This window comes from Phocoena sinus, chromosome 18 (assembly GCF_008692025.1).
Source record: "Phocoena sinus isolate mPhoSin1 chromosome 18, mPhoSin1.pri, whole genome shotgun sequence".
Classification (NCBI taxonomy): domain Eukaryota; kingdom Metazoa; phylum Chordata; class Mammalia; order Artiodactyla; family Phocoenidae; genus Phocoena; species Phocoena sinus.
The window spans coordinates 7,765,225-7,837,313 of NC_045780.1; the positions used below are offsets into that span (position 1 = coordinate 7,765,225).

Below are 72,089 nucleotides of genomic sequence, written 5' to 3' on the forward strand. Positions count from 1 at the left end.
GCAAAGACATCCACCAAGGCCACGAAGTTGGAGATTTCACTTTTTTTCTTTGAAATTTGCCACCATCGGATAATCGTAATTCTGTATGTGAGGACATGTTTTCTACCCTATTTTCTTCTCCTAGTGCCTCTCCATTTTCTCCCAATCTAAACTCATGATTACAAGATTAGCATCTTGCCTGTGATGATTCAGGCATATTGAATCACTTCCCAAAGTGTGTTTAAAATATATTGAAATCCTATCTTGGAAATAGGGTGTGTAATTTATTTCAGAATATATTATTTCTAACAAATAAAAACTAATCAACTAGGAACTAAACAGCTAAATTTCCAGCATGCCTGATCAAACAGTCTTCGTTCTTTGATTGATTTTTTTAGCCCAAATATTTCATGTCTCTAAATCATGGGGACACACGAAACGTTTCAGGAGTCTGCTGGTTTCTGGCATTCTCTAAAGAAGAGTAAAGTGACAGATTGAGATTTCCATTTTCACTTGTTATTTTCTGTGAATTTAATATTGCACACCACAAAGAGAGCTGTTTTGTGTCAACAGGAATTAGTACAGAAAGAAAGTTATTTCTTGGAAGGAAGATAGCATGGTGTATTAGTTAAGGTAAGGCTTGCCACTGTAACAAATAAACTCTATATTTTCCATAGGTTGAAACAACAGAAGTTTATTTCTGTCTACTGAGGGGCACTTTTTCTCCCTTCAAGAACACGGCTGTCTCCATATGGGGGTCCCACCTTACTTAGGTTCTCAGATTCCTCTTAATCCAGGTGCAATGGGTATGAGAATAGAGAAGGCATATCTGCCTCTTAAAAAATCCCAGCCATAAATGATACATCACTTTCTCTCACATTCTATTGCTGAGTTCATGACTCTGGGTGAATGGGAAGCTGGGAAATGCCTTAGTCCAGTAGCTGCTTCCCAGTAACTTTACTGGGACAGACAGATTTGAGTTTAAATTCTGAAATTACCACAAACTGTATGACCTCGGGTGAAGTACTCAATCCTTCTGAACTAAGTTACTGAATTCTTTGAGACACTGGTTTACTCTTCTGCAATATGGGAGAAAGGGTCGTCTTGTATATTAGTTGTGTTCCTAAAAGATAATTTATGAACTGTGCTCACCACAGAGTAGTTATACCGGGTAAAATTCTTTTTTTATAAAAAAAAAAATTTATTTTTGGCTGCGTTGGGTCTTCGTTGCTGTGCATGGGCTTCTCTAGTTACGGCGAGCCAGGGCTACTCTTCGTTGTGGTGCATAGGCTTCTCATTGCGGTGGCTTCTCTTGTTGTGGAGCACGGGCTCTAAATGCACGGGCTTCAGCAGTTGTGGCACGTGGGCTCAGTAGTTGTGGTGCACAGGCTTAGCTGCTCCTCGGCATATGGGATCTTCCCAGACCAGGGATCCAACCCATGTCCCCTGCATTGGCAGGTGGATTCTTAACCACTGTGCCACCAAGGAAGTCCCTTACCTGGTAAGATTCTTTTGAGTCAAAGGGGACAAAAATCTAACTGAAACAGTTTAAGCTGAAAAGGGAGAATTTGAAGGACCCAGTGCACTACTGCTGGTTTAAAGACAGAGGAGGCAACAGGATGAGGGATGTAGGTGTGTAAGAAGCTGAGAGAGAGTGGCCAACAACCAGCAAACAGACAGGAACCCATCCCTCCAAACACAAGCAAGAGGGCTCAAGACGGCAGCACAGGAATATCCTGAACTTATGTCCTCCACAGACACAAACCTACAACTGCAAATGGAACAATTCCCTCAGAAAGCGATCTGAAAACTGGATGAACAGAGCCTCGCGAGAAAAGGTGAAAGGACAGCACTGAGACACGGGCTCACCAGGGAAAACCACACCCCAGCTGCACAACTGGGAGGGACCCCAAAGAGGTGGAGCTTTTCCCTGAGGAGTGAGGGATTCGAGCTCCACATCAGGCACCCCAGCCCCCAGATCCTGCATAGGAGAGATAAGCTCCCAAATCACCCGGCTTTGAAAACCAATGGAGAATAAACCCAGGGAAACTATAGAACTGCAGGCAACAAAAACCCCACTCTTCAAAGGCTCATGCACAGGGGGCTTCCCTGGTGGCGCAGTGGTTAAGAATCTGCCTGCCAATGCAGGGGATACAGTTTCGAGCCCTGGTCCGGGAAGATCCCACATGCCGCAGAGCAACTAAGCCCGTGTGCCACAACTACTGAGCCCACGTGCCACAACTTCTGAAGCCTGCGCACCTAGAGCCCGTGCTCCGCAACAAGAGAAGTCACCGCAGTGAGAAGCCTGCACAACGCAACGAAGAGTAGCCCCCGATCACCGCAACTAGAGAAAGCCCACGCACAGTAACTTAGAGCCAACAACGAAGACCCAATGCAGCCAAAAATAAATACATAAATAAATTTATTTAAAAAAGGCTTATGGGGCTTCCCTGGTGGCGCAGTGGTTGAGAGTCCGCCTGCCGATGCAGGGGACGCGGGTTCGTGCCCCGGTCCGGGAGGATCCCACATGCCGCGGAGCGGCTGGGCCCGTGACCCATGGCCGCTGGGCCTGCGCGTCCGGAGCCTGTGCTCCGCAACGGGAGAGGCCGCAACAGTGAGAGGCCCGCGTACCACGAAAAAAAAAAAAAAAAAAAGGCTTATGCACGGACTCACCCAACCTGAAAACCAGCACAAAAACACCAGGTTGAAAAGTGTATATTTCACAGGTGAAGGGCACCCACTTACTAATCTTCAAGTGTCTGCTGAAGAAGCAGGAGTCATTCAGGATGCTTCCTGGGAATAGAGTCACTGGCAGGAGGCATTTACTCGACCTCAGGCTTCCTTGCTAATGCCAGTGCTAGTGGGCACCATTTTGGAATTCTCCATGTGACCCAGTAGCGCCAATGGGCACGTCCCACTGACAGCCCCGCCCACCCTGCATCCTGGCAGCCTCTCACAGCCAGGTGAATGACAGCCAGCCCACCAGCACTCCAAGGCAGCCACAGCCCCATGACAACAGGAGGGCACACATAGCCCACGTAGGGGACACCCCTTACGCACCTGGCTGTAGTGGCCAGGCAGGATTGCACTTCTAAGCCCCACAGGACAGCTCCTAAATAAGACCATGCCTTCAAGACTGGGGGAGACAGCTAATTCTTAATACGTGTATATATACTTAATACACAGAGAATTAGGCAAAATGAGGAGACAAAAGAATATGTTCCAATTGAAAGAACGAGACAAAACCTCAGAAAAGATGTTCAGCATCACTAATTATTAGAGAAAGGCAAATCAAAACCACAATGAGATATCACTTCACACCTGTTGAAATGGCTATTATCAAAAGGACAAGAAATAACAAATGCTGGAGAAGATGTGGGGAAAAGGGAACCCTTGCACACTGTTGGTGGGACTGTAAATTGGTGCAGCCACTATGGAGGATGGTATAGAGACTCCTCACAAAAACTAAGAATAGAACTACTATATGATACAGCTATTTCACTTCTGGGTATTTATCCAAAAATCATGAAAAAATTAATTCAAAGAGATATATGCACCCCTATGTTCATTGCAGCATTATTTACAATAGCCAAGACGTGGAAGCAACGTAAGTGTCCATTGATGAATGGATAAAGAAGATGCCACACACACACACACACACACACACACACACACACGGAATACCACTCTGCCATAAAAAATAACAAAATCCTGCCACTTTTAATAACATGCATGGATGCAGAGGGTGTTATGCTAAGTGAAATAAGTCAGGTGGAGAAAGACGAATACCATATGATTCCACTCATATGTGGAATCTAAAAAAAACAAACAAAAACAAAATAAAACAAAAGCAAACCCACAGACACAGAGAACAGATTAGTGGTTACCAGAGGGGAAGGAGGTTGGGAGGTGGGTGAAATGCACAAAGGGTCAACTGCATGGTGATGGATGGCAATTAGGCTTGTGCTGGAGATCACTCTGTAGTGTACACAGATGTCAAATTGTAATACTATATACCTGAAACTTATATAATGGAAAGGGGGGAGAAATTATTGGTTATTGAAACCAGATCCTAGGACAGACGGACTCATAGGCAGCTGAGCTCACAGACGGCACTGTTGTTCCCATGCTGTATGCCTGCACTTTGCATTTCTGCTCCTCGGTTCACATTGGTCTCATCAATACCTACTGCTGAATGGCTTTCTCCTTCCAGATGGCCAGGACCCGTCCAAGCCCACAGCCTGAACTCACATCCCAACTCTACTCTTCCTAGCAGCTCCAGCCAGAAAAACCTAAAGGAAGGACACAGACTGACCAGGCTCAGATCCTTTGTCCAGGTCTTACAGTCAGAGAAGCAGTTCTCTTCACAGAAGATAGGAGTGTGCTGGAGAGACAGTAGCTACATCTGGGGTACTTAATTTATTGTAGCTGTTTTTATTTGGGGGACATCACTATGAAGAGCTTCTCCCTACCTTTTCCTTTCACTGACCTTGTCAGGGTCCCTCCATAGCATCCCAACTGAGATCACTCTTCCCAGGCTCCAGAATTCCCTCTGTCCCCCCCTCATCAAAACCCTCTTTCTCTCAGTAATGTTAGCTCATGAACTGAGAAGAAATTAACATGTAAATGGATTCCCATTGTGGTACAAGTGACTGATAAGAAGGATGTGTGTTACCTTTCTACCAGTAGGAAATTGTCCTAGAAGCCCCACGGTCTGCTTATTCAGTCCTAAGGCATCAGCCTACTTGCAGTCCCACGGCTGCAGTGGTGCTCACATCCAAGACCCCATCCCCCAAGCAGGGCAGCCACCCAGGGACACACAGGGGCACTGCCAGGCCATCATTACAGCCAGGCCTGGAGGCAGGCTCCTCACTCAAGATGCCAAAGCAGCCAGCTGAAAACCGGGAACGTCAGTCAATCAAACTTCTCTTTGTTCTACGTGATATCACCGTGTAGGACAAACAGCCCGTTGGACTCATTTTCTTTCTTTCTTTTTTTTGGACCCAAGAATCTGAAATTCCACCTCATGGAAAAAACAGCCGCATTTCTAGTGAAAGCACTTAGGTGCCAGATACCGTCTGCCGATCCCCGCTCTGTCACTCGGGAGCCCGTGATCTTGACCAAGTGAGCCGACCCTCCTCAGCCTCCTGCTGTTTCCTCATCTGTGAAGTGGGCAGACTGTGGTCCCGAAAGTTCTAATCGTCCTCATGCCAAGTCCTGTTCTTCCTTGAAGAGGATTCGCCCACACCAAGAATCTTCTGGCACTCAGTCTGAGGTTTCAGAGCCCCCAGATGTCTACTAGTGGCCCAGGCTTATGGCTGACCGTCGCAAGGCACTACAGAGAGCGAAGCCTGGCCACCAACATTCGGTTAGTCGGTGCCTACTGCATGCCAGCCTCCTCCAGACATTCTCCATCCTTTCTCACACTTCCTCTTCACAAAATTTCTATAAAGGATTCCATCTTACAGATGAGAAAATGAGTTCGAAGGACTTGGGTGGCTTCACTCCAAGGGCTGTCCGTTCTGTGTGCTGACCTCCCAGACGTGGCTCAGGGGACAAAGCCCAAGGGCACAGGTGGGTCCTTTGCACCTGGGTACTCATAGGAGGCATGCTGCAGGGCCCCCCCGGGACCCGGCCTGGCCTCATCCCTGCTGTGAGGGAGAAGCGCTGCCATTCAGGCTTGAGCACTGCCATTCAGAGTGGGATGATATGGTTTGTGTTTGTTGGGGGGAAGATAGACATTAATAGGGAAGAAGGTCCACTCTGCAATCTCACGAAATCACACTCCTCCTACCCCAACAAGGAGACGTGGTATCAGTTTTCACGGTTAGTGGCTACTCTTCATTGCACGCCCATTATGTTATGTGAGGTTCTGTGCTAAGGACATTACATCAGCCCTCCCTATCCATGGGTTCTGCATCAGCAGATTCAACCAACCATGGATGGAAAAAAAAATTATTTTTGATTCCAGAAGTTTCCAAAAAGCTGAAGTTGAATTTGCCACATACCGGCAACTATATACATAGCATTTAAATTGTAGTGGATATTATAAGTAATCTGGAGATGTATATGAAAGGATGTGCATAGGTTATATGCAAATACTATGCCATTTTATATGAGGGACTTGAGCATCCGTGGGTTTTGGTATTCCAGGGGTTCCTCAAACCAATCCCCCATAGATACGGAGGTACCACTGTATATATGTTTTCTCATCTAATCCTCAAAACAATGCTTTAAAGTAGATACCATTATCCCCATTTAACAGATAAGAAAATTACAGTTTTGAGCAGCTAAGTGACTTGCCCAAGGTCACAGACCCATCATTTGAACTCAAGACTACCCTCTTAACCATTCTTTAATAAAGCAATCAATGCCTCATCCTGGGTATGCGTGTCACGTACTCAGTTTGGGTTTTCATTCTCTCTCTCTCTCTCTGTTTTTCACAAGCAAGGTCTCCCCTCGAGCCTCACCCAGTGGTTTCCCACAAAGAGACCATGGTGTGCTGCCAGTACAACCCCACCTTCAGGCAGGTGGTCAGCTACTCGGAAGCATCTGTAAGTGTCAAATCTTGGTCTCTTTAGCAATGATGTATTTGCAAGTGTGGTCCCACTGTCTTCACCTCGGTGGGGAGCAGAGTGTTCTGGGGGCCTTCTGTCCCTGGAAGTAGAGAATGGGTGGTTCAGTTCTACTTTGCTGATCACCTAGTAGTGTTCGGACACTCTCATGTGAACGCCACACGGAAGAGCTCACAGATTCTGAGGGCGCTTGTGGTGTGAGTCATTTGGAAGGGCCGTCTGGTCCTGTGGAAAGGTATTATTTCAAGGCGATTTTCTTGTGTGGTGTAGGATGATCAGTTCAACGACCCTAATCCACTGTAACTCTAATCCAGGAAGGAGGGTTCAGAGCACGCCACGTCCATTTCCCTCTCAGCGGGGCTCGTGAGGACCATGCTGGCCCCAGCCTAGAGGACCAGCACAGTGTCTAGTCCACAGGAGGGACCATAATCAGTAATCATTGCTCCTTGAATAAGGAACCAGAGCAGGGAAACACGCACATCCCATAACTCATGTTCTCCTGTCCTCGTGGTAACGGGAGGGCACATCCCAAATACACCCACGATGCTGAAAAGTTCCGAAAGCTTCTAATATTCAGTTCAGTTACATCCTGCATCAGTGGCCTAGGTTCCAGCATCGCAAGTGAGTGTCCTGGGCCATGTGGCCGCGCCCCCTTTCCTTTTTCCTGCCAGAGCCTGACACACCCTGTCTTTAGGATTTACAGCATCGGGGACATCACAGCCCAGACACGTCCTCTTCACGTGCACACTTACTTGAGCTGCACTCCCAGTGACGCTTGACTGTCTTTCCATCTGTTCTTGTCTAGCTTCTGCTCCAGAAATTAGCGGTCACCCATGGTTAAATACCAAAAGAAGTAGATCAAAAATTTTTTATGATGACTCAGTCTCAATTCATCTCAAAGAAGGCGGGTTCCTGCATAGTCTGGGTTCAAACTTGTAAAGAAGCATTTATCCTCCAAATTTATCAGAGTCATCTCTGAGTCCAAGGAAGCCAACCTCTTCACCTACTCAGCATCCTGCACATTCCTGCCCCTGGCTCTGTGCAACATTTTCTCATCTCCACCCCAGAATTTCCTGCTTCCCCCTCTTTTCTTTTTTCTTTTCTTTTTTTTTTTTTTACATCTTTATTGGAGTATAATTGCTTTACAATGGTGTGTTAGTTTCTGCTTTATAACAAAGTGAATCAGTTATACATATGTTCCCATATCTCTTCCCTCTTCCATCTCCCTCCCTCCCACCCTCCATATCCCACCCCTCTAGGTGGTCACAAAGCACCGAGCTGATCTCCCTGTGCTATGCGGCTGCTTCCCACTAGCTATCTATTTTCTGTTTGGTAGTGTATATATGTCCATGCCACTCTCTCGCTTTGTCACAGCTTACCCTTCCCCCTCCCCATTCCTCCTCTTTTCTTACACACACCTGAGCAATCCTCAAGGTCAAACTCAAGTCCTCTCTCTGCCAGGAAACACTTGCCTTCACTGCCCTGACTCATGCAGGCAACTCCCACTTCCTGATGACTCACAGTTAGTGCCTCCCATGGCTGCTGGGGTGTGTTCTCACCTGCCCTGCTCTGTTTCACCTGTGTGAGCCTCGCCTCTAAACAATTTCTGCAGGCACTTGAGAGCAGGGATCAGAGCATCTATGTTTCCCTCTTCTTTCCTTCTTGATCTCTCAAAACCGTTCTTATTCTTTAAGGCACAACTCAGATACCAGCTCCTCTAAGAAAGCATGCTAGATCCCCTCCCACACCCAGGCAGAATGAATGGCTCCGTTAGCGTCTGGGCTCCTAATTCCATGGTAACACAGTCTGTCTCCCTCAATAGCATTATTTTGATATGCACGTCTCCCCCAGCGGTGGGTGGCAGGTAGGTGTTGAATTGAGATATAAACACCCTCACAGCTATTATACTGTATTAGGCACAGGCTGGTAATAAACTCTCCAATACTTACTGAATTAAAGTATTGATCTGAGTGTTCGCTCACCTTGCAGATCTGTTGCTGTGTGAAATCTCTGGATCATCATCATGCCGACCGTCACAATTCATGACATCCAAACCACATCACACTTGATATTCGTGGAGGAGAGAATATAGTCCAAGATCTTGAGGAAGCCTGAATTTACGAATACCACTATACCACACTGAGTTCATTCAGTTGTATGAGCAGAGTGCTGGGGACCACCGACCTTGCCTCTGAAAACCCTTGTAAACTGTAAAATGAAAATTAATAAATGCTCAATTAAATGTTTACAGCACATTACTTATGAGCTGCAACTTAACACACAGTTATACGTAATACCAAAGTTGATAAGAATAACAATTTTTTATCAACTGAGCTTAAAACTGTATTCTTTAAATTATTTTAAAATTTGCTAGCAAAATTCTATTATATTTAATGGGGGACATGGTTGCATTTTAATACATTTAAATGGATGGGATCTCCAAAAGGAAGAACAACATGGGGCAGTGAAATTCTTTTTTTTTTTTTTTTTAATATTTATTTATTTATTTGGCTCCGCCGGGTCTTAGTTGCGGCATGCGGGATCTAGTTCCCTAACCAGTGATAGAACCCGGGCCCCCTGCATTGGGAGCACGGAGTCTTAACCACTGGACCACCAGGGAAGTCCCTGGGACAGTGAAATTCTTAAAGGAGCCCTGCTATGGCATGAAATTCCCTCCACAAAGTATAAGTGAGGTAGGTATACCTGAAAAGTATACATAGCACCTTTAGACTTTTCTTGATTCTGTAAATAGAACCCTAAAGTCATTTTCAGAGAGATTTCCCTTGCTCACTTCAGTCTTCAATCTTTTCACTTCCATTAGCAGCAGTAGCAAGTGGCTTTCTTGGAGAAAAAAAAAAAAAGCTGTGTTTAATCACACAGCAGCAAGGCAGGTCCTCCCTCAGGTGTTGATCCTTTGTTGTCTGCCCAGCTCATGCTCTGTCTGCTCATTCGTCCACGCCATCAGGTACTTAAATCAATTCTGGATCTCAACCATATCACAGATCACTGCATGTTATGGAACTTTGGGATATTTGCAAAGATTGAAACCACTAAAGTAAAGTAATGATTAAAACCAATAAAGTAACACTAAGGGTTTATTGAAATATTCAGAAGAACAGATGAATGCCCCTGAGCTGTACACACCCCTGGGAACGCTGGCCTTATAGAAGGACAGAGGAAAGGAAGCAAAGTGTACCCTACTGATCTCAGCAACTTGCAGTCAACAACAGTGCTGTCTGGTTTTTGGCTTGGAGACCCAGAAGTTTCTCTAATGTCAATGGGGCAGCCTTTTTTACAAAGTGGCAGGCTAGAAGGACCGTTCAATAGTCCTGAGAAACAGTGCTGTCCTCAAGGGTTTCTCCTCTGACACTGTCACTGCCTCTGGGTGCAGGATCCAGAAAGTCTGCCCCAGAGGACGTCCTTCCTGGGGGGGGGGGGGGCGAGGGGCACCTACCCCAACCAGTAGACAGATGCTACTCACGTCCCTTTAAAGATGATTCTCATTCAAAAGCTGCTCAAAGGTTGGAGCTAAAAGAAAGTAACTACAAGACTGGAACGAGTTGGACTGAGTGCAGTCTTAAAGCTGAGGGTTTAAATAGCCTCCCCAGAAAATGGGGCATCTATCCATTCAGCTTTGCTTTGATGGTGAATAAATTTTGCTGCTCAAAATTCAATCCACACCTATCTTCTCTGAGTCTAGGTGGCCAGGAGATTTTCATCCAATATTTCTAAATTTTCTAGTCTTCTCAGAGAGTGCTATAGACTGAATTGTGTTCCCCCCAAATTCATGTGTTGAAGTCCTAACGCCCAGTACCTCAGAATGTGTCTGTATTTGGAGATGGAGTCTTTAAAGAGGTCATCAACTTAAAATGAAGCTGTTAGGGTGGGCCCTAATCCAGTCTGACTGGTCTTCTTATAGCCAGAGGAAATGTAGACACATAAAGAGATGCTGGGTTGCACAGGCACAGAGGAAAGAGCTTGTGAGGACGTGGTGAGAAGGCAGCCATCCGCAAGCCAAGGAGAGACGCCTCAGAAGAGACCAAACCCCGCTGGCAACTTGATCGTGGACTTCCAGCCTCCAGAACTGTGAGAAAATAAATGTCTGTTGTTTGAGCTCCCCAGTCTATGGTATTTTCTTATTGCAACCCTAGCTAATGAATACACTCAGGTAAACAAATTGTATTGAAAGTACAGAAACTTTTGGGGTAAGCTTTCATCTTTCATATCTATGACACTAGACCTCTAAATGCAAATTCTCTTTAATTTGATGGCCAGTGTCTCCAGGCTACTTTTTCCAACTTCCTGATACAGGTGGTGAAAGTATGGGACTTTGAAACAGGAATACTGTTGTCCGATTTTATTGAGGCTCATGACAATGCTGGAATCCATTGTCTGACCTTTGACTCCAGTGGAAGAGGGTATGTGCCTTCTCCAGAATCTTTTTTTTTTAATTTTATTTATTTATTTATTTATTTTATTTATTTATTTTTGGCTGCACTGGGTCTTCGTTGCTGCGCGCGGGCTTCCTCTAGTTGTGGCGAGCGAGGGCTTCTCCTCGTTGTGGTGTGCGGGCTTCTCATTGTGGTGGCTTCTCTTGTTGCGGAGCATGGGCTCTAGGTGTGCGGGCTTCAGTAGTTGTGGCACATGGGCTTCAGTAGTTGTGGCACGCGGGCTCAGTAGTTGTGGCACACGGGCTTAGTTGCTCTGCGGCACCTGGGATCTTCCCCGATCAGGGCTCGAACCCGTGTCCCCTGCATTGGCAGGCGGATTCTTAACCACTGTGCCACCATGGAAGTCCCGCCAGAATCTTTTACCGTTAGGCAGGGTGACCCCTGACTTGCAGTCGTTACGGGGGTCTCTGTTTCCTAGTCTAGTTACTGGGGGAAGAGATGGCTGTCTGAAAATATGGAGCTACAACAACGGACCTTGTCTTCACACCTTGAAACATGGTGAGTCACCTCCTACCAAAGGTCCCCATAAAATAATGATGCAAGAATAGGCATTTGTAGTAAGTGTAGAAGAAATCAAATGAGATAAAATCTAGGATGCATGTAACAATCCTACATCCTTTTTCTCTGGCATTTCATTGCCAGTGACTCTAAACTTCTATGTAGGAAGGACATACATTATATACATGTTTGTTCTCCCATCTATAGCCCATGCATTTGTTCCCTCACTGCCTGGTATAGGCCTCATTTCTTAAAAGAGTTTAGCTTTTTCAAACATTTTAAAAATCACATAAGTCAAACATCACAAAGTCTAGATGAACTAAAAGCTACTCTCTTTTGTGTGTCATTGTGATTTTTTTCAAGGCTGCTTATTCCATTTGTTCATGTGCTGTGTCTGTTCTTGGTAAAATTTACGCAGTTCTGGCCTGTGAAACTATGGAGAAGATCAGAGGCAAACTTTCTTCAACTATCAGTACAAATGAAGTCCAAGTAAATAAGATAAAAATTACTCAGAGTAGGTGGGCTTCCCTGGTGGCACGGTGGTTGGGAGTCTGCCTGCCAATGCAGGGGACACGGGTTCGAGCCCTGGTGTGGGAGGATCTCACATGCCGCAGAGCAACTAGGCCCGTGTGCCACAACTACTGAACCTGCGCGTCTGGAGCCTGTGCTCCGCAACAGGAGAGGCCACGACAGTGAGAGGCCCGTGCATGGCGATGAAGAATGGCCCCCGCTTGCCACAACTAGAGACGGCCCTCGCACAGAAACGAAGACCCAACACAGCCAAAAATAAATAAATAAAATAATGAATACGTAACTACTTAAAAAAAAAATTACTCAGAGTAGGGACTTCCCTGGTGGTCCACTGGTTAAGACTCCGCGCTTCCACTGCAGGGGGCACGGGTTGGATCCCTGGTCTGGTAACTAAGATCCCGCACGCCTCACGGCTCTGCCAAAAAAAAAAAATTACGCAGAGTAACGAGTGTGTGATTCCTAGTTCTGCCTTTGACCTCAGGCATTCTTTTGCTCATTCACTCAGTCAGTAAGGGCCAGGAACTGTGCAGGGTCCTGTCAGGAAGAAGGTGAGCCTCTTCCCATAGCTGAGCGAGAGCTTCATCAGCCTTTTAGGGCAGTGAGAGTGGCATCAGCTGTGTTTTGATGGCTTGAAAGACACCTAACTGTGGTCTGAAAACTAAAAAGTAAGTGCTGAAGTTTCCCCAGTCATCAGTTGGGTTAAGTCAATATATGTAAACTGACTCAAGAACTAATAAAGAAAAATGCTTACTCTAAGTTGATAATATTATCTTTCTAGATGAAAAGCAAAGTGAAGTCTGTGATTATACCTACTTGGAGGTAAGCCAAAATAAGTGAGTTCTAGTCAGCTTGAATATGAGGGTCATCTTGGATATTTAGTGGGACATATTTTTTGATACAAACTTTGTCCTGGAGGAGGACACCAAGATAGTAAAGGGAATTTTCCGGAAGCAAATGTGTCAAAGAATTCCCCAAACTGTGGTTGCTCCCTGATGGTAATTTAGGCAACTAGGCTCTTCCAGAATATTGGAAACAATTCTCTGCACATTTTGATAATGGTTTAGAGGTAGACATAGGAAACAGTGTATCTCTCCACCAAATGCTTTATTAAGGAATAAATCACAAGCTAGGGTAGTTAAATTCAGCAGCCATAAGTCAAAGAATAAAAATCCAATAAATTCTCTCCTGAACATTAAAATGTTAAAAACAATCCTTGATCAATTTCTGTTTGTGCCCTTGCCTCCGTGGTTCAGCCATGCTCTCGGAATCAAATAATCCTCCGGAAGGCAAGCTGCTCTGGAGCAGCCCATGAAAACAAACCAGGGTATCCTGTTTCTGTTCCCTAATCCTTTAAGAACCAGTTAAAAAACTGAGCCTAGTTTATCAAATCACATTTTATCTTGCTCTTCCTAAAAAACAGAAGCAGTGATTTTCTCGTTCTCTTCATTTATCACACCAACACAGCAAAATGAGGCCACAGTACTGATTCTATGCAAAAATTAAACAGATGATAAGCTAAAGTATCAAAATGTAATAGTCTGTTATTGTTCTAGGTGTATCATAGCTGTTGGATGGGATAGAAGAATAAATGTGTACTTTGTAAGTGAAATGTACAAAATTATGATATTTCAAAACCCTGCTTCAGACTGACATGCTTCTCCCCACCCCCATGCCCTGTTGATTCTTTTCTCACTAAAAACAGATTTTGGAGAAATTCTTTATACCTCTATCTGGTATAAGCTAACCAATGATATGGGCAAAAGAGTTTCCTCCTTTCCTCTCTCCCCCTTTCCCCCCATCTTTCTTTCCTCCCTCCCTTTAAAAAACCTTTTTGTATTTCTGTTTCAGTTTTTTTAATTCTTTTCTATGGGAAGAAGTGTAATGACTCTGTACCCAATTCCGACACGTGGAGGTTTTTCCCACACCAACAAGCAATTCTCCGACACCAGCTGGTACCCTACAATTCCACTCAATTCTGACTCTATCTACCTGGAGAGAGCATCAGATTCCACGGGGTCAGGGTTCAGTCCTACAAGACACAAGACTCCTGCCCTCCTCCCCTCTGCCCTGCCCCGCAGATACCATTTGCAAGTCCTGTCCAACTGGCTATAGATCAGAGGTTCCAACAACACCCTCCTTGGGTTATATTAATTTTCTAGAGCATCTCACAGAACTTAGAGAAATATTTCACTTACTGGATTTTCCTCCCACCTTGTCTTTATGCCGTAGTCCCTCTCTGAATGGGAAGAGGAGATGAAATGCCATCCATAAGCATCTCTGTGGAAAAAAAAAAATCTTTTTTTACGGCTTAGAGATGGGAAAAGGGATTAAGAGACAGGGGAAGATGAAAATGCTGATTACAACTACGTTTTAAATCTACCTGTGGCATTTTATGTCCCCTGCTTGTTCTGCTGGGTGGTCCTGGATTTCCAAAGCCTTTAAACATTGTAAGTTCTTTATTCATTTGAAAGTATGCTGTATGTCAGAGCCTAAGCCTAGCATCCTCAGATGATTTGAGACATGACTGCCTGAGAGGTCTTGGCGTTGAATTTGTCCTTTGGTATTCCAGGTTCCTGGGCTGATGGCTTTTGTTTTAGCTCATGCATCAGCTATGGGTCTTGTTACAGAGGCGAAACTATGCAGACCATCCGAGAAGAGCTTGTCAGTTGGCATATGATTTGCTGAAATGCAATCACCCAAACGTCAGGAGTGGATTGCTTTTTATTCCCACTGGCACTAGGGGAATTTGCTTTGACATTTCAAAAATCTACATCACCGATGGGGTGAGGGGTAGGGCTGTAAAACGTGCCAACGCCTCTCTCTGAAATTGTGAGTGTGTTGGCGCTCATTTTACTGCTTGTACAACATCTCCTGTTTGGCTTTGGATACAGGACACACCTTGTGACTTTCACCGCTTCCGGAAGCCATAGCCACACTGGCAGGACGACTTGGTGAGCCCTGGTCCACTGTCCGACTCTCCACCCAAACAGTGACACTTGATGGGGATGTCCTTCACTCCTGGGGCTCACCCCTAGTCTTCTGGGCCTCCCTAGGGTGGTCACAGCATCTCAAGAGCCTCTGCCGTGGGGGGATTCATGAGTGGGCTCCAGGTAGAGTAAGGAGCACTGAGCTCCAGGCAGCTGCCTCTGCTCCAGGAAGAGTGACGGCCTTTGTTCAGGCTGGGGCAGGAGGCCCAGGAGGAAATCCACACAGTTCTCCTTGAGCTCAGCCTGGAGCCCTGTAGTGCAGGAATGGCAGCCCAGGATGTGACGCGTGTGACTTTCTTCAAAGAAGCATCCACTTCCTGCTTCTGCTTGGCATGCAAAACTGTATGTATTCACTCTGCCATCCTTGGGTGGCCAGGGAACCTAGCAGATGACATTCCTGCTGCCCTGTGGCTTGTTAGGGGCTCATAACCAGGGGACTTCTTGCGATTCTTATTAGCCCCCAACTTTCTACAGCTTCCCAGGGTTGAATGATCTCCCTCAAAACTGTCTGGATGTCAAGCCATGAAGACAAGCAGTAAGAAAGGAAGGTCATTGTACACAACCATTTCCTACCACCCAACCGTACCTTATGCCTCTGTAAACATTCCAAAAGCCACAAGTCACTAGAATGCAAACTCAATGAAGACAGGCCTTGTCTGTTTTCTCCACTGTATTCCCGGGATATAGCTCAGGGACTGGTTTATAGTAGCTGCCCAACTAATATGCTTCCATTCAACCAGCATGTGTCAAATGTGGGCCCAGCCTGTGCTGTTCACTGGACATCAGTGACGAGCAAAGTGGTCATCACACGATCCCTGCCTTCATGGAGTTTGCAGATGAGTGACTGTTTTTTGGGTTTTTTTTTGTTTTTTTGCGGTACGCGGGCCTCTCACTGTTGCGGCCTCTCCCGTTGTGGAGCACAGGCTCCGGACGCGCAGGCTCAGCGGCCATGGCTCACGTGCCCAGCCGCTCCGCGGCATGTGGGATCCTCCCGGCCTGGGGCACGAACCCGCGTCCCCTGCATCGGCAGGCGGACTGTCAACCACTGCGCCACCAGGGAAGCCCTGGACGAGTGATTGTTGAGTGAAAGAACAGAATTTGCAGAAAATGTCCCCAGGAAAGCCATGGCCATTGCAAGGGCAGAAGTCATGCAAGAGTCAGTGAAGTGTTAGTTCATTCAAATGTTTTTTCAGTCACTTATCAATTCTTTCAACCCCCTATTCATCAAGCACGGACATAGTGCCATCCTTAGTGGGTAGGCACAGAAAATACAAACATGAATAAAATGTGATTCCCGGCCCAGAATCTCACAGACTGGCAAGGAGGTAAACTAAGGAAGTAATCACCATACGATGCCACAGATGATATAATAATGTATTAGTTAATGTAATAATGTTTTAATAATAATATAAAATGCTGGAGAAACCCAGAGGTGGGAACTACGAACTTTTGCTCTAACATTGTACAGGATATTAAAAGATTACTAGGATTTTTCTGGGAGGCCAAGGTAGGGAAAGGCAGTCTAGATGAGGGGAAAGGAGGAGAGCGTGAACCAAGTCTGGATGTCCTGAGAAGCATGTTGTTTGGAAGGACTATGAATATTTTGAGGGGCTGGAGGGCCAGGTACAGGAGGGAAGTGAGCTTGGAAAGCTAATCAGAACCTGAAAGCCATGCCAAGGCACGTAAACTTCATTCCACAGGCAGTGGGACCAGGGAAGGAGAAGCCCAGACACAAGCGCTCACAGATTTCAGAAGGAGGCAAGATTTGGAGACAGAAGATCGTGGGGAGGAGAGGGCCACTGACCCGCTCTTTTCCAACTGTCCTACACCCCCCCACCCCCCCACCCCCGTCTTCCCAGCTGCTTTCAAGCAGAAGGGGCTTCTTAGGTGACCACGGATAGGTCCTCAAGGGACTCTCTGTGGGAAGTACCTGAGGGCAAGGGAGAAAGATCTTTACAGCCCCGGGAGAAACCAATTCTTTTCACTGTGCCCCGCTGAGAAAGTTGAAAGGATAATGGCCAGGGACTCTTTGAACTCTGCAGCACTGGTCTCAAAAACAAAAACATTTTCATTTCGTTTCTTATCTTTCTTAAGGATCCATATACCTAAATCCTCCTTTCAAGGAGAATAGGCAATTCCAATTCCTAACAGCACTTGTAAGCCACAGTGCGGGGCAGATGGGAGCCCTGGAGGAATTGAGTTGAGGGACTCCACACCCCAGAATTTAGACCTGGGGCTCTTGGGAGGCCAGACCCCCTTGGCCAGTGCTTGGGTTCCATTGTCACATTACCATCAAGATTTCAGCCCCGAAGAGGGTTCCTTGTGAATAACCTCCTTGCCAGCATTATGGGGAGGTAAGGAAGCTGCTAGGAGTAACACCTCCCTGGGAAAGGTGATAAAACTGACCCAAGGAGATGCAGCACCTCTCTGGCTGACCTGCAAGCAGACTCCTACCTGGAGGGATGCCCCTGACCCCCTGGACTGGGCCGGGCCACCAGGTTCCGCAAGAGTCCTTAATGGGGGGCAGCCACAGGAGGGGCCCCTCTGTCTCCTCTGTCTTAGGCATCCAATGAAGGGGAGCGAGCTGTGGGTGACTGGGGACTGGATTTCTTACTCTGTCCCTGTCTCTCTCTCTCTCTCTTTCCCAGAACCACGGGCAAAAGGAGGACATCCTCTGTGTAGCTCAATGCCCGCCTATTCTCCTTGCCACCTCCAGCTACGACGGAGAGATTATCATTTGGAATGTCATCTCAGGGCACATGCAGTGCAAGCTGAATACCCCCAGCCCCTGTGATGGCACAGAACATAGAGAACGTAGGGGCAGGGTGGCCTCCACAGCCACTCTGCCCAGGCCCGCAGCCTCTGACTCCTGGCATGTTGTCTAAAGGAAACTCAGTTCTGGACTGCTTCCCGGTTATAAGGGATTGGCCTAGTTTCAGACATAACTTGTCAGATGGAGATTGCCAGAGCTGGGGCGGGGTGGGGGGGGGGCGGAGCTTGAGAGTTCAACTAGCTCAGTCCACATCTCCAGGCACCCATCCATCAAAGCCCATCTCACATTCACCTGAAACTAACACAACATTGTAAATCAACTATACTCCAATACACTATGGAGAACAGTATGGAGTTCCTTAAAAAAATAAAAATAGAACTACCGTATGACCCAGCAATCCCACTACTGGGCATATACCCTGAGAAAACCATAATTCAAAAAGAGTCATGTACTACAATGCTCATTGCAGCTCTATTTACAATAGCCAGGACACAGAAGCAACCTAAGTGTCCATCATCGGATGAATGGATAAAGAAGATGTGGCACATATACACAATGGAATATTACTCAGGTATAAAAAGAAATGAAATCGAGTTATCTGTAGTGAGGTGGATGGACCTAGAGTCTGTCATACAGAATGAAGTAAGTCGGAAAGAGAAAAACAGAGGCTTCCGGGAAGATGGCGGAAGAGTAAGACGCGGAGATCACCTTCCTCCCCACAGATACACCAGAAATACATCTACACGTGGAACAACTCCTACAGAACACCTACTGAACTCTGGCAGAAGACCTCAGACCTCCCAAAAGGCAAGAAACCCCCACGTACCTGGGTAGGGCAAAAGAAAAATGAATAAACAGAGACAAAAGAACAGGGATGGGACCTGCACCAGTGGGAGGGAGCCGTGAAGGAGGAAAGGTTCCCACACACTAGAAGCCCCTTCGCGGGCGGAGACTGCGGGTGGCAGAGGCGGGAAGCTTCGGGGCCGCGGAGGAGAGCGCAGCCACAGGGGTGCGGGGGGCAAAGCGGAGAGATTCCCGCACAGAGGATCGGTGCCGACCAGCACTCACCAGCCTGAGAGGCTTGTCTGCTCCCCCGCCGGCGCCGGCGGGGCTGCGAGCGGAGGCTCAGCTTCGGTCGGAGCGCAGGGAGAGGACTGGGGTTGGCGGCGTGAACATAGCCTGAAGGGGGCTAGTGCACCACGGCTAGCCGGGAGGGAGTCCGGGGAAAAGTCTGGACCTGCCGAAGACGCAAGAGACTTTTTCTTACCTCTCTGTTTCCTGGTGCGCGAGGAGAGGGGATTCAGAGAGCTGCTTAAAGGAGCTCCAGAGACGGGCGCAAGCCCGTGGCTAAAAGCGCGGAACCCAGAGACGGGCGGGAGACGCTAAGGCTGCTGCTGCTGCCGCCGCCAAGAAACCTGTGTGCGAGCGCAGGTCACTCTCCACACCCCTCTTCCGGGGAGCCTGTGCAGCCCGCCACTGCCAGTGATCCAGGGACAACTTCCCCGGAAGGCCGCACGGCGCGCCTCAGGCTGGTGCAACGTCTCGCCGGTGCAACGTCATGCCGGCGCAACGTCACGCTGGCCTCTGCCGCCGTAGGCCCGGCCCGCCCTCCATGCCCCTCCCTCCCCGTGGCCTGAGTGAGCCAGAGCCCCCAATCAGCTGCTCCTTTAACTCCATCCTGTCTGAGCGAAGAACAGACGCCCTCCAGCGACCTACACGCAGAGGTGGGGCCAAATCCAAAGCTGAGCCCCTGAGAGCTGTGAGAACAAAGAAGAGAAGGGGAAATCTCTCCCTGCAGCCTCAGAAGCAGCGGATTAAAGCTCCACAATCAACTTGATGTCCCTGCATCGGTGGAATACCTGAATAGACAACCAATCATCCCAAATTGAGCAGGTGGACTTTGAGAGCAAGATTTATGATTTTTTTCCTCTTTTCCTCTTTTTGTGAGTGTGTATGTGGATGCTTCTGTGTGAGATTTTGTCTGTATAGCTTTTCTTCCACCATTTGTCCTAGGGTTCTATCCATCTGTGTTTTGTTTGTTTTTTAAATTTTTTTCTCTTAATAATTATTTTTTTATTTTAATAACTTTATTATATTTTACCTTACTTTATTTTATTTTACTTTATCTTCTTTCTCTCTTTTTTTCTTCCTTCCTCCCTCCCTCCCTCCTTTCTTTCTTTCTTTCTCTGTTTCTACTTCTCCTAATTCTTTCTTTCTACTTTTTCTCCCTTTTATTCTGAGCCATGTGGATGAAAGGCTCTTGGTGCAGCAGCCAGGAGTCAGTGCTGTGCCTCTGAGGTGGGAGACCCAAGCTCAGGACACTGGTCCACAAGAGACCTCCCAGCTCCACATAATATCAAACAGTGAAAATATCCCAGAGATCTCCATCTCAACACCAGCACCCAGCTTCACTCAACGACCAGCAAACTACAGTGCTGGACATCCTATGCCAAACAACTAGCAAGACAGGAACACAACCCCACCCATTAGCAGAGAGGCTGCCTAAAATCATAATAAGGCCACAGGCACTCCAAAACACACCACCAGACGTGGACCTGCCCACAGAAAGACAAGATCTAGCCTCATCCACCAGAACACAGACACTAGTCCCCTCCAACAGGAAGCCTACACAACCCACTGAACCAGCCTTAGCCACTGGGGACAGACACCAAAAACAACGGGAACTATGAACCTGCAGCCTGCAAAAAGGAGACCCCAAACACAGTAAGATAAGCAAAATGAGAAGACAGAAAAACACACAGCAGATGAAGGAGCAAGGTAAAAACCCACCAGACCTAACAAATGAAGAGGAAATAGGAAGTCTACCTGAAAAAGAATTCAGAATAATGATAGTAAAGATGATCCAAAATCTTGGAAATACAATAGAAAAAAATGCAAGAAACATTTAACAAGGACCTAGAAGAACTAAAGAGCAAACAATGATGAACAACACAGTAAATGAAATTAAAAATTCTCTAGAAGGAATCAATAGATAACTGAGGCAGAAGAATGGATAAGTGACCTGGAAGATAAAACAGTGGAAATAACTACTGCAGAGCAGAATAAAGAAAAAAGAATGAAAAGAACTGAGGACAGTCTCAGAGACCTCTGGGACAACATCAAATGCACCAACATTCGAATTATAGGGGTGTCAGAAGAAGAAGAGAAAAAGAAAGGGACTGAGAAAATATTTGAAGAGATTATAGTTGAAAACTTCCCTAATATGGAAAAGGACATAGTCTATCAAGTCCAGGAAGCGCACGCAGAGAGTCCTATACAAGTAAAAACCAAGGAGAAACACGCCAAGACACATACTAATCAAACTATCAAAACTTAGATTCAAAGAAAAAATATTAAAAGCAGCAAGGGAAAAACAACAAATAACATACGAGGGAATCCCCAAAAGGTTAACAGCTGATCTTTCAGCAAAAACTCTGCAAGCCAGAAGGGACTGGCAGGACATATTTAAAGTGATGAAGGAGAAAAACCTGCAACCTAGATTACTGTACCCAGCAAGGATCTCATTCAGATTTGATGGAGAAATTAAAACCTTTACAGACAAGCAAAAGCTGAGAGAGTTCAGCACCACCAAACCAGCTTTACAACAACTGCTAAAGGAACTTCTCTAGGCAAGAAACACAAGAGAAGGAAAAGACCTACAATAACGAACTCAAAACAATTAAGAAAATGGGAATAGGAACATACATATCGATAATTACCTTAAATGTAAATGGACTAAGTGCTCCCACCAAAAGACACAGATCGGCTGAATGGATACAAAAACAAGACCCATATATTTGCTGTCTACAAGAGACCCACTTCGGACCTAGAGACACATACAGACTGAAAGTGAGGGGATGGAAAAAGATATTTCATGCAAATGGAAACCAAAAGAAAGCTGGAGTAGCAATTCTCATATCAGGCAAAATAGACTTTAAAATAAAGACTATTAGAAGAGACAAAGAAGGACACTACATAATGATCAAGGGATCGATCCAAGAAGAAGATATAACAATTGTAAATATTTATGCACCCAACATAGGAGCACCTCAATACATAAGGCAAGTACTAACAGCCATAAAAGGGGAAATCAACAGTAACACATTCATGGTAGGGGACTTTAACACCCCACTTTCACCAATGGACACATCATCCAAAATGAAAATAAATGAGACACAAGCTTTAAATGATACATTAAACAAGATGGACTTAATTGATATTTATAGGACATTCCATCCAAAAACAACAGAATACACATTTTTCTCAAGTGCTCATGGAACGTTATCCAGGATCGATCATATCTTGGGTCACAAATCAAGCCTTGGTATATTTAAGAAAATTGAAATTGTATCAAGTATCTTCTCTGACCACAACGCTATGAGACTAGATATCAATTACAGGAAAAAATCTGTAAAAAATACAAACACATGGAGGCTAAACAATACACGACTTAATAGCGAAGTGATCACTGAAGAAATCAAAGAAGAAATAAAAAAATACCTAGAAACAAATGACAGTGGAGACACAATGACCCAAAATCTATGGGATGCAGCAAAAGCAGTTCTAAGATGGAAGTTTATAGCAATACAATCCTATCTTACAAAACAGGAAACATCTCGAATAAACAACCTAACCTTGTACCTAAAGCAATTAGAGAAAGAAGAACAAAAAAACCCCAAAGTTAGCAGAAGGAAAGAAATCATAAAAATCAGATCAGAAATAAATGAAAAAGAAATGAAGGAAACGATAGCAAAGATCAATAAAACTAAAAGCTGGGGCTTCCCTGGTGGCGCAGTGGTTGAGAGTCCGCCTGCCAATGCAGGGGACACGGGTTCGTGCCCCGGTGCGGGAAGATCCCACATGCCGCGGAGCGGCTGGGCCCGTGAGCCATGGCCGCTGAGCCTGCGCGTCCGGAGCCTGTGCTCCGCAACGGGAGAGGCCACAACAGTGAGAGGCTCGCATACCGCAAAAAAAAAACAAAAAAAAACTAAAAGCTGGTTCTTTGAGAAGATAAACGAAATTGATAAACCATTAGCCAGACTCATCAAGAAAAAAAGGGAGAAGACTCAAATCAATAGAATTAGAAGTGAAAAAGGAGAAGTAACAACTGACACTGCAGAAGTACAAAAGATCATGAGAGATTACTACAAGCAGCTCTATGCCAATAAAATGGACAACCTGGAAGAAATGGACAAATTCTTAGAAATGCACAACCTGCCAAGACTGAATCAGGAAGAAATAGAAAATATGAACAGACCAATCACAAGCACTGAAATTGAAACTGTGATTAAAAATCTTCCAACAAACGAAAGCCCAGGAGCAGATGGCTTCACAGGGGAATTCTATGAAACATTTAGAGAAGAGCTAACACCTATCCTTCTCAAACTCTTCCAAAATATAGCAGAGGGAGGAACACTCCCAAACTCATGCTACGAGGCCACCATCACCCTGATACCAAAAGCAGACAGAGATGTCACAAAGAAAGAAAACTACAGGCCAGTATCACTGATGAACATAGATGCAAAAATCCTCAACAAAATACTAGCAAACAGAATCCAACAGCACATTAAAAGGATCATACACCATGATCAAGTGGGTTTTATTCCAGGAATGCAAGGATTCTTCAATATACGCAAATCAATCAATGTGATACACCATATTAACAAATTGAAGGAGAAAAAACATAGGATCATCTCTATAGATGCAAAGAAAGCTTTCGACAAAATTCAACACCTATTTATGATAAAAACCCTGCAGAATGTAGGCATAGAGGGAACTTTCCTCAACATCATAAAGGCCATATATGACAAACCCACAGCCAACATCGTCCTCAATGGTGAGAAACTGAAAGCATTTCCACTAAGATCAGGAACAAGACAAGGTTGTCCACTCTCACCACTCTTATTCAACATAGTTTTGGAAGTTTTAGCCACAGCAATCAGAGTAGAAAAGGAAATAAAAGCAATCCAAATCGGAAAAGAAGTAAAGATGTCACTGTTTGCAGATGACATGATACTATACATAGAGAATCCTAAAGATGCTACCAGAAAACTACTAGAGCTAATCAATGAATTTGGTAAAGTAGCAGGATACAAAATTAATGCACAGAAATCTCTGGCATTCCTATACACTAATGATGAAAAATCTGAAAGTGAAATCAAGAAAACACTCCCATTTACCATTGCAACAAAAAGAATAAAATATCTAGGAATAAACCTACCTAGGGAGACAAAAGACCTGTATGCAGAAAATTATAAGACACTGATGAAAGAAATTAAAGATGATACAAATAGATGGAGAGATATACCATATTCTTGGATTGGAAGAATCAACATTGTGAAAATGACTCTACTACCCAAAGCAATCTACAGATTCAATGCAATCCCTATCAAACTACCACTGGCATTTTTCACAGAACTAGAACAAAAACTTTCACAAGTTGTATGGAAACACAAAAGACCCTGAATAGCCAAAGCAATCTTGAGAAGGAAATGCTCCTAGAGAACGAAATGTTCCTAGAGAAATGGAAATAAAAACAAAAATAAACAAATGGGACCTAATGAAACTTCAAAGCTTTTGCACAGCAAAGGAAACCATAAACAAGACCAAAAGACAACCCTCAGAATGGGAGAAAATATTTGCAAATGAAGCAACTGACAAAGGATTAATCTCCAAAATTTATAAGCAGCTCATGCAGCTCAATAACAAAAAAACAAACAACCCAATTCAAAAATGGGCAGAAGACCTAAATAGACATTTCTCCAAAGAAGATATACAGACTGCCAACAAACACGTGAAAGAATTCTCAGCATCATTAATCATTAGAGAAATGCAAATCAAAACTACAATGAGATATCATCTCACATCAGTCAGAATGGCCATCATCAAAATATCTAGAAACAATAAATGCTGGAGAGGGTGTGGAGAAAAGGGAACCCTCTTGCACTGCTGGTGGGAATGTAAATTGATACAGCCACTGTGGAGAACAGTATGGAGGTTCCTTAAAAAACTACAAATAGAACTACCATATGACCCAGCAATCCCACTACTGGGCATATACCCTGAGAAAACCATAATTCAAAGAGTCATGTACCGAAATGTTCGTTGCAGCTCTATTTACAATAGCCGGCAGATGGAAACAACCTAAGTGTCCATCATTGGATGAATGGATAAAGAAGATGTGGCACATATATATACAATGGAATATCACTCAGCCATAAAAAGAAGTGAAATTGAGCTATTTGTAATGCGGTGGATAGACCTAGAGTCTGTCATACAGAGTGAAGTAAGTCAGAAAGAGAAAGACAAATACCGTATGCTAACACATATATATAGAATTTAAGGGGAAAAAATGTCATGAAGAACCTAGGAGTAAGACAGGAATAAAGACACAGACCTACTAGAGAATGGACTTGAGGATATGGGGAGGGGGAAGGGTAAGCTGGGACGAAGTGAGAGAGTAGCATGGACATATATACACTACCAAACGTAAAATAGATAGCTAGTGGGAAGCAGCCGCGTAGCACAGGGAGATCAGCTTGGTGCTTTGTGACCGCCTGGAGGGGTGGGATAGGGAGGGTGGGAGGGAGGGAAACGCAAGAGGGAAGAGATATGGGAACATATGTATAACTGATTCACTTTGTTATAAAGCAGAAACTAACACACCATTGTAAAGCAATTATACTCCAATAAAGATGTAAAAAAAAAAAGTTCACAAAGAAATTATTTTAATATCATCTTAGCCTCCATAAACACTTCAGTGGACTAGTTAGGGGCAAAATTATTATCAGATTAACATAGTGTCCACCGGGAATTAGAAAATACATGTTATTTTTGTTAAGTTATATGCTCTGCAAAGAATTATTGGCTATATAAGGGAATAATTCGGCCCTTATTTGTTAGTATTTCTGGTATTTTGTTTCTGTTCTCTAAAGCAGTCTTTTGGGAATATCTCTTGTTCTTTCAATACCATGACATGGTTGGATAAAAGAAGAAAAAAGAGAAAAACAAATATCGTATGCTAATGCATATATATGGAATCTAAGGAAAAAAAAAAGGTTCTGAAGAACCTAGGGGCAGGACAGGAATAAAGACACAGATGTAGAGAATGGACTGGAGGACACGGGAAGGGGGAAGGGTAAGCTGGGACGAAGTGAGAGAGTAGCATGGACATATATACACTACCAAACGTAAAATAGGTAGCTAGTGGGAAGCAGCCGCATAGCACAGGGAGATCAGCTCGGTGCTTTGTGATGACTTAGCGGGGTGGGATAGGGAGGGTGGGAGGGAGGCTCCAGAGGGAGGGGACATGGGAATATATATATGTACACATATAGCTGATTCACTCTGTTGTACAGCAGAAACTAACACAACATTGCAAAGCAATTATATTCCAATAAAGATATAAAAAAGACATACCCCAATAAAAATTTTTTAAATAAAACTAAAGAAATAAAATGCCTGGAAAAAAAAAAAAAGCCCATCTCCCAGGCCAGCCCATCACCTCCAGGACCACTTTTCTCACCCACTGTCCCCCTAGAAGACTCTCTCCCCTGCTGAGCCCCTTGGGCTTTGTTGGTACAACTCTTCCAGCACTGATTTTACTCCTCTACCTTCAAGACCATCCTCCCTGTGCTTCTTTTGCCCAGCTAGCAAGCTGGCCCCCCCGCCTGGCTCAGACATCATCTCCTGGTCACTCATCTGTGTGGCCTCAGGCTTTATGTGCCCCTCACCATCAGCCCCCTCTAGTGGCCTCAGGCTCCCAGGTCCTCACATTGCCCATGGCCGCCCCGCCTCCACTGAGGCCTGTCCTTATTAACTTGTATACTGCCTTGCAAAACTTTACCCCACTGTCCCACTGCACTCTTCCCAATCTTCTGCCCTGGTTCCAGTTCTTCATGGCCCTCTCTCTCTCTGCTGGTGTGACCATGGGTCCATTCATTCCCTTATTCATTCAAAGAATATTAATGAGCTCCTGCTGTGTGCCAGGCCCAGTGCTAGGTCTTGGGGCTGGTAATCACATCCCTCTCCCTGCAAGTCCTGAGCCATGTGGAAAATACACATGAGAGGGTCCACTTATCTGTCAGTTTCATTGCTGGAGGTGCTGGATTGGAAAACCGGCGGGGACCCACAGCCACATGGGCTTCCTACCGCGGCTCTCCCCACGTGCAGAGTCAAGCCTCATCCTTCCCAAGCAGCCATTCTGCCGACAGCCAGAGGACCCACTCCTCATATCCATGGAGGCCCAACAGGGGAGACACAGAGCGCTGGGCATTTTTGCATAAAACCGGGGAGTTCCTGCCTCTCCTGAAGCCCAACAGCCAGCCCTTAGAGAGCCATGAGCCTGGGACGACAATCCCTGCTTTAGGCATTTGATGACTTAGTAGCCAAGGAAAAGCTCCCATGACTCATTGGATCAGAAAATATCTTTGAGCCCCTCCCAAGAGCATAACCCCATGTGAGATGCATAGAGAAGGCTAGAGAGAGATGTGAGGCTTGGTGCTGCCCCCAAGGGGCTCAGGGTCTAAATCCAGAGACAAGATGTTCCTGCCCAACAGGTAAAATAAGGATAAAGCAGCGCAGTCAGCCTCGCTGTGCTTAAAAGACGCTCTGGGGGCTTCCCTGGTGGTGCAGTCGTTGAGAGTCTGCCTGCCGATGCAGGGGACGCCGGTTCGTGCCCTGTTCTGGGAAGATCCCACATGCCGCGGAGCGGCTGGGCCCGTGAGCCACGGCCGCTGAGCCTGCGCGTCCGGAGCCTGTGCTCCGCAACGGGAGAGGCCATAACAGTGGGAGGCCCGTATACCGCAAAAAAAAAAAAAGACGCTCTGGAGGGCAGTGGCTAGAAACTGAAACCTCTGGACACCACGAGATTAAAAAGAAATTCTTACCTGTAGATTTATTATCCAGTCTATTCCTATCCCCTTTACTGCATATAAAAAAGACGGTTCTGGGAAGCTCTTTCTGAATGTGCCTAAGAGCTTTAAGAATCTTTGGGGGAAAAGTGGTGGCATTTCCTTCTAAAGGTTTATTTTCATTGCATTAAAGTGAAAATTAAGTCACTGACCAAGAATGCAATGTTGACCTTTCAGCCAGCGGTTCTAATTTAAAACCCTGTTTGCTGGAGCATTTATTGCTTAAAGTTATGTGACCGTTGGGTTTTGAAAAACTCCTCTTTACTCCAACAATGCAAAGCCAGCCCTAGTTCCCAATTATGCACATTTCAACATTGCAAAAGTTGTGCAAATTAGGTGGAAAGATGTGAAAGTTCCCCTGGCCTTCCGGGAAGAGCAGTACTGGCTCATCTTGAAGGTCAAAACAAAATACGGTGGTCTTTTTCACAAGGGATTTGGCTGGGAGGCTGCCATCTTATTTGGAAAACCATGTGGACAATTCTTCTGAAGTCATTCTCTGTAGAGAGGAGCTAAGAGAGAAAGGCAATTGTGTGAGCAAAGCTGAATGAGCTGAAAACATATTCCTTCTGCCAACTTTTCAACACTTTAGCTTCATTATTCCTTATACATATTGAGAATTATTATGTCTTCCCTCATATCAAAAAGAAAGAATCTGAGAGTGAAAGGGAGAGACCAAGAGATTTCAACCAGGCTAAAATCCAGGAAATTAGCTCACTGGGAGGCTTTTTCTTTTCTTCTTCTTCTTTTATTAAAAACTTATTTATTTTTTTTAATTTTTTTGGCTGTGTTGGGTCTTCGTTGCTGCGCACAGGCTTTCTCTAGTTGCGGCGAGCAGGGGGCTACTCTTCGTTGTGGTGCGTGGGCTTCTCGTTGCGGTGGCTTCTCTTGTTGCAGAGCACGGGCTCTAGGCGCACGGGCTTCAGTAGTTGTGGCTCGCAGGCTCAGTAGTTGTGGCGCATGGGCTTAGCTGCTCTGTGGCATGTGGGATCTTCCCGGACCAGGGCTCAAACCCATGTTCCCTGCATCGGCAGGCAGATTCTTAACCACTGTGCCACCAGGGAAACCCTCTTCTTTTTTTTAAATTGTGGTAAAATACACATAATGTGATATTTACCGTCTTAATTATTTCTAACTGTACCGTTCAGTGGTATTAAACACATTCACATTGCTGTGCAACCATCACCATCATCAATCTCCATAACTTTTCTTGAAACTGAAACTCTGTACCTATTAAACAATACCTCCCCATTCTCCCCTCCCCCCAGCCCCTGGCAACCACCATCACACTTTATGATTTTGATCACTCATGGAAATGGAATCATACAGTATTTGTCTTTTTGTGACTGGCTTATTTCACTTAGCATAACATCCTCAAAGTTCATCCATGTTGTAGCATATTGCAGAATTTCCTTCCTTTTTAAGGCCAAATAATATTCCATCACATATATATACCACAGTTTGCTTATCCATTTGTCCATTGACGGGTAGTTGGGTTGCTTCTACCTTTTAACTATTGTGAATAGTGTTGCTATGAACATGGCTGTAGAAATATCTCTTCAAGACCCTGCTTTCAATTCTTTTGGGTATATACCCAGAAGTGGAATTGCTGGATCATATGGTAATTCTATTTTTAATTTTTTGAGGAACCACCATACTGTTTTCCACAGTGGCTCTGCCATTCTACATTTTCACCAACAGTGCACAGGGTTCCAATTTCTCCATATCCTGACCAACACTTGTTATTTTCTGTTTTTTTGATAGTAGTTATCCTAATGGGTGTGAGGTGATATCTCATGGTGGTTTTGATTTGCATTTCCCTAATGATTAGTGATGTTGAGCAACTTTTCACCTGCTTATGGCCATTTGTATATCTTCTTTGGAAAGATGTCTGTTCAAGTCTTTTGCTCATTTTTGAATCTGGTTTTCTTGTGGTTGCATCTTAGAAGTTTTCTACTTACTCTGGATATTAATTCATTATCAGATAAATGATTTGCAAATATTTTCCCCATTCTGTAGGTTGCCTTTTTACTCTATGGATGGTGTCTTTTGATGCACAAAAAAATTTAGTTTTCATGAAGTCCAATTGTCTATTTTTTCTTTTGTTACCTGTGCTTTTGGTGTCATATCCAAAAAAATCATTGCCAAATCCAGTGTCATGAAGCTTTTTCCTATGTTTCCTTCTAAGAGTTATATTGTTTTATGTCTTACATTTAGGTCTTTCATCCATTCTGAGTTAATTTTCGTACATGGTATTAGATAAGAGTCCAACTTTTTTCTTTTGTAGAGAGATATCCAGTATTCTTAGCACCATTTGTTGAAAAGACTGTCCTTTCCCCATTGAAAAGGGTCTTGGCCCCCTTGTCAAAAATCATTTGACCTTAAACGGGAGGGTTTATTTTGGGGCTCTCTATTCTATTCCATTGTTCTACCTATCTGGCTTTATACCAGGTACCGCACTGTTTTGATGACTGTACCTTTGTACAGTCAGTTTTGAAATCAGGAAGTGTGAGTCTCCCAGCTTTATTCTTCTTTTTGAAGATTGTTTTGGCTATTTGGGGTCCCTTGAAATTCCATATAAATTTTAAAATGGGTTTTTCTATTTCTGCTAAAAATGTCCTTGGGATTTTGATAGAGATTGCATTGAATCTGTAGATCACTTTGGGTAGTATTGACATTTTAACAATACTGTCTTCCAATCCATGAACATGGGATGTGTTTCCATTTATTTATGTCTTAATTTCTTTCAACAATATTTTGTAGTTTTCATTGTACAGGTATTTCACCTCCTTGGTTAAGCTAATTCCTAAGTATGTTATTATTTTTAATGCTATTGTAAATGGCGTTTTTTTCTTTATTTATTTACTTTTCAGATTGTTTCTTGGTCATGTATAGAAATGCAACTGATTTTTGTGTGTTGACTTTGTATCCTGCTTCTTTGCTGAATTCATTTATTGGTTCTAAGAGACTAAGCCTTTTTATCTAGGGAAACAATATAAGAATGTTTACTTCATTTGTAAATAATAATATTTAGTTATTATAACAAACTAATATTTAGTATAATTTTAATAAAATAATATTTAATAGTATTTAATAATATAATTATAATGAACAAAATAACAATATGTTAATAATTGTTTAAGTAACATATTTAATCTTATATGTCATTTTCCTGAGTGCTTTTAATGTTTTATCTCACTCAGTGCTCACATCAGCCCAGAGAGATAGGTACTATTGGACCCATTTTCATAGATGAGGAAACTGAGGCTAGAGACTTAACTAAAAGTAATTATAACGGTTACCGTTGATCGAGTGTCTCTGTGCTCTGAGTACCTTAGATTCAGTATCTCCATTCAGCCTTCACAGCAAAGTCACGGAGCGTGAGTCCCATATAGTCTCCAGTCTTCACTGAAACTGTGAAACAGGAGATATTGTCTCCCTATTACTGATGAAGAAACCTGAGGTTTGGGGAAGTGAAACGCTCCCCCAGACCACACATGGGTAAGAGGGGAAGCAGCACACACACCCATTTTCCAGGACTCCACAGCCCCTCCCCCAGGATGAAGTGGGCAAGTGAAGGGGGTTTATCTTTGCTCCCCCTCCCCCCTTATCTTCACCCTCCCTCCCGCCACCCCCTAAGTCAACACCCCAAGAGCCGGATAACCTGAGAGTAAGGTGACACTTAGCCCTGTCACTTGACTGTGCATCCCAGACGTCAGGGAGGACACCATGTAGGTGACCCTCCATCTGCCCCTGAGAACCCTCAGCCCCCCAAAGACAACCACAAAGCCCAATGTCAAGGGCATGGGCTTTGGATGCAAACACATCTGGGCTTGAATGTCAGCCCCTCCATGTATTAGCTGTGTGACCTCAGGCAATGCAGTTCTTTCTAAACCGCTCTCACTGCTGGTAAAATCAAGAGCACAATGTCTAACTAGGATTGCTGGGATTGAATATGCTGGCGTTGAGAAGTCCTTAGCTCAGTGTCTGGCACAGCAAGTGTCCACTAAACGGATAATCCTCACCGTGGTCATCACCCACTCGAGGGCAGGGCCTGAGTCCGCCGCATCCTCTGTGGCTTCCCAAGTGCATAGCACACCGCCAAGCTCAGAGTCAGGCCCAAATAAATGCTGTTAGTGACTAATGGCTTGAGTCGTGGGTGGCCCCCCGGTGCTGAGACAAGACAGCAGCACCTCTCGTATTTAACTCTGGCACCGACCTCTTTGTTTACATGAGACCGTTACTCTCACCTCCAGTCTGGGCAAGGCATCCCTGGCGCCCACAGACTCAGGGAGGGTAAGATGAAGGGACTCCTCGCCCCCTCCTAACACCCAAGTAGCTACATTCTCTGTGGCTCTTGGAGGTTTGCATCTAAGTAAGTTTGTAGGATTTTTACTCAACAGCAAATGTTTGAGTTCTATATACTAAAAGGTTAGAGATAAGTGGTAAAAAAAAAAAAAAAAAAAGAAAGAAAAAAAGACAGAGGTGGCCCCTGTGTTGATGATGCTTGAAGCTCAGCAGGGGAAGCGGCAGGTGGGGAAGTAGGGAGACGGGTTCAGAGGTTATTCCAATACTTCGACGTGTTGTGAAGATCAGAGCTTGACGTCTTCCCCTCCCTGGACCTCCCCTGGCCCTGCGCTGCCCAGGGCCCGATTCATCTCTCGAGATTCCAGACTCAAAGCCGCTTCCCCTGAGAGGCCTACCCTGACCCCTCCCCTCTCTGCACGCAATAACCCCACCCTCCTCCATGGGCCAATAAGACCTTGCTCATTTCTCCGGGTAGTTCTTTTCGGTTTGGTTCAGCTCTCTGCTTCCCCAGATTTCCACAGCACACAGCGTGATGCCTAGTCCCTTCTAGGGATGAAACAGACTTGGGGGGAAAAAAGGGGTGGGGGAAGGAAGGAATGAATTTTTTATGGTTTTGAGCAAAGCTTTTAACTGTACTAAGTCTCCATTGTCTCATCTGACCCTGGGACAAACAATCCAGTACCACGTGATTTCACATGGTATTATGTAAAAAGTGACATAAAGGGTAATTAGTATTATTCCACTCCAGGAACTCCAGGGAGTGGGGACCTCTTGGGAAGTGCCCATCGAGTTCCAGGCCAAGCCCCTGACCGCCCTACCAGCTCTCTCAGCCCCGTCCCTCCAGCCCAAACCAAGTTCCCAATCCCTGCCTCTCTGCAGAAGTCCTGGGGTCCTGGGGCAGCCCCGGGGTGCCCTGGGCCACAGGGGCCCTTAGCCTTCACATCACACCTTACCCCCCAAAAAGGTGGGACTGGCTCTGAACCAGGAGGGCCACCTGTGCGCCTGTGTGCTCCTCACCTGTTCCAGCCCAGGGCCGGGGGCAGCTCTGCGACCCCGGGGCCAGGGGCGGCCACAGGAGAGGATGAGAGGAGAGCTGGGAGCTGCATGCAGAACGCATCCGAAACTCTCTCCTCGTCTCCAGGCCCACACAGAAGCGTCTTCTGCCTCCCCTTCCTGAACACTCAATACCAGTTGGGCAGCCAGCTTGGAATCAGCCGCCACTTCCCTAATGGCCAACGGGCCCCGAGGTGAGAACGGAGCCCACAGGGGCCGTGCCGCTCTTCTCTAAGATGTGGCCACTGCAGGCCCGGGTCCCAAGAGGCAGGGGTCCCCAGGCATGCAGGACCCCCCTGGAGCTCCCGGGCTGATGAGCCCCGCCTATCCCCCTGCCAGCTGGGAGAGGATGACTCCCTCCCAGTCAAGTATCCCTGCCCTGCCGCCTCCCCAGAGGCCCTGGAAGGGCATGGGGCTCACAGGATGTCATTAGTGGGGTTAGATAAATATCAAGCATAGCCTGTGAGGGACAGACCGTCACAGCCCCTGCAGGCGGCTGATAGAAGAGCTGAGAATTATGTAACGGGGCTCAGCCGTGGAAGCCAGGCCGCTGAGAGCTGGAAGACGGCTTCTGGGTCCACCTCCGCCACTGGCTAGCTCAGTGACGTCACGCAGATGACAGGACCTCCTGGCTTTGGTGAAATGTAACGGGTGGGCCAGCGCCTTGCTGCAAAGCACTAGGGTTTTATTTTAAATGGCAATGTAACAGCAGCCCCCTGTGTAGTTCTGGTTGTAAGAGCAGGCTGGAGCCGTGAGCACAGAGCCCAGGGCGGTGGGTCGTCTGCATTCTCCTCGCTATAGAGGGGGCCATCCTCCTCTGTCTGTTCGCACTCCCAAGGGGGACACCTCCTCCCGCAGCCTGGCCCGGCCCAGCCCTGAAGCCTCAGGCCTGTCGGCACCGGGCGCCCTTGGATGCCTCTGTCCGCCCTCCACCCTGGGCGTTCCTCGCCTCTGCTTTCCCTGGTGGGAGAACAGGGCTGCCTCCCCTGGGAGTAGAAGAGGATCCCCGGGTCTGGAGATTTCGGGAGCTCCCAAGAGGAAGAGGTACGCATGGGGCCCCTACTTCACAGGCTTGCTGTGAACACCCACATGCCAACATGTCAAGAACTGTGACTGACAGGCCAAAAGGAAGTCCCAGAGAATTCCTTTGACTAGGCAAATTCCCCAGTGGGTTTAAAGGAAGTGCTTACACACATGCACGCACACACACACACACACACACACACACACACACACACACACACTAAGTATCACCATAGCACAAAGTTCCATACCTTCCCTCTACAGCCCAAGGAAGCCTCCTCCGTCAGGAAGGCTGCCCAGAATAGTGGAGAAGGGAGAAGCTATTGAGCCATTCAATCCAAAACCCACCATGAGGACCCCCTTCCCCAATATACACCAATTGATGGTTCTAACTGGTCAGATTAAGCCAAGGGACACAGCAGCAGCCCTGGAGTTCTGAGGCTGCAGGGCCTCTGAGCGGAGGCTCCCAGACTCAACCCCAGGGAGCTCAGGAACCACAAAATGCAATTGCCCAGGGACCCTTCCTCCTGCTTCCCTCCTTCCAGGTCTGTCACCTTCTGGAGGCTATTCGGCGGGGCCTGTCCCTTTGCAAATTTTACTCCTGGAAGTTGGGCTGTGGATTGGAAATAAGTTCCATGCTTCAGGTTTGGGGTTTTGTTTTATTTTTTGACACTAGCCTATGTGACACAGCAGCTGGGCTGGGCTCTAAGCCCTTAGCTTTATTGTCTGTATTTCTACCTTGCTGCAAGTTTAATACAGGCACGGTGACTAGTTCTGTCTCCCATTTATAGTTCTACTATAAATAGAACTATAAACGGAAGACAGCATTTCACTTGCCATTGTCTGACACATAAGCTTTATCTGTGATGGGCCGTGTGTGTGTGTGTGTGTGTGTGTGTGTGTGTGTATGTGTGTGCGCGCGCCTGTCTGTGATGGGCCCTATGTGTGTGTGTGATGGACCCTGTGTGTGTGTATGTAACGGGCCCTCTGTGTGTGTGTAATGATCCCTGTGCGTGTGTCTTTCAGTCCAGAGACAAAGCCTGGGTCAGCAGCATGGCGGTGCCTGTGCCTACGTGGCTGACCAGGACGACTCTGTACCCGTCTACGACATCGAGGAGTATGGTCTGCAGGGACCGGAGCCACAGCCTCCCAAGAGTAGGTAATGAGCTCTCCACGGGAGACGCTATGATGAGCACAGCTTCAGTTTTAGTTAAATATTCTGGTTGATAAAATTAAATTGTACCAGTGAGGAAGGGGTCTCTTAAAACCCTTTAAGAACAGATCAGAGAAGAATATTTTCATGAAAGTATTCAGTGTTGGCAAGGCAACAGGAAAATGGCACTCATACCCTCTTGGATGGAGGGTAAATTGGTGTATACTATCTGAAGGGCAAGTTGCCCGTGTGCACTAAAGCTTTGAACCAGCAATTCTACTACTAAGGATTTGGCCCAAAGAAAGAATAGGAAACGTGCGCCAAGATTTAGTTGTAAGCTTGTGAATCAACATATTGTTTATGAGAGAGAGGAAAATAATAGAGAAACCTAGATGTCCCACATAAGGGGAATTGATTAAATATATGATGGTATAATACACTGGAATATCATTTAGTCATTAAATACGGAAGCTGTATATGAAAATGTATTCACAGGGAAGATATTCATGATAAAATTGTTAAATGAAAAAAAATCAGATCACAAAACAATATTGCAATACGATTCTACCCTTGTTAAAATGAAGAAGTATATGGAAGACTGAAACCCTGGGAAGATATACATCAAGGATTTAACAAATGTTATCTCTTTATACATGAGGTTATAGATATGTTTTACTTTCTTCTTTTGAGAAATCTGTCTTTTCTAATTTTTCTCAATATATAGTGCTTTGGTAATAACAAAAATACATTTAAAATGTTAAAACCCTTTCATACAATTATAGAAGTGTTCATGTTTAGAAAAAATCTAACAGCATGAAAGAATGTAAAATGAAAAGCAGTAGTTGTTTCTCTGACCTCCTCTACCACCCTAACCTGCCTTTTCTGCATCCTAGCAACACTGTTAATGAATTTCAACTTCCTTCCAGAAAGTTGCTATGCATGTATATATGCATATGCGGGAACACATACACACACACCTACAATACATCATTTTCAGGACTTGTTTTTTCCTTTGTATCTCTTGGCCAGCTTTCCATACAAGCATATTTAGGTCTATTTAGCATATTTAACATTTAACATATTTAAATGGCTATGTAATATTTCATTACATTTCTGTGAAGCCAATTTAGAAGTAAATATTCACATACATCCCCCCGCCCTTTTTTTGTCTTCTTTTGCCACACCGCACAGCTTGTGGGGTCTTAGTTCTCCAAACCAGGGATGGAACCTGAGCCCTCGGCAGTGAAAGCACAGAGTCCTAACCACTGGGCCACCAGGGAATTCCCTCGCATACCTCCCTTTATTCAGTTTTTCCTGTTCCACCACAGGAGAAGTCTAAATGCTAAAGTATGAGAAATGGGAATTTAGAAGTAAGAGTGATCAGCCTTACGTTGGTCTTTACTCCAAGTATTGGGAACGTAGCTTTCACCAAGCTATTTTAAAAATTATATTTGATTACTTACATACTCCTTCATGCTTACCAAACCCTAAGTGCTAAAGGAAGCCATAGGGTAAGGACCTGGCACAGGTCCCATTTCATGTCTTTGGAGCTGACATGGGGTCTTGCACATAGTAGGTGCTTGACAAACATGTATCAAATTAATGTAGCAAGACAAATGACTTGCTACACCAGGACCTCTCTCCCTGCTGGACGCTCATCCAGATCCGACCTCATCCTGTAGGGGCTGTTATACGGCATCTAGCATGAGGGTGGTACCTCTCCTACCATACTCAGGTGTGCTCTTTCCTCTGATTTAGATGTGATGTTCTGGCGGGCCCATATCAGCATGGTGACACTGTGAGTACCATCCGTTTTAGAGTTCAAGAATGTGTAAAAGAGTTCAAATACTTCTCACAGCTTGGATCAAATGGATTCTCTCAGAAGCCCTCCGAATTAGTCAAAGGAGGAGAGCAGTGTTATAATTCTGCTCTTGATGAGAACAGGATGTGTGTGCTACCGACACAGAGTAAAGGAAGAGACTGAAGTCTTCATTTTTCTTGCAAATGGATGATTGTTCCCCTTGAATTGATCTGGTATTTTAGGGTAAGTTTCGAAGCTCAGTAAGTTTTAGATTTTTTTCACTGGAGTTAAAAGAAGTCAGTGCTGGAGCGGGACCTGAACCCTGGTCGGAAGTTTCTTTCCAACCTCTTGATCTTCCCCGCATCGTCCATAAGATGTTTCCAGTATATCTTGTCTGATGTCTTGGGTCTGGAGTTGGGAATTTGGAGGGGGAGTGGCATGGTAGGAGACAGGGAGAAGATGCTGCCAAGGATAATTCAGGAGATTAACCTGGCTTCTTTCTATATTCCAACTTTAATTAATGGAGTATTGACATACTGAGCCGATGTCCCTTTCATGCTGGAGCAGCCTTGGGGCATCTCTCCTCTCCTTTATCTCATTAGTTTGGAGCTGATAGAAGAAGAAAAGTTTCTGCTGTCATCCTCCCTGGACCGTACCGTGCACCTGTGGAGCACAGACGGGGAGTACGTCGGTAAGCACTGTCCTCCCTGGCCAGCTGCTCAGTCCTGGTTCAGGGCCTCAGGTGGAGCCTCCGTCGGGTCATGGATTCTCTGAGACCGGGTGTATTAGTCACCTCGGGCTGACATAACAAAATACCTATCATAGACTGGGCAGCTTAAGCCACAGAACTGTGTTTCTCACGTGTGTTCTCACGTGTGTGTTTCTCATGTGTTCTTGCAGAGGGACTCCTTTAATGGACACCAATTGTTGAGTCCTTATATGGCCCAGGGAGTAGGGGGAGGGGTGGAGAAAAAGAGAGAGAGAGAGAGAAAATGCAAATACTCTGGTGTCCCTCCTTCTAAGAACACTCATCTTACTGGATCAAGGTCCTTCTCTTATGACCTCATTTAACCTTAATTACTTCCATAAAAGCCTGCTCTCCAAATATAGTCACACTAGGGTTTAGGGTTTCCACATAAGAATTTGGGGGAGGGGGACAAAATCCAGTGTATACCTTAAAGTCAGTTCACTTTCCCAGAAACTATCAAAATCAGAGACATTTAAATTTAGAGAATTCGGCGAGACTGGAGGCTGTGAATTTGGTACGGAAGCATGTGATCACGTTTTGCTAGGAAAGATTCAGGACCTGGGGAGCTGTGTAATGGGAAAGGCCTGGCCTGAGTGAGCTGGGGTGATGAAATGAACCCGATTTACTGCTCAGAGAGACTCTGTACCTGTTTCCGCAGGTTCTCGTCTCCCTAGCTGATATTTCTTGAAGAAAGTGCCAGAATGATTTTGGATTTATCCTTCAAGTTCTTAGTACATGCTGAGTTGCTTGCGCCCCGATGTGATACATGCTGTAGGAGGCGTTCTGGCTTGAGTCTCCAGGGCCAATGGCCGTGGAATCGTTTCTTATGAAACTACAGGAGCAGAACTGAATTTGATTAAGTGGACCTAGCAAGGGCTAAGGAGACCTAGCCAAGCTTCACTCTGATGAGAAGACAGGTTACCTCCCATCCTATGCTCACTATCTATTAATTTATCTCTGTTCTTCCAGGGACCTTTGGGCAGGGTAGCCCCTGGGATATTTTCACTCCTGTCTCCTGGAGATACCCTGGAGTGCCCTGTGAAGTTCTGACAGATCCCCAGAGCATGCCTGCTCACCCAGTGCTGGAAGGAGGTGCTTCTGTCACACACACAGGAGAAGAGAAGCAAGACAAAGTGGTGGAAGGCAAGGCCAGTGCTAAGGTGGGTCCTGGCCCATCCAGTTCCCCTGGGCTTACTTTGTGTCTTCCAAACAGATCAGCACGGGTTATAAAGTGCACCAAGGCACGGCCCAGAGAACCAAGTCAACACAGGAATAAAAATATGTCCCAAGATCGTGCTACTGACCAGGGCCAGGGGGCTTCTTGGTCCTTCGTGGTGGGGGGGTAGTGGGAGCTGATCTCCCAGCATCACTTGAGTTTCTCCTCCTTTCACCAGCAAAAAGGCTGTTGTCTGTGGCCTTGGAACACAGAGAGACTTGGCATCATGCTCGACCCACTGTCACATCAGAGAGACAGACATGAAAATCCAGCCCGCGGCACACGCTCGCCGTTAGGAAATACATTTTAACGCTGGGCTTCCCGGCGAGTGAAAGGAAGGAATGGTCGGTTTAGTGCCTGAGTCTGTGAAAGTCAATGTCGGGGCAAGAGATGTTGAAAGGGCCCTGGTAGAGGCGGTCTTGATTTAGAGCTCAGTGAAATAGATGGATTTCCAAGAAAGGCTTGCCCTTTAATAAATTGAAAAGAAGGTCATTTCATGAGCTATTGCTCACTGGTTATGTTACAACTCAAAGCAGGACACCTGCTTTGCCAGCAAAATCATGTGTCTTAGATTTTGGCTTGGCAGCCCCTTGGAATACTGACCACACAGTGTATCCTCATCACTGACATCCTCGTGGAGCCCCAGACATGCTCAGAATGGGGAATAAAGGGACCAGGCAAGCATCGGGCAAGAAAACCTTCTGTCTTGTCAGGGGTCTCTCACATTTCCCCATCTTGTTCTCACAAGGGTTCCCAAGGTTGTAACACAGTGCTTTGGTAGCTCCCAGGAGGCTCAGATGTATCCACGTGGCGCCATCGGCCTATTTAGAAATATAATCGTTTTTGGTGTGCATTCAATAGAGAGAAAATAAATGAGTTCATTAATTTTCATAGGCCCACAATTTGGAAAACAAAAGCACAGGGGGAGGTGGGAAGAGAGGAAGGAAGGAGCAAATGGGGGAAATGTGCTGATCTGCCCGAAAGCCCAGATCCATTGCTAGGCTCCACACCAGACCCGGAGAAAAATCAGACTGATTCAGATGCAGGAAGGAGGGGGCAGAGGGAGGGTGGGATGGAGGGAGGGGGAGGGGGAGGGAGGGGGAGGGAGGGGCGGGGAGGGAGGGGGAGAGGAGGGGGAGGGGAGGAAGGATACTCACTTCAACACAATCCAAACACCTAACTCATGTGATGTTCGCTCTCCACAGGCAAAAGAGGGTGATGCAACACACTTCATGAGTGACCTTGACCTTCTGTAGGCAAACCATTAGGTGCTTCCATGCTTGTAATTCTGCCCGACTTGATTCCAAATACCCCAGGGAGCAGTCTGTAAATTCTTCCCAAGAAAAATACACACACACACACAAAGAAACTGAGGAGCCCTTATATAGTGTATCTGGACAGGACTTCCCGGGTGGTCCCGTGCTTAGGACTCTGTGCTTCCACTGCAGGGAGCATGGGTTTGACCCCTGGTCAGGGCACTAAAATCCCACATGCCGCGAGGCGCAGCCAAACAAATGAAACAAAATAAACACACAAACAGAACCTAAAAAACAATGTGTTTGCAGCGCTGTTTACGAGTTAGGGTTAACTGAGGTCTACTCTGAAGTTCGCCTTCATTAGCTGTGTGGCCTCCAGCAATGGCTTCCACTGATTTATAAAATGAGGGGTGAGACTGGCTGATCTTTCAGTTTCATTTCAGCCCTAAAAATGCTATCTTTCAGGCTTCCCTGGTGGCGCAGTGGTTGAGAGTCCGCCGGCCGATGCAGGGGACGCAGGTTTGTGCCCCAGTCCGGGAAGATCCCACGTGCTGTGGAGCGGCTGGGCCCAAGAGCCATGGCCGCTGAGCCTGCGCGTCCGGAGCCTGTGCTCCTCAAGGGGAGAGGCCACAACAGTGAGAGGCCCGCGTACCGCAAAAAAATTAAAAAAATTAAAAAATGCTATCTTTCTCTGCACATCAGTTTTGCACAACTGAACGTGTTGACGGGATTCTGGGTGTCAGGAGTGATTCTTCCAGGATGCTAGCCTATCAAACACAACCACAACTAACATAAGCTGACTGAAGGCAGAAAGCCATTCGCCTGGAAACCATCACAGATGAGTTGGGAGTTTGAGGGTTGAGTGAAAGCTCAGGGGAAAATGTTCCTGTTATCTAACGGATTCAGCCAGCCTGGGTCTTGTTCTAACACAGAAAATCCACGTAACTGACAGGTTATCCTTGCTCCCTGTCACCAGTGTCATCCTGGGTTCCTCCTCCCGTACCCGCTTCTTCTGCCTCCAGCCTCTAATCCTCTCTCCAGAAGACGCCGTCCTTGAAGTGAAAGAAGACACACATGGATGGGATGCATTTTGCAGTGACAGGTCAGCCTAAAAGAAACACCCAGGTTGAAGCGAGGGCCCTCCTGAAATAAAAGGCAGACTTTCCTGGCCGAGATATCCCAGGCCACCCTGTCATCAGCATGCGTCCCTTGTCCCTAAGCCCCACAGCCTGTGAGTATGGCGAGGCCACAGCTCCGATCTCACCAGTTTAATGTCCTGCCTGCTTGGCTCGGGACGCTCCGAGGAGCCCCCTTTTTGTCTGGCCATCCCACGTGGTCAAGGGCTACCTCTCAGGTCCTTTCCCTTGAGCTCCGTGGCTGTCATTACTGCTCACCAAGCTGTCTGAGGCAGGACCACCTCGCTATTCCTCCCACAGGAGTCCGGGGCAGCCCCTGTGACCTCCTGAGGGGCTGAGCTGGGGGCCAGGGCCTGGGGCTCCCAAAGCTGGGAGCGTCCGGGGCACCGCCGTCTCCCTGCACTGGGGCTTGGGTTCTACAGAGAAGTAGGGCGAGTGGATACTGCCTCTCGCTCCAGTTCTGTGAGGAGTTTTGTCCCCCAGACCCCGACACCAGCTTTCCTGAGTCCCAGTCACCAAGACAACTATAGACACGGCCCCTTCAGTGTCCCCTGCCCCTCCTCTCATCAGGGGACTTAGATCTAGGTCGTGGGGCTGCATGAGCAATGACGCTCCCTCACCCCAACTTCCCCAGTTTCTCGGTGCAGCAGCTCCATGGCCATGAGCCCAGGCCGCTTGTGCACACTTCTACCCCATCTCAGCTCTGGCTTCTGTCTTCACGGTGCCTGGAGGTACAGACGGCTGCTGGGGCCTCCTGCTTCCACCCGCACTCCAGGCAGCGCGGATAAACAGGGGCGTGCAGAACAGGGGTCCAGGACAAACGGGGTGCACCTTCCAGCCAGATCATCTCCCTTTACGGACTTTTCCAGGAGGTCCTGCACACTTCTGCTCACATCTTGGTGGCCAGAACTTAGTCACACGGCCACACCTCCCTGCAAGAGAGGCTGGGAGTTCTGTAACTAAGGAGGAAGGTAGGAATGTATTGGGGGTAGACAACTAGCAATCTCTGTTCCGGGAGGTCAGATAGTAAAATGCTTCGGGTGCCATCAAAGTCAGAGGGTATCACACATAGAAACACCACGCATCATGCATTTCATGCAAGAAAGTGGCAGAGAGCCATGCATCTAAAGTTTGGTTTGGGAGAGCACTAGGCTTATTAGAACGTGTCATGGGCTTTGGTTACGGTCAGAGGTCTGTCTTTGAAAACAGTGTGGGGGATTTCCCTGACGGTCCAGAGGTTAAGATCCCACACTTCCACTGCAGGGGGCGCGGGTTCGATCCCTGGTCAGGGAACTAAGATCCCGCATGCCGCATGGTGCGGCCAAAATAAAAAGAAAGCAGTGTGACCTCAGACGAGTCATGTAAACTCCCTGTCTGTACACCTGGAGATCTCCCAGGTGGGTCTGCAATCTCATGAGATGGTGAATGTGTCAGTGTGTTAGACTCTGAGACTGGGAATGGAGGGGGCTCCTCTGTCCACCCCGGCTGGTGTCGGGGTCTGGGGTTTGAGGGTTTGACATCATCGGCATCTTCCTGGTTGGCGGCAGCAGAATGAGCGCCATCCTCTATACACCTTCCCAGGACCTGCTGTGGTCTTAGTTGCCTCAGAGTGTGAGTCTGCCCAGGCTGCTGTGACAGAACTCCATAGACTAGATGACTCGAGCAACAGACATTTATTTCTCACAGTCCTGGAGGCTGGAAGTCCACGATCAAGGTCTCCACCAATTCAGTTCCAAGCACAGGTGGGCCTTCATCCTGGCTTGCAGTCCGGCACTTACTGTGTCCTCATGGGGTAGAGAGCAAACTCTATCCCCTCCTCTTCCTGTAAAGCCACTAATCCTATCCGAAGGGCCCTACCCTCATGACCTCACCAACCCTAATTACCTTCCAAAGGCCCCATCTCTAAAGACCATCACACTGGGGGGTAGGGCTTCAACATATGAATTTGGCGGGGGGTGGGGTGGGGCGGGGTGCAGGGTATACAATTCGATCCAAAGCGCTGAAACTGCTATGGGATGCAAGGTGGGAAAAGGCTTCCCAACAACGTAAGCACTCAGCTCCCACACAGCGGGAGGCGGCCACAGCATTTGCTTGTACTCTCTTGCTTTCATCCGCTCCAAGTAGAGGCAGTACAGGAAGTCATCTCTGAACGCAGAGATGGTTCTGATTCTTATTCACTTTTTGGTGAGTGGCTAAATGAGTGAAATGGAAAGTAGAAGGTGTGAGCAGTGAACGAGACCAGATTGGGGCTGCTTAGAGGGTCCCAAACAGGAGGTTGAACAGCAGAAGCCCTCTCATCCAGCTGGATCAATACCAGTGGTCGTTGGGTTAATTTAAAAATGTACATTTGGGGCTTCCCTGGTGGCGCAGTGGTTGAGAGTCCGCCTGCCGATGCAGGGGACGCGGGTTCGTGCCCCGGTCCGGGAAGATCCCACATGCCGCGGAGCGGCTGCGCCCGTGAGCCACGGCCGCTGAGCCTGCGCGTCCGGAGCCTGTGCTCCGCAACGGGAGAGGCCACAACGGTGAGAGGCCAGTGTACCGAAAAAGAAAAAAGGTACATTTGAAGGCAAGGGACCATTAAAAAATTATATGTACACCCTATAAATATTTCAGTTCAATTCTCAAGAGTAGAATTCATCCCCAATCTTTTGATGTCGGGCCAAGGCTTTTTCTTCAAGTCAGAAGCAAGTTCAGCCCAGTCTGCCATAAATGCATTATTCATCATGTTCAGTTTCTGCTTTTTTAAAGTAGAGCAAGAACTTAGAGATATTTGCAAAGCAATGAGACAGTACTATACTTTTAGTTCTTTTATAATTTCCCCCAAGCTTTAACAGTTGTCTCATGTATCCTCAATTCAACATGACCCTTAATCTAGTCTTTTCCAAGTACTCATCTTAGTTTTCACAAAGTTCTTTCACACTAATTTTGTCAATTTTCATTTTGTTTAAATACATTTATAATCACAATAAAATGTACAACTGGCACACACAAGTTTGGGAACAAATACAGCTGATTCTTGTTAATTATACGACTCAACCCCTCAGCCACTGGGGGCAGACGTGCCATCTACCAGACATGAACGTCTAGAACATTCTGTGGACATTTGGCAGGGTGTTTACAGACAGTCAGTCAACCCATCAGTTCAGTTAAAAGAGTGTCTACCACATGTGATTCTTTGAGCAACACAGATTCCCTGGAAATCAGATCGGTACTTTCCCTGGCAGATTGGCTGTAGCACCGAGGACAGGAAGGGAGAAGGTGTGAAGGAGGAAGGTGATGCTCTTGGCATTAGTCTACCCAGGTTAGTGTTACCTCACCTGCATCAACTCAGTGGGGCCCATCCTCCTGCAATAGCACAGGCCTCGTTCAATGTCAACCACTCTCGAGGGTCTTCCACCGAGGGCCACCGCTGACACTGAGGTAGGGAATTGCTACGTTACTTTGTTTGTTCTCACAGCCTCCTGGGGATGCCCTCCTTGTTATCTCCACATACAGATGAGGAAAATGAGGCTTAGGGGGATTTGTGATTTGCCCAAAGTCAAGCCACTGGGTCAGTGGTAAGGCAGGAACATGGTCCCACCCTCTGTCCATTCCCCAACAGTGAAAGGACCGGGCCTTGGAGAAGGGCTTTTGTTTGAGCATCGGAAGAAGTAGAAGCTATTGGCAATGGGCAGATCATTGTGGAATCAGGAATCCTCCCCAGAATGCAGGCCTGAGGGATGGCGCCGGTGTTACTTGCTGAGACACACAATGGCTGAGGTTCCTTAAGTGGAAAGGGGTGGAGAGGTGGCCAGGAGTAGGCACTTCTCAGGCTGTGCAGGGTGAAGTGAGTCCGGGACAGGCAGACTGGGAAACCACGTCCAGAGACATGGCGCCAGGAGGCCAGAGGATGGCGGGGCCTGTGCATGGAGCACAGGGGCTGGAGACACCGCTGGGCTCCCCAAGAGACTGACCTGATGGAGTGGGGTTGCAGGAGAGGCCAGAGGGTCAGCAATCGGATGGAGAGCCACACCTTAGAGACAAACCCCATGCTCCAGCAAAGGTTAAGATTCCTCGTACCCCTGACAGATCAAGTACGTGCAGATTTGGGCTCAAGGTTTGTGCTGGAAATTGTCAGCAAAAGTTTGTTCAACATTTACGCTGCACTGTGTGTTGAGTCCTCTCTGCTGGGCGTGGGGCTGTGATGCAACACTGGGATACAGCTGGGAATGGGGGGGAGTCTGTACCCCAAGGAGCTATGCTCGGTGGGGGCACAGGGGTCTCTGGGCTCGGTCCCTTCTCTGCCTGGCTCTCCCCTGAAAGGGTGCCAAGCACTGTGGAAGCACCAGCAGCGGGGGTCGATGTGGAGCTTCCTGGAGGACAGGAATTCATACTCAGACCTGGAAGATGGATAGGACACAGCCGTTTCAAAGGGAACGTTAACAGGAGGAAGGGCCGCTACAACACAGATGAGCCATGAGGACATTATGCTCAGTGAAATAAGCTAATTGTAAAAGGACAAATGCTGTGATTCCACTTACATGAGGCTCCTAGAATCGTCAAATTCATAGAAAGTAGAACGGTGGTTGCCAGAGGCTGGGGGAGAGGGGAAGGAGGAGATCTTTTTGTTCTGTTTTGTTTTGTTTTGTTTTTTTGCGGTACGCGGGCCTCTCACTGCTGTGGTCTCTCCCGTTGCGGAGCACAGGCTCCAGACGCGCAGGCTCAGCGGCCGTGGCTCACGGGTCCAGCCGCTCCACGGCATGTGGGATCTTCCCGGACCGGGGCACGAACCCGCGTCCCCTGCATCGGCAGGCGGACTCTCAACCACTGCGCCACCAGGGAAGCCTGGAGGAGATCTTTTTTTATCCAGTACAGAGTTTCAGTTCTGCAAGATGACAAGACTTCCAGGGATGGGCAGTGGTGATGGTTGCACAACGATGTGAATGGACTTCATGTCACAGGGCTGTTCACTTAAAGTGGCTAAGATGGTAAATTTTATGTTATGTGTGTTTTACCACAATGAAAAATTAAAGAGAGCAAGAGAGGGAATTCCCTGGTGGTCCGGTGGTTGGGACTCCGCGCTTTCACTGCCAAGGGCACGGGTTCAATCCCTGGTTGGGGAACTAAGATCCCGCAAGCTGCACAGCACAGCAAAAATAATAATAATTAATAATAATAAAGAGAGACAGAAAGAGGGAAATAAAGGAGGAGAAACCAAAGAGGGAAATAAAGGAGGCAAGGCCCCAGGCAAGGCAGAAAAGGGAGGTTCTGGGAACTGTTGAGTCTGGTTAGCACAGAGCTGGGGGGAGGTGACAGTGGCAACGACTCGGCCATGAAAGGAAGGCGTTTGAGGGATGGAAGTAGCTGGCTTTCTGAGGTGTTCAGAAATGAACAGGAGGACAGAGGTGGTGATAGAGGGTCAAGTAGAAAGGATGAGCGTGTACATGTCTCTGCTAGTGGACCACGCGCTATGATGACAGGGCTCCCTCCGGGGCTTACATGTAAACAGGAGGTAGCAGTGAGCTACCAGGTGCCCGAGGAATCCACACTCACCTGGTTCTTTTCTTCCAGGCCGCCCTTGGAGCAGAGCAAGCCTGCCCGGGGGGCACCTGCGCTGGGGGGTGCCCAGCATCACCAGATCCTCTGGTGCCACAAGGTTGCCCGCGTGTCAGCTGTCAGGGAGAAGCCGCGTTTGTCCATCCTTGGCGCAGGTTGGTTTCATTTAGATTTTCTTACACGAGAAAAAGAAGGACGTGAAGCTGCGCGCAAGGAATACTGATCACACAGCACTTTCCTTGTTTGAGTTCTGAAGAAATCAGCCTGCTATTTTCTTTTCTTGGCAAATGCTTCTTCCCTGGTTAATCAAAAAGTCTGACTGAGATTAAGCTTTGCCCCTTCAAGAAAAGAACGAAACAAGAAATGATTTCAGCCAACGTGGGCTTCTTCCCAAAGCAGTTAGAGCTTGGATTTAAGAAAACAAATCGGATTTGAGGTTTTTCTTCCTCGGAAGCCATTATTCCATTGAGTGAGGATTGCACGGGGCCGATGGGTCCTAAAGCAGCTCCACAGAAGCCCAAGTATCACAAGAGCGGCTGCCCACGGCTGGGCCTAGGACAGCAGGAGAGAGAAGGGAGGTGTTGGTAAAAAAGAGCGGGCAGTTTTGAAAGTTTGCTTGTGCCGGGCAAGCTTTGGTTAAGCTCTTAGATGGATCATCTCACTCACTCCTAATAGCATCCCTAGGAACGGACGCTGTTAGAGTCCCATTCCGCCAACAAGGACTCTGAGGCTCCAGGAAGCTAAGTGACTTGCCGATGGTTCACAGTTAAGTAAGGGCACGAGGAAATCGGAGCCCACACTCCTACCTACCAACAGCAGTGACTCTCAGAAAAGAGGGAATAAAATCAGAAGGCCAGTGGGCCTCTCCCCTCCAAGCATGGCCCTAGAGCAGCCATTTTAAAAGCTGTAGGCCATCTCAGAGGTCCCGACAATAGCAGAAAAAGAATAAAAATGCAGCAGCTGGTTACAGAGCACCTGCTACGCTAATCTCTTCATGGACATCATTTAATCCTCAAAGCAGCCTAGAGACGGTACATCCCTACTTTACAGATGAGAAAACCGGTTCTCAGAGAAATTAAATATTTTGCCCAAAGTCATACAGCAAAGGGGAGAAAACCCCTCAAAATTCGAACCTCACTTTAGCCCCAAACACTGGGTTATTCATCTCTGCCTCTGACTCAGAGCCATCATTTTACAGAGACCTTGCGGTAAAGTGAGCCCACGTTGCAAAGCTAGGAAGTCTCCTGACACCCCCAGTCCAGCACTTTCTAAGAACAGCTCACCCCTTCTCGAGTCAGCCCATGACCAGTATCCTTCCCAGAGGGGCGAGAGGGCGCTGTCCTGGTCATGCCCCTCCCACGGGGCTGGGGGTCTGCAGGACCAAGGAGAAAGTGTCCCCCCAAAGGCTGCACCCCCTTCTAGACCATGCTGCAGGTCCCAGGACCCGGAGATCCTGTGCCCAGGTGGCCACGGGTCCAGGTTCAGAGACTGTGCAGCTTCCCTGGGATCTGTTCATCCACAGGGGGGACCACACGGTCCCAGCCCCGCAGGGTCCCAGGTCCCTGGTGGCTGAGTGGCGGTGTTTGCCGGGCGCAGACAGATATGGGACATGCTGGCTGGGGGAACATGCATAAGCACGTCAAGGACCTTGGGGTGCAGGGAGAAGGAGGGCAAGCCAGGGGCTGGGAGCCAGGGGCTGGCTCTCCCCACATGGCTACATTCACCACCGATCTACGAGGACGCCAAGAATTCTACATCCAAACCGGCCTTCCAGGGCCTTGTGGAGCGGCCAAGGTAGGAAGACAAAGAGTCACCATGTGTTAAATATTGTATTTCACAGTTTGTTAACTTGATACTTAACTTTTAAAAACTGGGCCTCCATTTGCACTCTTGCCCTGGACCCCCCAAATATTAGGGGTGAGCCTGCCCTGACTTCCTTTTCACTTCTCGGACTCCTCTAACCCCACACGTCGAGGCCCCAGGGGCCTCAATCCCTCTTCACAGACCATCCTTGCCAAAATGGCTGGATCCTCACCAGGCACTTTTCAGGAGCCCTGCCCTCACCTCCACCATGACGGACATTCCACACGTGTCTGAACTGCCAGTAGCTCCGTGGGAGAGGCTGCTCTGCTACCTAGTTAAATTGTCTGATTTCCCCCCAGGATCTCTCTGACCCAGCTAGCCAGAAACCCAGACCTGGGCACCTCCAGCTCGTGCTTGTGCAGAATGCTTGCATCAGTGAGGACGTACCCATGAGGAAATCAAAGTTAAATCAAGCTTAGGCAAAAAAAGTTTATTGGCTCCTAGAACTGTGGGGAAAACTATGGCCAGGAACCTAAAAACCCCATCAGGACTGTCCTTCCAGCTCTTGCCCCTGTAGTGCTACCGGTTCTCTCTCGGCAGACCAGTTTCCTCTGTGTTGCAGGAAGCATGGCCACAACAGTCTTCAGGTTTAATCTGCAGCTTTAGCTCCAGAGAGAGATGGACTTAGAGTTCTCTTGGGTTCCAAGTCCCAAATCCCTAGCAAAGGGACTTGCTGACAAATCTTGGGTCAGCACTTACCTTGGCCCAACCAACTCAAGTCTGGGGCTGGGTCCTTCAAAAATGGCTGTTCTCCTAGAGCCACAGAGATGCAAAGGCTCTGTGGTCACTGTCACCGGGAGAAGAGGAGGACGCTAGGCACACAGACGATCCTCGCATGTCCCGTAAGGTCTACGATCGAGTCCCGTTGCCTCAAACTCTCAGACTGTGCCTGTCTGTCTGCCTCCCTTCGCCTTCCCCCACCCCTCCTTCCCTCCCCACTTCTCCTTCCTTCCTTCCTGACCTGGGTTTGATTCCTGAGTTTTCTCCTTCCCACTGAATCCAGGCTCCAGTGGCAGAGAGGGAACCCGGTCCCAGCTCTGCCGCCAACTTGCTGACGGGCCAGAGCATATCATCGCTTTATTCTCTGGGCCTTTATTTCCTCAGCTGTTAAAAAGGCAGTGGGGGGCACTTTGCTCCCCGAACAGGCTTCCCACCTCTGTTTCTAGACCTTTGAGCAGTCAGCCTAACTTGTCCAGACCTCTTTTGCCACCGTGCTTTCTATAAGCCTTTCAACAGTGGATTTCTATTTTAATTAAGTATTCATTTTTAATCCTTGATTTTTGGACCAAACATTTAGAGTTTAATCCTCGGGGGCCCAGCCTGCCTACTTGGTACTGTTTTAAACTGGAAGCTCTGCATGAGTGTTGTGTTGCTGAGGGCAGTGTTCTCTCTATTAACTAATCCCTTGAGGAGATGATGCCATTATAGGAAGTCAGCCATGTTGAGAACAAAACCCATCTTATAAATCAAGCCAGGCAGGGTTCCAGATACTTCCAGGTGCCACCTTCCAATTGGTCTGGCCTGGTTAGAAGAAAATGGGGCAAAGTCATGAAACGAAGGAGTGAAACATCTGGCTTTTCTCTGACCTGGTTCCTGAACCCATTCTTCCCTCCTCCTACCCAGAGCTGACCAACGGGGTCTGTGAGCCTGACGACCCTGGTGTGAGTGACCTGCCATCACTAATGAAGTCTAGTCAGGACCCCGGTCTCTAATCAGTGGATTAGAGGATGAGGCTCTCTTCTCTCCTCTTGCCTGGACAACCCACAGGAGCACGGCTTGGGTAAGCCTCCGGACACAAGTTGTTTATTTTCTTAGGATGACTTGGTAGAAAATAGGGGCCCATCAAGGAGGGATTGTGGTCTTTTCTCCATGCCAGGTGCTCAGGGGGAGGCTGGCTACAGCTCCTGGAAGCTTGGTCAGGTCCCTCTGAGATTCCGGGTGGAGCCGGGATCATTCTTCTAGACCCTGGAGGCCACTCTGTGCTTCTTGAATCCTGACTACTCAGGGTCCCTCCCTGAGGCCATCCTCTACCCGCCATCCCTCACACCAGCCTCTGCCCTTGCTGAGCTCAGGTGAAACCTGGGTCCCCCCTCCCCTCGGTATCAAGATCCCCAAGAGAGGGCTTCCCTGGTGGCGCAGCAGTTGAGAGTCCACCTGCCAGGTTTGTGCCCCGGTCCAGGAGGATCCCACATGCCGTGGAGCGGCTGGGCCCGTGAGCCATGGCCGCTGAGCCTGCGCGTCCGGAGCCTGTGCTCCGCAACGGGAGAGGCCACAGCAGTGAGAGGCCCACGTACAGCAAAAAAAAAAAAAAAAAAAGATCCCCAAGAGAATATTTCGTAGTTTATCTGCTAGTCTGAAATAGTTTGGGTGGTTTGACATGTCACACCTTCCCTGACCTCCCATCCTGAAACGCACCTATCAGCCCCTCCTGTTCCTTCTACCTCCTGTTCGCGGGGACTCTCACAAAGAATGATGTCATCTGTATGCATCTTTATCACCACCAGAGGTAATACTAAAGGTTTAACGTTTCAACTTACTCGTTTAATTTTCCTAGACCAAAACAAAGCAGGCATGTTTTACCTGGGAGATTGCTCTCTGGTGAAGCACAGACAGGAAAAAATTGCAAGAAAGATGTAGGCAATACTTTTTTCATTCACTGTGGAGCGCTGTATGGGCTGAATCAGTCAGCCACAGACACCAAGTTCTAATCCCCAGAAGCTGTGAATGTGACCCTATTGGGAAGTGGGTCTTTGCAGATGTGATTAAGTTCAGCAACATGACTTAAGGAGATACCCATGGATTATTGTGGGTGGGTCCTAAATGCCATCACAATGGTCTTTACGAGATGCAAAAGGAGATGACAGGGGCACATAAGGGAAAGGGTGAGGGAGAAGCAGAGGAAGATGCGACCACAAGCCCAGGAATGCCTGGAGCTACCAGAAGCTGGAAGAGGCAAGGGAGGAATCTCCCTGAGAGCCCTCAAAGGGAGCCCGGCCCTGCCAACAGCTTGATTTCAGACTTTTGGCCTCCAGATCTATAAGAGAATAAATTTCTGTTGTTTTAAGCCACCCAGTTTATGTTTACTAGTTACACCAGCCTCAGGAAATGAATACAGACACTATGGTTTCTAGAATGGGGCATGGTTTTCCTTCTCAAGAATGTGGGACCTGGGACTTCCCTGGTGGTCCAGTGGGTAAGACTCTGGTCTCCCAACGCAGGGGGCCTGGGTTGGGGCCTGGGTTTGATCCCCGCTTAGGGAACTAGAACCCGCATGCCACAACTAAAGATCCCATGTGCCACAACTAAGACTGGGGCAGCCTAAATAAATAATAAATACATAAATAAATTTTTTAATTAAAAAGAAAAGAAAGTGGGATCTGGCCAGCAACTGTCCATTAATTAGTTCATTTATTCGTTTAGTTAACATTTCATCTATGTATCAGACTCTACGCTAAGCTCTGGGGACACAGATGGGATTAAGAAACTGTTACTGTCCTCAAGGAGTACACAGTCTAGTGGGAGAAAGAAATATAAAGAGATCACTATAAATGCTTTAAATACAACAGGAGAGACATAAAGGGAGCTCCCCAGGGGGAGTTAACGGATGTTGTCAGGAAGTTTGGCCAAGATTCCTGGGGAGGCCTGGGCAGGGAAAACACAGGGCAGGGCCATGGAGGTGCGGCGGGCGGTGGTGGTGGTGGTGGTGGTGGTGGTGTGTGTGTGTGTGTGTGTGTGTGTGTGTGTGTGTGTGTATGTGTATGTGTGTACTCTTCTGGGAGCTGCAGGCCCCTCTGTTCTGAGAAATGTCCCTCCCTCCACTCCACCCATGGCTTGAATGGAAGTGGCCAAGCTCTTACAGAGCTCACTCCTGGGCATATTTTTGTCCCCAGGAAGGCACCCATCACAAGTTTTCTCCAGACTCTTTATGACACAGGGAGATGTGTGTCAGCACATCTGCCGGGGGCTTCCCGCCCTGCCCAGGAAGCAAGACTTCAGCAAGGACGGTGGGGAAGGGCGTGGGGCTTTGTGTTCTGTGTCCTGCAAACTCTTTAATCACATGCCATCAACTGGGAGGCCTGGTTAGTGCCGTGAAGACGATGCTCCCTCCTGAGGACCCAGGGCTGCTGGGCAGAGGAATTCCAGCCAGACAACCAGTCCTAGTGAGCGTGACCAGAACTCATCAGCTGTGTGTGCAAAGTGTGTAGACCAGTTATGTGCAGGACACACACTTACGTTCCATTAAGACATAGCAACTGTAAAGTAGAGACCTCCTAATCTAGGGTTTTTTTTAATAATTTTAAAAGTTTTCATTTTATATTGGAGTGTAGTTGATGAACAATGTGTTAGTTTCAGGTGTACGGCAAGTGGTTCAGTTATACGTATGCACGTATCTATTCTTTTTCAAATTCTTTTCCCATGTAGGTTATTACAGAAAATTGAGCAGAGTTCCCTGTGCTCTACAGTAAGTCCTTGTTGGTCTAGATTTTATTTTTGTGGCTGTTAAGCATTGGGACTGCTTATGCCTGGACATGTATTGCATACTAATGGAAGAAAGTTTATGACCCTATCACTAGATCACCCCAGTAGCTTTTATAAAGATGTAATTTAATAAGTACATTTTACAAAATTTATATAAACCTTTTGGTTGACGAGCCACATTTAATGCTGCTTTTTTTAAATATATAAGTGGATACAAGTACTGTCTAACAAAAATTACTTGACTGATAAGGAGCCATCTTCCAATTCCTCTAAAAAAGCTTATCCTTTAGGCAAAACGCTTATGTATAGTATTGCTGTAAAATGCCCAAAATTCTCAAACAAAACTTATACCATTTAGAAAGTGTTGGGCAGATTATGACAACCAAAGGAAGCATATAATCCTTGATTGTATCTTGAATCTGAAAAATAGCTGTAAAGGACATTATGGGGACATTGGACCTGATAATACTACCGTGCCCACAGGAGGGTTCTTGGATGTGATGACAGACTTGCCGCTGGGAAGAGGAGGTCCCTGTGCTGAGAAGCGTCGTGGTGAAGACGTAGGGGTGTTGCAGCGACTGGTCCTGTATTCATTGCACTCTGCTTTCAACTTTTCTAAATTAAAAGGTGGGGCATTAAAAAAAAAAAATGCTACTCTGGGATTGTTGTCGTTTGAAGGGAAAAGGATATTATTAAAACGACTCTTGCAGAGAGGCTTTCTACGTTAGTAAACAAGACAATTCACCAATTCTGAAAATCACTACATTTTTGGAACTGGGAAGATAGTGTTCTCTGCTTATGGACTGTCAAGTCGAGATTCTCCAGAGATGTTTCTGGCCCCATCTGGCTTTCAGAACATTCCCCGGCCTGGAAGTGGTTAGCAAAGAGGTAGCCCTGGGCAATAAAAGCAGACACTGGCTGGTTCATTCACCGAGCTGGAAGAAAGGCATGATCTGACTTCCTGTGTCTATTTAAAAAGCCACACTTCCCACAGAAAACATGAAAGGGAAGACATTTTTTAAAAAAAATCAGTGTGTTTGTGTGTGTGTAGTGTTGGGAGGTGAGGATTAAACAGGATATGCTGACGGCAGAGAAGAAAACTTGCAAGAAGGAGACAGACGATGGAGCCCTTCAGTCATCGTTAACGGTGGCCTTCACTGGGTGTCTGCTCTGCGCCAGCATCACCAAACAACACTTCTCGGATACATAGTCCTTTAATCCTCACAACTACTTCGTGGAGGGACAAACCCATCTTAACAGAGGAAACTGGCCAGGGGAGGTCAATGCCAAAGCCATGCCGATTGTAAAACGTGGAGCTGGAATGTAAACCCACATATGTTTGACGGAAAAGCCACGCAAGCACTTACTTTACTATCAGTAAAGCCCCTAACTCAGCTGAAGCCAGGACTCAGTACAGAGGGGGTTGTTCCCCAATTCTCTGTACTTTACTTACTTTTAATAATAAAAGACAAAAGCACGTTTGTGGAAACCTCTGGGATGGAGATGTGCTTGTGCAGAGGTTGTTGAGGTGAGGGGTGGTGAACATCTATAGCCAGTGAGAAAAGGCTAAGTACAGAAAAATGTAAATGGGTGAGCATGTATCAGTTTATCTACAGAATACAGCATCATTGCTCAGAAAGCGGAACTGCAAGTTCTTAAGGCTGAGATAACAAAGTTATCACATAGGACAGTTCACATATAGTCAACAGTCCAGCGGTTCTTCAGTTTATACATTACACTCACCTGGGAAGCTTTCCTGATGCCCAGGTCCCATCAGGACCTGGGGTGGGGTGTATATTTTTAAAAGCCCCTGAGAAATGCAGCCAGTGTTCTAAATCATTGTTTCTAACCCAGCGCTCAAAGAAAAGCCAAGCGTGTTTCTTGTTTTTTAAATGAACAATTTCAACTGTCTAACAAAAGCATCAAGAAATAATACCTTGGGCTTCCCTGGTGGCGCAGTGGTTGAGAGTCCGCCTGCCGATGCAGGGGACACGGGTTCGTGCCCCGGTCCGGGAGGATCCCTCATGCCGCAGAGCGGCTGGGCCCGTGAGCCATGGCCACTGAGCCTGCACGTCCGGAGCCTGTGCTCCGCAATGGGAGAGGCCACAACAGTGAGAGGCCCGCGTACCGCAAGAAAAAAAAAAAAAGAAATAATACCTCACCTGCTTCTGAGGCACTATTTTGTTTTACTCTCTTTCTGTTTTTAAAGAAAAATTGTGGTCTTGACCAGGTTTGAAAACACTGGATCAAGAATCTGTATTTGGTAAAGAAAAGCTTTGGTGTTTCGTATAAGCACGGGGTTAGAAAACTGGATACAGCCTGGTGAAAACACCGCAAATCCTACCATGACTGAACTTTACGGAGAATTTCAGAGAACAGATTCTGAGTCCTCCCATTACGAGTTTTCAGTGAGGATGAAAGTGTTTTGACAGTGCTGACCAACTTCTACGCCTGGCTAAGTGCATGCTGTGGTCACTTCACTACCACAGGGAGAACACGGGCTTCGGAGTCAGATCGAAGTTCTGATTAACCTTTTAACTTGGTCAGATGGTCTTTCGCCTCATTTTGCCATCTATAAAACAGTGAGAGGATTACTGTGAACCTAAGAGCACAGCCAAGCTCACTAGAAGGCATTCAGTTAAGTGCCGGTTTACTTCTTTCTCTTTGAAGTTCAAAGTCACTTTTCCTACAGCAGAAGTCCTCAAGGGGCAGGAGTCATTTCTGGTTGTTACAACAAGGCCTTCCAGTGGGTAGTGGTCATAGATGCTGGTAAACATTCTTCAGTGTACAGGGTGGCCCACCACAATTACCCAGCCCATACAAACTACTATGTATAAAAGAAATAAGCCACAAGGATACCTTGTACAGCACAGGGAATACAGCCAAAATGTTATAGTAACTTTAAATGGAGTATAATCTATAAAAATTTTTGAATCACTATGTTGTACACCTGAAACTAATATAATATTGTAAATCAACTATACTTTAATTAAAAAATTCAAGTAGGGACTTCCCTGGCTGTCCAGTGGTTGGGACTCTGCGCTTCCACTGCAGGGGCCACAGGTTTGATCCCTGGATGGGGAACTAAGATCGGTATGCCGCACAGACAAAAAAAAAAAAAAAAAAATTCAAGTAAAAAATCCATGATGAACAAAATATCCAATTTTTACATAGAAACAATCTGTGTTAAATTAAAAAAAAAAAATCATCCAGCCCGGAATGTCAATAGAACTAAGGTTGAGAAACCCTGCCTTAGAGGAATCCACAACATCAGACACAGACTCGGTCAGTTATGTTCTATAGATTTGGATAAGGAAATGGAGATTAGAAAAGTTAGGTGATCAGCCTAAAAACCACAGTGCTGGGGCGGAGTGGCGGGGCGCACAGTCTGGACCCTTGGATAAGAAACCAGATCTTCTCCTACCCCAAAATGTGCTCTTTCCACTATACCGTACTGCCACTGGTCCTTAAGCAGAACAATTCTGGGAAAGTAAAACCACTAGTTACTAGAAAAGCTAAATGTATCCTAAAGTTTTCAGTTATGCTACACATGCTTATATTGTTTAAAAACTATATGCAAATAGACTCAAAAATAACTAATTTTGACTGGTTGTCTTTTAGGAAGTACCCAGAGCTAGCAAAGTTAGACCCACAGAACCATCGCACATCTGCCGCAGCCAAGTAGCAACAGCATAGGGAAACTTCATCATCCTGTTCCCCAGGAGAGCTTAACCAAACCAAACCTACTCAACACTTTGAGAAAAGGAATCTTTCTCCAAATATTAAGACTCAGTCTCCCCCATAAAAGTACGACACAACTGCTTTGTGCCAGGATTACATATAGTGAGACGTTCCTCCACAGCAAATACTGCAGGCAACAGAAGTCGGGGTATACGTAAGCTGTCGAGTGGTGACGGGAAAATACCCTGAAAGTTGCTGATGAAAGTGTGTGGTCATTGCTCACACTAACTGAATGTGAAGTTTATTTTTTGGCCTTTCAGAAAGTAACTCTCCATCGGCTATCTTGGAGACGGGCACATTACACTTCTTTCTGATGAGGAATCAAGGACAAACAGAAATCAAGTCAACTTTGGGGATTTTACCCAAGAAATTAAGTTAATCGTTGCTCAGGCTTTACCAGTGTTCATGATGAACTAGACTAAAGGTTTAATTTTCAAAGTTCAATTACTAAAATGACTAGACATTTTTGGAACTATTGTCATAACACTGACAATCTAAGGGAAAATTAAATACAAAATTCAGTCTTTTGTGAAACAGCATTTATCCAAACTGGTCCATGTCCTGAGGATTCTAGGTGATTACTAGGTATGATATTAAAATGTATTATAAAATAGTCAACATGACTATGTGTTCTCCCATATCCAAAGTGCAATTCTGAGGGCTGCAAACTATAGTCAGTTGAGCCATTTTTTGAAACTCTGCTTCACCTTTACAGAAAAGTGATGCTATAGAAAATTTCTAACCCTGAATAGGAAACAAACTGATTTAGGCCAGATTGATACTTCCCCCATTATCATCAGGTCCAGAGATAGATTACATTTAAATGTAAGGCTTCCAGATGGCAGAAGGTCAAAGATATTACAAAGTGGGAAAATGCTGACCACCTGGCAAATGGTTAAGATCCTTATAAGAACGTTTTACACAAAAACCAATATTCAAGCGTTACAGACGAGAATGAATTAAACACTCAAGTCGTGAAACACTAATAGGCAAAAAAGTGCTGAAGTACGCACCACACAAATGAAGACACGTTACTTAATGCGGAATGGTTGTCTGGACTGTGGGCTTTACACTGAGTAACTTGAGCGCCCAGGTTTGTTCCCAACTCTGATAAATGCCTGTGCGATCTTGTAAATTACTTAACCTCGTGGGTGGTTTTGAGAATCAAACTATGTGAAGTACCTGGTACAGAGTAGCCCAACAGTAGTTATTATAATAGACTGGCAACAGGTAAAGGATGAACACCCCTAGCCGGTGAGGGAGGTAACTGCTGCACATTGGTGGGTGGTAACCGTTACTCGTTATCCAACCTAAGCACGCAGGCCTTCTCCCCAACACTGCTTCAGTTTTGTCCTGAGACAAGATTCACTGCAGCATTATTTAGAATATGAGAAACACCTAAAGCCCACCAACATTGGGACTGGCCAAAGTATTTTTATGTATTAACATGTATGTCTTTATAATGGGACTCAGTACAGCAGTGAAGTTATAAAACCTGATATTTACTGATTTCCCTGATACACAGAGCTTTAAAAAACAGCCTAGGGCTTCCCTGGTGGCGCAGTGGTTGAGAGTCCGCCTGCCGATGCAGGGGACACGGGTTCGTGCCCCGGTCTGGGAAGATCCCACATGCCATGGAGCGGCTGCCTCCGTGAGCCATGGCCGCTGAGCCTGCGCGTCCGGAGCCTGTGCTCCACAACGGGAGAGGCCACAACAGTGAGAGGCCCGCGTAACGCAAAAAAAAAAAAAAAAAAAAAAAAAAAAACCAGCCTACACTACACTAACACACACACACACACACACACACACACACACACCCCACCCCACCCCCCACCCCCCCGTGCTGACACACACACCACCTTCAGGAGAGAAAGGCTGAAAGAGTTGTTTTTCTCTGGGTGGTAGGTAAGTTACACTTAACTTTGTAGTTTTAAAAAAGTGTACTGGAATCAACATATGCTACTTTTCTATCAGGAGAAAGTCATTCTCATTTAGAACAGTGATGGCATATATAAGAAACAGCAAAGAAGGAAAGTTGGGTTCTCACAGTTTACACCATGCTGCTCCAACCCCATTTTTAAATCAGTGACAAAACTGTTTAGAAATGACACCATAACATGAACTTTATTTTAAAGCTCTTAAGAGGCTTCACAATATCAGGTACAAACAGAATCAACGTTTCCTCCACGTTACACCTTCACATGACACTGCACTGGGGAAGGAGAGAAATTGTAAAGGTTTTGTTCTGCATGCTGCTAGCACATTTCACTAGCTTTTGCTTTTAGTCACTGGATTTTTAATAATATCAAAGCAAAAAGTGATATTCTACTGGACAGAATTAATTTCAGAAAGCCCTTATGAAATCAGACTTAGTCTTGTTTATAAACACCCACACCCACACGCATGCTGAAACGGAGAGCAAAATGCAAGAAAACTACCTTGGCGGAGCAATGCTTGAAGAGTTTAACCACAGCCCTCTTGAATACACTTTATTTTCTCCAAAGACAAAAGTCAGTTTCATCCTCAGTGATGCAAATGGTAATACTGCACAGAAGCTTAGTATGAATTCACAATTCCACAGGAATCTGAAGTTACCAAGGCAATTTTCCCTTTTAGGATCATAAAGACTACAGACTTAAGCTTTTTCTTTTTCCATATAATACACAAAATTTCTAAACATCCTTAAAAAAGAAAATATAAATAGTCTCAGTATGTCATGTAGAATCACATACCATGGCAAAAATATTTTATTAATTGAAGCACTAAGTCAGTTTAATGTCACCTAGTCCAAGTCCATATTAATGGAGCTCTTCTCGTTAGGGTAACATTCTCCATTCTGATGTGGAGGTTCAGCACTGAAATTGTTTTTGCCTTCTAAGTCCTCTTCCTTTTTATCAGTACTCGGGCCATTTGGAGTTCTTTCCAGCTTGGGTGATTCAATTTTTGGTTTGGGTTGTGTTACAACAGGTTCACAAGTGTTATTCAACTCCTAAGAAAGGCAAACAAAACTAATAATCAGACGAGTCTCCGGTTCATTTTCAATGACTTTCCTACATACCCGAACCAGTATTTTTCTACCAACTCTCAAATAACTCCACTTGCTCAACACATCTGCCCGAAACTATAGCTTGAAGCCTGATCGAGAGAGATGTGAATATTCTTCTACGGTACGTCAGGGACTTACTAACTACTCGCATATTATTAACCCATTTAATCTCACAGCAGTTATTAAAAGGTAGGAATTATCATCCCCACCTACGGAGGAGAGGTTAAGTAACTTAACCTCAGGAACAGAAGAAGTAGTGAGCAAAGAGCTGGAATTCAAGCTTACAGCCCATGACCTCAAAGGCTCATGTTAACCTTCACTGTGTTTGAATATTCTTCCAGGCAGAAAGCAGTTCCTTGGTTTTCTTCCCAACTTCCTTCAAGCCTCATGCGCTCAGCAAGGCCTGCCCTGATGAATACTGACCTGGGTCCCTCTCCACCGCCCCGAGTTTCCTAATCCCTTTTGACTGTTTTCCCCTCGGCACTTAACACAATCTGATATCCTTCCACGCTTGTTTATTGTCAAGTCCTCCTCACACCGGCAGGTGACTTCCATTCTTTGTACACTGACAGTTAAACTCCTAGAACAGTAACTGGCACATGGTAGGGGCTCAACAAATGTATTTGTTGAACGAAATGAACAAATGAAGAAACAGAACTTTAACAGAAACTTACAAAGTATTCCACATTTTGTAATGTCAATAACAAACTCAGAAATCTGGTCCTGGGATGAGGTAAAAAGATTTAAGCAAAAACGGCTATGTTCAAGGTTCAAAGGATTGCAACCAGAAGCCCTAAGAAAACCCAGCAGTACACACCCGACAACGCCACACACCTTTATTTTTGCTCTAATTTCCTGAGCACGCACGACGGGATCCTGATCGAGGCTCTTTTTAGCCTGAGCGTTCATGATGTTATTCATCCACTCCATCACTTCATTAACAGACTTCTCGACCTTCTTCATTTCAGACTCATCAATATGGTTATATTTCTCATCCTAAATGGAAAAACTTGGTCATTCTGTAGAATTAAGTGTATTTAACAGTTACATCTAACTTGACCCAATTTTCCATGAAGTTCACATGTACCTCTGGTCTCACACACCAAAACCCAATTTCTCACTTAGGAACGAACATCTGTTCACAATGAAGGTTCCCCAACTTAAACATGAGCTTATAAATCTAGGGTAGCTGCCTCGCTCTTTACAGAGACTTACATTATTCCTAAAGTCAGCTGCCATCTTGGCATAGTGCTGCAGCCTCTGTCCTAGTTCTTCAAATATTTTTGGCCGTTCTTCAGCTTCTTGAAACCGGACTTTAATTGGAGTGCCAATTTTCTAAACCCGAATGTAATAAATTAGTATTTGTCATAATTATATTTTAGAAGTCTATAATCTAAAACACAAGTCCTGCTTTCTAGGGGGAGAGAAGGGCCTACCATTAGTTCCTCCAACTTGTCAACATACGTCTGCTTAGCCTGGTCCTCTCCTTCTTCATAGAGCCAGTTCTCAGTCTCTGTGAGCAGCCTCAAAAAATTTTGATGATCCTACATACGGAACACAAGAATCAGCATTAGTGGCAATCTTTAAATTAAATATTTAAATTTAATTTAAATATTTAAATTAAATATTTAAATATTTAGTGGCAATCTTTAAATTAAATATTTAAATCTTTAAAATAATCAAAATAGTCGTCCTCAGAAGTGTTGAACATCAAGGAGCTCATTTCATTTCTAGGAAGGCACTGATTAGCTGGATTCTCTTCACTGAGAAGTATCAGGGAGCGATGAACACTGCATTATTAGCGCCATACAATATTTTACAAGAGGGACTGACAGTTATTCTTAAGGCCATTCTCTCTTTTACACAGGGATATTTGAAAATGTGTGGTAAAATGCTCTTATTGACTTATAATGTTGTATTTCGGTAATCCGATTTTGGACAATTTGTACACTGAAATGTGGTCCTAGAATCACAGGGACTTTCCTGGCGGTCCAGCGGTTAAGACTCCGCGCCTCCACTGCAGGGGGCGTGGGTTCCATCCCTGGTCGGGGAGCTAAGATCCCACGTGCCTCGCAGTGCAGCCGAAAAGTGAAAAAAAAAAAAAAAAAAAAAAAAAAAGAATCATCTTCCTACTCGCCAAAGCAACTAGGTCTCAATTAGTAACTTTCTACTCACTTCCACAACTACCAAATACTGAAAGGAAAACTAAACAAGTTGACAATTCAATCACTGAACACACACAAAAGCCGTTCCTAACAAACTCACATAAAGTATGCAGTGATACTCTAGCTTTAGGAGGTCTAGCTGGTTTGGGTCATCTCTCTACCTCAGAATCCCAACCATAAGAAGTCCAGCTTCAGAGCTGAGACAGAAATACAGTACAAAGTAGCCTCAGGATCTCAGGACTAAAACAGACTCCCCGTTTAAATTCTCTTAAGTTCAGAATTAACTCCAAAGCCACTCTAGATTTCTAACTAGCCAATTTTTCTCCAAGGCCCATCTTTCACAAATGAGCTTCAGGGATTTGCTTAGAGCCATACTGCTCCTGGGAGCTGACAAAAGCCTAAGGGGGATACTGGTGCCTGATGAACTTTGGAATGACCGGATGAACAAGTCTTATGGGATAAAGCAATGACAGAGAGCAACCAAGGCACCAGAGTCATAAAAAGAAGTCTGAGGCCTTTGAAAGCAAGGATTTTCTCTCATTTATGTTTCTAGGCCACAGTAACTGTGATGTCACAGGCTAAGAATAAAAGTGCCGAGCGGTTCCTTCTTTGATGGTAAAAACTAAACTCAGTGGGATAAACTAGAATAAAATGGCACATCACTAGTGAGCCTCTCCCTCTATGACTCTGTTTATACAACTTCTATTTCAAGCTGTTTTGTTTTCAAAGAGCTCAAGTTACATAATCTAGTAGAGGTTTAAATGTCAAATTTGATATTAAACACTTCATAATGAGATTATCTGAATAAAAACAGAGCCCTAAACATACCTGCTCACATATAAATTTTTCGTATGGTCCACACAGCTTGTCCCTGACCTCGTACACATATTCCTCCACTGCATTTTTAGCATCATTTCTCTCTTTCTCCAATTTATCCTGCATTATCATCTTACCCTGTCAGGAAAACAGAAAAGGTTAATTCCAGTCTTCTGCTATCTGTAACTATATTTTAACTATTTAGATTCTGGAGCTAACAAAATCAAGGATTATATCCAAAAAAAAAATAAATCAGTCTTAACAGTTCTAATTTATACCTTATAAAATTCTTCCAACAATCCCTACAAAGTTCTTCATTTTCTAAATACACAGAATGAGTTTTTTTTAAAACATTATATAATAAATTACATAGCTTTCACATTTCAGATTTAATACCAAGGAAAAAACCAATCTATTGCTTTTATACAATTTTGTTTTCTTTTATGTAGTTACTTGGTTGTCTCCTACTGGGATTAATACTGACCAATGTATAACAGCCACACAATTCTGCCACCACATTTTAAAATCAAGGATAAATAAGTGTACTTAGAGTCTATTTATTTACCAAATATAAATGGAATAGAATTACTAAATTTCTAAATACAATGTTCCCATCTCAGTAAAGGAAAAATGAACCTCAATTATTTCATATATATAGACTACAAAGAAGCATAATGTATTTTAACAGAAATATTTAGTGTGGCCTGAGATACCAATTGTATTGCTCTCTGGGCTAGAAGATATTAGCACCCGACTTCCTTCATAAAAACTTGGACAATCAATTTTATACCAAGCAGAATGATCTATGGTATAGATTTCTTTAATAAGGTTACAAAAGTATAAACAAAACTTGCTAAAAAAAATTTAACTGAAAAAACCATTAGTTTTGGCTTCATCCTATCCCTAAAAATTGTATAGACTTATGAGATATGAGAAAGAATTATAGCCATTTATCTATTAGAAATATGCATAAAAGGGCCAAACTAAACACATTCCAAAGTAAAAATATGTAAATGAAGCACTTACCTCTGTTTCAATGTACATGTTAAGAAGGTCTTTCCCTAACTGCCAGACCAAGTTGGCTTCAATTGGCAGCTCAACATTCACTACCTTTATTTTGGGTTTTTTAGCTTCTGGAGGCTGGTCAACTTTCTTTTCATTAGCCTTGGGAAGAGGGGTAAAAAAAAAAAAAAAAAAAAAAGGAGAAATTCTTAAACAGTCCTTGAATAACAAAAACCTCCCTATCATACTTACTGAGGACTCAGGAAAAATTAAAATTCCTAAAATCATAAAATTGGAAGAATGTATAAGAGATCATCTAATGTTCCACCCACGCATTTTAAATCAGGGCTGCAGTTACACTTAAACATGCCACACTTCCCTAAAAGAATCCACCAGGATATTTTTCATTTCCTATTAAATTTAAACTCTCCTGCTAAAGCTTTTCATCAGTCCTTGCTTTCTAATCCCTTTACGCAATGTTTGCGACTCCAAAAAGGCAAACATATTATTATTAAATTACCACATCTTTAAATTATAGCCTACAATCTAATGGTAACACCAGATGGATTTCGACCAACTACTAAGCATGTTAGGATCAACTCTATTCCTGTAATATACATATTTGAGGCCCTATATCCCAGCATCAAATGTGCTTTAATTACAATTATCACTACACTGATGAGTGCCTTTTAAGATTTCCTGAATTTGGAAATTAGGTACGCACACGTATATGTCTATATATATACATCTCCTTATTTCTACTATCTGGCTTTGAGTAATACCGCTTCTTATTAGCAACTCTGCAAGGTCAAAAGATTTTTAAAAGTCTTAAAATGGAAGCAAATGGAATGATGTAGCAAATGCTAAGTTTATTGTCAGTTTTTCCAAAATATGTAAATACAGGGCTAAAGAAGTATCTCCTATGGCCTTGAATTTTCCAAGCCTTTCACAGTATTTTCATTTCTGCAGGTTCCTATAAGCACAAATGACAAAGAACGCAATTTAGGAAACTCAGCTGTAGGACAGATTAGAAGAGGGTTATGTAACGTGTACCCTGATTGGCTGAGATGGTAAAACAGGGACAAGCCCACGAGGCACAAAAAGCATTGACACTGGGGAATTTCGGGGAGTTATGAAGGATGTTAAAATTCTAGGCTCTTTATATAAGAAACTGGGACTTGAAAGAGGTTCAATGGCTTGGCTAAAATTATAAAGACAGAGACGGACTAGACCGCATGTTCCCCAGACTTCTGTTTCAGCGTTCCTTAGAAATCACATGTCTGTGAAGTGCTGTGAGCTGCATCCCTAGCAATGATCTGGTCAGTCAGCCTGCAATGTCCATGTCTTCTTCTTCCCTCTAGTGCACGAGAACCCCCCAATATTTTGTGCATGCTCTGGGGGCATAAAACACAGAAAGAAAAATGACACCTACACCTGGCAAAACACAGGAGTGCAACAGATATTTGGGAATCAAATGGATGACAGTCACATATATGCAGGTTAAGTCAGGATAAGACTATCTAGCCGAACAAAATGAAACCAACTACTGACAAAACCAACGTATCACAAAACGGCATTCGACGTGGCATGGACGAGGAATCCTCCAAGGGGGTCTGTGGTAATGTTCCAAAGGGTTTGACACTAGTGGTCCCACTGACAACTAAGAACGTAAGATGCTACCCAGTGTCATGCTCTAGACAGGTACTAAGACCACTGGCCTAAGTCAGTTAATGCTCAATGCTAAGTGGTGAAGGGGAGGGATGCTGAAATTAAGGAGCCAATCACTGCAAAGAAAGCAATGCTGCTATACCATCATCACATACCTCTTTAACAGGAGAAAAAGAAGGTTTCCAGAAATCAGAATCAGGACCTGCAGCTCATATCAGGGCCCCCAAGGGATCAATCAGGGCTCCCAAGGGATCAATCAGGGCATGGGAGATTAAAAACCAGAACCTTTTACCAAGTGCAACGTGCATTTGGACCCCAAGGGACAATTCTGTAATTCATGTGAGGGTAAAGAATTCTGTCCTCAGAATGAGAGAAAACCAAACTACCAATGAAAGTTAATGATGTACATCCCATCTGCACAAAGAACGAAGTTCTGCAAAAAGTGCCGATCTGGGATAACAATGGAAACTTATTACCAGATCATAATTAATTTATATAAATTTGACAGGTAATTTGAGACAAGAAAAAAAATTTACTAGACTACTATAGCCTGTGTATTTATCATTGGATGAATTCAAATAGAAACTAATCACACAGCACCAGGATGTGTCTGTTTCAGGTGCTCGCAACTGCAGATACTCTAGCACTAGAGAAGACAACAAAAGGTATGCATTCGCCTCCTGTTGCTTGGAGCGGCAGCTATTGAAGAGAAGCTTTCAGGTCTAAAAAGCAGGATACTCAATTCCCTCAGTTGAGGTGGAGTACCTCTAACTGGTTTTAGTTGGAAAATATAGAAAATTATCAGAAAAAAACCCTACATGGAGAATACGATAACCTGGTGCTTGCTCTTGAAACTGCGGATTGAATGATATCATTAATGATCACATGTTGCAACACTGTCTAATGGAATGAACTGGAAGAGTCACTCACTTTGTCAGCATCTGGGGTTTTGTTTTCTTCTGAGGGAAGTTCAGGTGAAGGGGGAGACTGTGAGGTTTGACGACCACCAGTTTGTACCTGGGGCTGTGTTCCAGCTTCACTGTTGTCTTGCTGGCTATTTTTCTGAAATGAAAGCCCAGGCACAAAGGATGTAGAAAGCAGGTGTACTTGTATAAATTTAAAAGGTTATTGGGCACCAAACACAGTACACTCAATTTCTGAAATCTTAATAGGTGGGGGGGGGGGGATACTGATAAAAGCATACAAACACTGAGTATTTGAAAACCTTAGATACTGTAAACCTGTAAGAAATTCTTTGAATGATAACAGTTAATGTAGTTAAACAAGTAGTAAGCGTTTTGATTGATGTGATGACAATCAAGAACTCTCGTTCAAGAAGCTTCCATCTAGCCTTGTACAGATATTAACTCTCAAAAGCATAGAAAGCAGATTTCCTCTAGGCCTCTCTCCCAGAAACAAGCTCCCAAAAACCTAATTTCACAGCGGCCATCACACATCTCGACACATCTCCATTTCAGTGAACTGAACAATTACATAAAACAGCCGACAATCAGTTATCTGGGGGTTCATCACCTCAGTTTAGAGAGACGCAAGACCCTCTCTGTCCCCACTTTCTTTTCGTGATCCAACTATTTACACCTCAAAAACTCCCAGCATAAAGAACAAATACTACATGTTAATAGACACCTCAATCCCCAGTAAACCAGTGCTTGCTACGATCTTTTCCCATCTTTGGGAGAAGCCTGAAACATTAAAATTTAACTACTTGCTGCCCACCTGGAAGTCTCTCATATTTTTCTTTCAGAGTTTCAAGATCCTAAGGCAGGCACTGAGATATCCAGAAGCAAGGCACTCCTGGTGTATGTATATCCAAAAGGTACTAAGAGACTGGAGACAACAGGCATTAGAATAATGGTGTCTGTAGCCTAATGAGAAAGTATGTGGCCCTGGTCATTTAATTCATTACACTGAAGTTCTTCTTGATGAGAACAAAATGAAGGCTCAAATGCTAATGTTCCTTAAATGTTCTAGGAACGATCATAGTTATAACACCTTCTTCACATCTGAACTGAAACACTGTAACTGCCTACACCTCTTCATTTAAACTATTTCTGATTATTACCCAGAAGTGAACTATAACAGCTCATCTATTTGAGAGTTTCCTAGAATTCTTCTGTAGACCATGTAAAACCAGCACTCATGCTGCCACAGTCTACATTAACATCGTGGACGGTAACAACTTCTGTACTCCAGGTGGACACTTCGCCTCCTCCCTCCCTAACACAGCAAACCGTGTAAATAAAAGCAAGTAGGTTCTAAAACGCCAAAGCCAAATTTTGCCATATGATCAAAAAATGAAACCAAAAACCCCCAAAACCCACAGCATTAATATCTGCTATGTATTTCACTAAATAGCTCTTGTATTTAGTCTTTTTTTTCTTAATCAGTCGGCATTTGATTTCTCAAATGGCCTGTCTTTAAAAAAACAATTCAAAGAACCTTTACCCACTCTAAATTATCACATGCCAGTTCAAATAAAGCTACACAGAATTTAGTCACAGTTCACCGAACTCCATGCTGTATATTACTGTCCAATTAACCAAAATTTTAGTCACAATTAAGAAAAATATACTTTAACCCTTCCCTACCCATCTCTTAGGGCTTAGAATTAAGTCAACTATATATTCAAACTCAAAGGCTTACCCACAAACTTACCTCGGCGTCTGGGTTTTCTGAGGGCCTCTGATTCTGACACTCCATGTCTGCTTCGACAGAAGACACTTCGTTCTCCTCAGCTGGGATTTTCTCCACCATAGACGCTGTAGATATGGTGAAAATGCCGTGCGTATTGACTCGCACTTTGACTTTCACTCTAGATTTTTCTCCATCCTTCTGTGCCGAAACATTCTGAACTATGAAGCGGCCTAGACCAAAAAGAAATTGACAATTTCAGAACTGAATCTAACTCTATCAAGCTAAGGCTATATATTGCTATTCCAAAATCTCCCCGTTTTCTCTACCGAGTTACATTTAAGCCCTTTAATGTATACTATAAACACAACCTCTTAAAATAGACTCAGAAGTACACCGTCTAACTTATCATACTTGGGATTAGTTTTAATATGTCATAAAACCTTCAAAGGCAAGGGCACTCTTGTGACTTTCTGTTGAACACTCCGACACAGACGCTGTGTGAAGGCTGATGACAAGCTGTCCCCGCTGCCTCCTACCCTATTTCTCCAGGTGAGCACAACCTCGACATGGAAATCTCAGGTGTAAGGCAGATGATATCGAGTGCTTCCTGCATTCTGATTCTGTAGGGCCTTTCCCGGGAATACTGTTTTTCTGACTGAATGATCTGAACATTTTCCTATGTTTCAAATAGGAGAGGTGAGCTAAAGCTTGTATCAAAGCCTGAAATTATCATGCATTATAGAGCAGTTCCAGAGCATTCCTGAGTAGGAGTTCAGAGTGCTGACTCTGACCCAGACTCTCTGGGCTTGAATCCTGGCCGTGTGACCTGCTGTAAGTCACTTTATCTGTGCTTTTGTGGTTTGAGTTGACAAGTGTTTTACACTGAGCACTTGTAACTATGGAACCAAGGGCTAAGTGTTAGTTATCACCTCCACCAATAGTAGTACTGTTACTACAGAAACCGGTAAACAAGATTAAGTAGTTTGAACCTGTTATGTGCTCATGGGATTTAATAGCCTTGTAGTTAAAGTGCTGTCTACACAAACACACAGAAAGTTAGATTTGTTTAGTAGGTCGGTGAAATATACTGGAATAGACCTTCATTGATTATCAAATCACTACGTTCAGGAAATAATTACCAAAAGATCCAGTTAAAGCAACAGCATTTACTGAAGGGCATCCGAGAAGGCTCCCAGGAGAGAGAGGCAAGACGGCTCTCTAAGTCTGTGCAAGCTTCTCGGTTTTGGCGATAAAATGAAAACTGTGATGCCATGCTAAAGAGCTTAGATTTATCCTCTGCACAATGGGGACTAGAATGCAGCCTGTCAAAATTTTAGTCTATATTCGATGATTTTCTTAAATTATCTATAAATAAATTCATAAAAGCTGTTTTAAAAAATATAAACTCCCCTGTGTCAGAACACTTTTAGTTTTAAGTACTAAGAAAGAAAACACAACTGGCCAGGTTAGACTCCTTCAAACAATTTCATTATGAAATGGTGTGGGGCAAAGGTGAGCCCTGAAGCGATCTAGCAATATCGGCAAATTTTACCAGTAGCCTGGGAAAGAGACACGCCCATTGAAGAAGATGCCTGTAGCTCTCCCACATTTTCAGAGTTAACTATGGGTCAAAATAGATGGATAGTGCCAAACCTCCCCAGGAAAAATGTAGCAATAAAGATGTATTTTTTTAAAAAAAAAGATTACAGTACAAAGGTACATTTGAGAAGTAGCTTCAATGGTTTCCAGGCCAGGTTTTAAGCAATATTCTGCAAGTAACATTTCACCCAGAGAAAAGGTTAATATTAAAAGTAGGTGATAAGGCTTCCCTGGTGGCGCAGTGGTTGAGAACCTGCCTGCTAATGCAGGGGACACGGGTTCGAGCCCTGGTCTGGGAGGATCCCACATGTCACGGAGCAACTAGGCCCGTGAGCCACAACTACTGAGCCTGCGCGTCTGGAGCCTGCGCTCCGCAGCGGGAGAGGCCGCCATAGTGAGAGGCCCGCGCACCACGATGAAGAGTGGCCCCCGCTTGCCACAACTAGAGAAAGCCCTCACACAGAAACGAAGACCCAACACAGCCAAAAATAAATAATTAATAAACTCCTACCCCCAATATCTTCTTTAAAAAAAAAAAAAAAAGTAGGTGATAATCCTTTAAGTATAGACTGCATCAGAAAAGGAAAAATACTCAAGTGCTCTTATATATATACACTTGGGTCATTGCATCTCTACAGGCCAGTTTATTCACCAACAAAACAAAGAGATTTCCCCATCACCATTATTCCAAAATGAAAATGTCTTCACATGGCATCGTCCCACTCAACATCGCTAAGAACAGAAAAAATGTTCAAGTTTGCACACTGACTAAGTCAAGTCTTCAAAAGAGTAATTACAATGAATTGCTTACCTATTTTTGCTTCTGGATATGGAACTCCTTGAGGATCAGAGTAGAAAGCTTCCAGCTCAAAAGGCCCACTTCTCAAAAAGGTGAGCACTTTGGAGAAAGGAGCAGCATGGTTTCTACTGAACACTTCATGGACGCTAAGAGGAAACAAAGGCATTCAGCTCAAGTGTTCAAGCTCACTGTGCTTTGCAAACAGAATAAACACATTCTAAGAGCTGTATCAATCCCATCTCACCATTTATAACTCAGAATGAGAGAAATATTTTGGTAAGTCTGGTTGTTGAAAGATCCCAGTTAATTAAACGCTCTACCATGAAACTCATTTGCTAATTTTTCTTTATATCAAAATAAAGTATCTGAAAGTTATTTTCTCCTACATACCCTTCGGCATCTTCTGAATCGTGACTCCAGACCAGAGATATTGGAAAAGGAACTGCATCAGTGACGGAAAATTCTCTAACTTTAAATGCTGGGGAAAGGATTGCACACTTCAAAAAAAAAAAGAAAAAGAAAAAATTTATCATGAGCACATGAAAAATTTCACTCAGCTTTTAATATAAAAATCAATTCAAGCCCGCCTGCCACAACTAAGGAGCTGGCAAGGCACAACTAAGGAGCCCGCCTGCTGCAACTAACACCTAGCGCAACCAAATAAGTATTAAAAAAGAAAAAAATCAATTCAAACAGAACGGGTAGGTTTAAATTCAAACTCGAAATTGCTTACAGTGTATGTGTCTTAAGCATAAGTGATTTATCATCTAAATACTATGGCAATCACTAGATATAAAGACAAATAGTACAATGAATCTTAGGCTAGCAACTGTTAATTAGTAACAAGTTTCTCAGGGGCTGAGGAAAAAGCACTGGTCTTTCCAGAAATGCCCTGCTGACAGCAATTTTAATTACAAGCTGTGTCACTTTTGAATGTGTATATACATCCAAACAGCTCTGTCCGCATTGCCTTTCAAATGTCTAAGACTGAAAAAGGGTAAAACCAAAATGTGCCTATTTTCAAGTAATTTTAGGAATGAAGGAAGCGATGGTCAATTCAAATTTAGGGTAGACAACACCCAACAGACCAACCGGTGGATTTAGACTTGTCACATAAAAATGACTGAACAGATGACTAAACTAAAAGTCAGTAAATCTCTGACTCTGTCAATAGCACAGGATTCTTCAGAAGAGGAGCCAAAAGAAGCTCTACTTCTACAGAAACTATAAGCTTCCGAAGTCCTGGGTAATTAAGAGTCAGTGAAAGAGGCGCACGCCACTGTCAAGGAAGAAGCAAAGACAAAAACCCCACAAAACATGAGGAA

At 45.2% G+C, this 72,089-nt stretch overlaps 2 protein-coding genes across 13 annotated transcripts in view; one reads left to right on the plus strand and one right to left on the minus strand.

Moving 5' to 3' along the window:
• Window positions 1-6,009: 6,009 nt before the first annotated feature.
• On the plus strand, window positions 6,010-38,476 carry LOC116743308 (WD repeat-containing protein on Y chromosome-like). Its single transcript, XM_032611693.1, is given in 11 exon segments — window positions 6,010-6,533; window positions 10,866-10,972; window positions 11,424-11,503; window positions 12,813-12,867; window positions 13,588-13,633; window positions 14,926-14,985; window positions 17,670-17,835; window positions 33,922-34,107; window positions 35,113-35,245; window positions 37,643-37,731; window positions 38,463-38,476. Coding segments are annotated over 11 exon segments (1,104 nt in total). The 5' UTR covers window positions 6,010-6,365.
• A 20,635-nt stretch (window positions 38,477-59,111) lies between these two features.
• The window catches only part of HSPH1 (heat shock protein family H (Hsp110) member 1), a 25,396-nt gene continuing 12,418 nt past the window's right edge, over window positions 59,112-72,089 (minus strand). For 6 of the 12 annotated variants that reach the window (XM_032610820.1, XM_032610825.1, XM_032610829.1 and 3 more), the window contains 10 exons: window positions 71,155-71,261; window positions 70,777-70,910; window positions 68,388-68,596; window positions 66,642-66,773; window positions 64,068-64,205; window positions 63,054-63,179; window positions 61,497-61,604; window positions 61,276-61,395; window positions 60,895-61,056; window positions 59,112-60,003 (listed from right to left, as the gene is read on the minus strand). In XM_032610820.1, the coding sequence (XP_032466711.1) occupies window positions 59,797-60,003; window positions 60,895-61,056; window positions 61,276-61,395; window positions 61,497-61,604; window positions 63,054-63,179; window positions 64,068-64,205; window positions 66,642-66,773; window positions 68,388-68,596; window positions 70,777-70,910; window positions 71,155-71,261 (1,443 nt within the window). In that variant the 3' untranslated portion in view covers window positions 59,112-59,796. Of the gene's footprint in view, window positions 61,057-61,275; window positions 61,396-61,496; window positions 61,605-63,053; window positions 63,180-64,067; window positions 64,206-66,641; window positions 66,774-68,387; window positions 68,597-70,776; window positions 70,911-71,154; window positions 71,262-72,089 lie in introns of all 12 variants that reach the window. The other 6 variants (XM_032610819.1, XM_032610823.1, XR_004346627.1 and 3 more) reach the window with 5 other exon arrangements.